The following is a 69,079-nucleotide window of genomic DNA, read 5'->3' on the forward strand; positions in this document are numbered from 1 at the left end:
GACTGCATTTCGGGTACTTTGGCAAAAACCTTACGGCACGTGGGTTTTTCCAGGACAACTAAGGGGATGAATTAATGGTCATCATCCAAGTTTTGTTGTAGGAGGAAGTGTGTGACTGCCATAATTGTGTGACTCTTTCTGGTGAGCACAGCAGACTGCACTACAGTCTGTTTTCAGTTTATTTCAATGGCATGCTATTACATGTCATTTGGACTAGTAAACGTCTAAAAATAGTTGTGACTAATGTAAGCCAAGCCAATTTGAAGAAATAAAGAATACTCAGCAAATCCTGATATTCATTCCAAATTGATTTTCCTATAAGACAACATATGTGAAGAAATGAATGTGTGTGTGTGTGTACACACACATACATATTTCCCAAAGTTGCATAGCATTTTGAACTTGGAATTTCATTGATGCCTATGACTAAAAGAGTCAAAATTATTCCCACACGCTGGCAGTGGTCAATTTGTTTTGTCAGTTAAGGAAGAAAAGAACCAATTTTAGAAGTAATGGATATTAAAATAAAAAATTTAAAAACATTATATTAATCTCTAGACTCTAGCACAGTGCTTGGCACAGTGGTTGTCTTAAAAATATATTTAGTGAATAAAAAGACCCCACAAGGCACTAGCCAGGTGTCCCAGTTGGTTAGAACGTTTGACCTGATGTGCCAAAGGTGCGGGTTCCATCTTCGGTCAGGGCACATACAAAAAGCAACCAATGACGGCATGAATGGGTGGAGCAACAAATCTCTCTCTCTCTCTCTCAAGAACAAAATAAATAAAATTTAAAAAAAACCCAGATCCTACGAAATGACCTACTGGATTTTTCACTTTTTAACTTAAACTGAGAGCCAGTACCTAATTTTTCAGTGAACCCATGCTGAAAGCTCTCATTCTGCTTGGGGTAAATCCTGGGTAGTAGGATGATGTGCTGTTCAGGTTAGGGTGGGCATTCTGCTCTCCCTAGGAGGCAACATGGAATAAATGATCACAAGTCCATATTTGCTACGCCAGAATGAAGTTTATTAATGAATAGTCACAGTGGTCATTTCTCAGTGAGCAGTAGTAAAATAGCCTAAAAGACAGACAAAAGGTCTCCCACTCTCCCCAAAGGAGGAAAGAAGTAAGTAAGAAGTTGGGCCAATTCATGAAAACATGGCCCAGGGAATAGGGGTAGTGTTAGCTTGCTGCAGGTGGCAGCGCGTGTTGAAGGCTGGGCAGTGTGGAGGACAGCAAGCACGCGTCGCTGAACCTGTGCAGATGTGGCGGCTTAGCAGGGCTCGCAGGGGCTCTCACAGCAAGGCTGCACGTAGGTCGTCAGGTTGATCCCACACAGTCCGGGAGTTGGGTGGCAAGAGTTGAGCAGCCAGCAGCTGGGCACGTAGGTGTCAGGCACACAGCAGGGCGGGGGGCAGGTGTCACAGCAAGTGGGCTGCAGGAGGCTGATGTCGTGTGGGCAGGTGCTGGGCAGGCAGACTCCGCAGCGGCAGCATTTGTCGGAGGAGCAGATGGTGGTGGCGGGGCCGGTGGGGACGCTGCAGCAGCAGGGAGTACAGCAAGCCATGGCGTTAGGACTTGGGGTTTTGTTGGGTTGAGAAGAGAAGTGTCTTGGTGTCTCGATGCTGGTCTCTTCTGCTCTGGCTCTTATATACCCACCTCCCTGGGCGTCAGCCTGTGAGCAAGATTTTTTTCCCCATGTTTCAGTTTATAGCTATCTCCATAAAAACCATCTAATTACTTAAGTGTTTAATATCTAAGACACACGCCTCACCTCATAAAAGGGGTTAGTTTGTTTTGCTGTCAGATTGGGGCTCTCCTGTCAGCTCCGTCACTGCGTGAGCATTTCATCTCCGTCTTCAAAGGCTCCAGGTGATTATCTTCTAATCACTGCACGTCACTAATGATGGCCCGGCATGCTGGGTAGCTCTTCACATCACCGCCAGGTTCTTGTCTCCTTTTCAGATGAAGAAATGAGTAGGGTTCTTGATTGCTCTTCTACCAGCAAAGATTCTACGTGATCATTTTGGCTTTCTGGCTGAAAAAGGGATGAGATCTGTAGATTTATTCTTTATGGCTCCAAAAAGCTGAATTTAGGTGAATAGATGGAACCTATTGCAAACGAGATTCTGTGTGAAGAGGCACTTTCTTACCATAACAGATCATTTGTTCTCCTTCCCCTTGGCACGTGCTTTGATCGGGAACTTGGCGGGGGCATGCGGATGGGAGTAGAGACTTCCATGGATAACAATGATGGAAGTCTTGTAAAATTCTACCCAATTGTGTAATAAATGAAGCTTATGACCCAAAGGCTATTTGTATTGGGCCATTCAGAAATTAGACAGTGTAGGATTTCCCAAAGTGAGTTCCATGAATACCTTTTCCAAGGAACATTAAAGGATACTCTGGTAAATAAGTTTGGGAAACACTGACTTCTTCGTGGGTGGACCTCTGAGGACCTTTGAGATGCTCAGGTGCTCTGTGGCCTTCCGCCACAGAGATGACAGTGAGTGTTTTTCTCCCGACTTACTCTACCATGGAACCATCTTTGCATTTTAGTTTTCCTAGAGTAGCTTCATAGTTAGTGTTCTATGGAAAACACTTGGGGAGACTCCCAAATTACTTCTAAACCACTGAAACCTTAATAATAAAATTATTTAAATAAATAAAGACATAAAGCTTAGTATAATGTTTTAGAATGACTTGAAAGTAGGAAAACTATCACTGGGTAAATTTTTACATATATGTTATTTTGAAAGCCTTCAAATTGGATCTGAGCCCATGTTCTGTTTAAAGGGTGCAGGCCCTAAAAATAATTAGAAAATGGCTCAATGGGGAGGAGTCAGAAGTCAAAGGACACGCAAATCAACAGGGCGATGATGGGCCCAAAAGAGGCTTAACATGAGAACTGCCCTCATTTTAGTCATTTTCTCACTAGAACGGTTGTGTGGCTTTAGACCCCTCCACCGGAAGTTAGCTTGCTGTCCATACTGCTTCAACAGAGGTCTCTCTGTTCAGTCCCATACTCATTGGTGGGGCACCTGCCAGGCAGACAGCGTGCAAAAAAATTTAAAAAAGGGAAGCAAGTAAGTTCTTGTCCTTGAGGAGATCATGGAGAAGAAGAGACACAGAGATGTAAGTGGCAAATGACCATACAGGGTTGTACGTTCAGGTTTTCTGGGTAAGAAGTGGAAGTTTCGAGTTAGGGGTCCTGACTGGAAGATTTGGGGAGAACTTGATGAAAAGGGAACGTTTGTGTGGGGGCCGGAGATTGAACAGGAGCTTTGCAGGTAGAAGGAAATAGGAGGGGATTTCGGCAAGCGAAACAGAGAAACAGTGCCGAGGTATTTCCTGGGAGGGCAACAGGGTTGACTGGTCCGAGCACAGTCCTGGGGCCCCTGTAGGGGCTGCGGCAGGAGAGTGGTGAGAGAGGACGGGGAAAGGCGGTGAGGGTCCCAGCAGGGGCACTGCTGCTGTGGTTAGTATCCCGAGTTCGGTTTTGAAATGCATCCTATTGGCCATGGGCATTAATGAAAGGTTTTTGAACACACCTGCAAGGTGATTGGATCTGTATTTTAGAAAGATGATGGCAGTTTTTCCGTGGAGGCCCATCACCGTCATCATTACCATCGTTGCTTACTCAGTGTGAGGTCTCGTGCCAAGTGCTTTATTCGTCCGATGCATCTCTCACCACAAGCTAACGGTGTACGTACGCAGTGTCGCCATCCTTGCCCTTCTGCAGGTGAGGAACCCGAGGCACAGCGAGGCCACGTGACCAGTGAGCAAGTGACAGAGCTGGAATCTGAAGTGGGATTCGATTCCGCTCTTAGTCCATCCCTCGCCCTCCGGGAGGGGGGCTGGGCCTCGAGTGAAGGTGACCCTCGAGGTTAGTTGCACGTAAGATTGGTGGGAAGGGTGGGACCAGCTTACTGAAGCCTTAAGACCATAAGGGGAGTTGGTTTTAGAGCCTATTTTCTTGAGCAAAATACTGTGCCACAGAACAGAGGTCACTGAAGGTAGGGACAGTGGCTGGGAAGCTGTGGGGTGTCCTGTGGGAGTGACGAAGAGGGCATGGTTTCGGTCACAGAGGGCATCACGGTTGAGGGGAATAGAGTAGAGGGACATATCGGATTTCTCATCACATCATCTGGGTTTCTGGGGACCACTTTCTGGGGGGCACATCAGTTTCCACAACAAAACTAATATTCTTGTTTTTTAAGATAATTGGAATATCCTAATCTTATCCTCCACTAAGAGCTAGCATTTCTTGAACGTATACCGTGTGCCAGGCATGGTGCTGAGTATTTTAGGCAGGTAGTCATTCTTATTTCTTACAGTCTTATAAGGCAGGGAACATCCTTATACCCACTTCCTAGGTCGTGAAACAGAGTAGAGGTATTAAATCATGATTTAAAGTTGCACAGTTAGTGACTAATGGCCATACCTCACACTTATCAATAAAACTCAGCATTTTTGTGGAACTAAATATTGTAGAACTTGTCAGTTATGCTCATTCATTGTTTCATTTGCCAACTCAGCACGCACAATGCCCAGCACCAGGCTTGGCAAGCAGAAAGAACCAGATCAGATAAGGTCCTACAGTCACTGTGTTCGTTCCAAAGTGGAGGGACAGAAAAACACACTAAACAATGAATGGATAAGAACTTCAGGCAGTGGCAAGTGTCAGAAGAAAATAAAACGGAGTCAAGTGACAGTGACAGGTCGGTAGTGCAGGGAGCTCGTCTGCTCTGGTTGGGGTGGGCGGACGGTCTCCCCGGGGCTGGAGTAGAGAGAGAGAGAGAGGGAGAGCCGTAGGGGACAGGGTCGAGGAGGCAGGCGGGTGCCAGGCCACGTAGGAACATGCAGGTGGTTCCACAGAGTTTAGCTTTTATGCTAAGGGCGGTGAGAAGCCACTGGCTGATTTACGGCAGGAAGCGATAAGATGTGAGGTCTGTGCCGTGGAAAATGAACTGCAGTGGGGCCAGCGATCAAACAGGCCCAGCGACAAGTGAGTGGTGCAGGTGAGAGGGGGTGGTCGAGTTTGGGAGGCGTTTTTGTAAGCAGAGATGGTAGGAGGTGCTGATCAAGAGCATGGCCAAGGACCACGTTTAGGTCTCGGATTTCCTCGTAGGTGAGAGGGCACTCCGAGCCCCAAAGCTGCCATCTAGGGGGTGGGGAAGGGGGCAAAGATGAGCTCAGCGTGGGGCCTGCAAAGGGTGAGCAGCCTGCAGCCCGAGAGAGGGGGCAGGGCTGAAGATGTGGGGTGCTCCCATACGCACGTGAAAGACGGACCTCCTGCTGGGTTCCCGGACTGAGATAAAAAGTCACTTTTATGTGTGTTAGTCACTGTTTGTTGTGAGCCTCTGTGTGACTTACCAACATCCACCTCCAAGCACCTGGGTCACCTGGGCGGATCTCTGGGCTGCCACCGGGAAAATCCTCCCATGACGCCATCTCCCCCATCAGCAGTGATGCCAGTGTTGGGAGGTTTCACAATGGAACGCAACTCCATTTTCTTAAGCTCGATGAAGCGCTTCATCCCTTCACAAAAGCCTCCTAATAAAAATGCCTGCAGGTAAAAACAGCTGGTCTTTATTTCTCGATTGGCATGATCTTTTAAATTTCTGGTGACTCCTTTTTCATACAGATCGGCAGAAGGAAAGACTGATGTCAGGACTACCACCACTGCAACTGCTTTCCTTGCAGAATGTCCACTTTGCTGAGCGTGCGGGGAGGGGGTTCTGGGTTTGGGCTGGGTGGCAGACTCTGGGGGGCTTTACAGTTGCACCAGGACATTCTTTCCGGTGCGAGGTTACCATGGAGACTGGTACAGCTCTTGCCAGTGTGTTAGCCTGCACTGAAAATTAGTCTCAGTTTGGATTTCTTTCAAAAAATGGGTGATGTTTTGCCCCTTGACGACAACTGATATTGGCTAGAGTTGTGTCGCTGTATACGACCCAAGGGGGGTGACCCTTCTACCCTCCATCACCTGGACCTGGATGTTCCCATTACAACACACCGGAGCAGACCTCACAGCACTGAGTCACACAGCACATGCAAGCTTAGCCTGGCTTCCGCTGCCTGGACGTGTTGCCTGCTTTTCTTGGGGATTTTAGTCCTTCAGTTGAATTCTCATGTATTCTTATAAAGCTGTAGAATATGCAGTCAGTAGCAGAGAATTACACGAAGTTAAGTAAGATATAATGTGTGCTCACTAAAATGAGCCCAGTAGAGAAGGTAGATGTTCAATGAACTTTGAATAATGAGGACAGAAGCATGTTTTTTTAAGTCAGAGTTCTGGTTTGGAGGATAAGTCAGTAATTTACAACAAAGCGTCTGCTGTCTGGTCTCCCTGGCACAGCCCCGCTTCGCACAGAAGGTTTTTAATAGAAATGGTGGAACTTTCTTAACTTCAAAGCTAAATGGGCCAACCCTGCAGGGGTGGGCGGTACACACCCCCTCCCTCTAGGGAGGCTGCAGCCCAACCCCCACCCCCAGGCTGGGGAGGAAAAAAAGAGAAGAAAAATAAGGAAGAAAACATGCCTCGTTTCTATAATCCTTTTTTCTAATCGGTTACAGGGCTGTGGTTAATATTTATGACTCTCGTCTCCCTCTCCCCATTTCATTGTTTTATTTACCCTCAGCCAGGACCTCAGCTGGTTGGGCTTCTTTACTGGGTGGGGAGTGATTTAACCTTTTCTGAAAGGCCTGAGTCCACGGTGGTACTGTCTTTTTCAGGTTATCAGCAAATGGGTTAAAGTGGCGTCATCCCGCAAAGCGAAAGGTCACTAGTTCGCTTCCTGGTCAGGGCACATGCCTGGGTTGCAGGTTCAGTCCCCGGTCAGGGTGCCTGCAAGTAACTGACTGATGTTTCTCTCCCTCTCTTTCTCCCTCCCTTCCCCTCAATCTAAAAACAAATAAATAAAATCTTTGTAAAAAGTGAGCTAAGACTTTACCCATCACCTGGCCGCCATAGGGCACCACTTTCGTTAGTGGACTGGAGTAACGTGTTGGGTCTCTGGGAATCAGTGTCAGTCGAGTGTCTAATGATCCCTGCGGTAGGCAGAATTTTCACTCCCTGGCCTCTGAGCCCTGGTTTCACGCCCACGAATATGTTAGAGAACAAAGGGGACTTTGCAGATGTAATTAAGGCAGCGAATTCGTTGACTTTGAAATATGGAGAATGTCCTGGATTACCCAGGTGGGATAACGTTACAACTGGCACAGAGAGGAACTTATTCTGGAAACCACAGTGTCCACAAAAGCCGACTTTAAATACGCTGAACTTCCCCACCCTTCTCTTCACATCGAGTTTCTTAATTTCATTTTCTATGAGTTTGGGCGTCAGACCGAATTGGGTTCAGTCCTCCTTTTTCAGAGTTTGATTGACACTTATCCTCCTCCTCTGCAAGGCAGAATGACAATTTCTGTGCCGTGGGACTGATGTTAGTGTGAAGTAAAGCAGAGTTCGCGTGAAGTCTCTTTAGCATGTGCCCCAGCGAATGGGACTCAGCGAGGTCACCCACCATCTCCTCCCTCATGGGTGTCTTCCCCATCATTGTGCCTCCTTTTCAGCCTCTTGTTCCTAGTCTTTTTCATTGTGTCTTTTTTCTGTTTTTTTTTTCTCCTCTGCTTTGTATTTTTCTCTCCCTTTTTGCTCTTTTCTCCGTTCTTTATTACCGAAACCCACCCCTCCATATTTTCTCCTATCCATTTTTGTTGTCTGTCCACTCATATCATGGTCCATGAACTTCAGTAAAAAACGCTCCCCACTTTTGCTTTAGGATTTGTAATTGGGGATTGAAGTCCTTTTCCATCGCTAAAGTGCTCCTGCACCTGAAACCCTCTCAGCTGCCGAACATAGGAAGTTGCCATTTTGCACAGTGCAGTACTCAGGGACGTCTGAGATGCCCAGCTTTGGAAAAGCTGACAAATACTGACTTGGTCAAGGACTTAGCGTTTCCACAGGTAGACAGTTGCTGGCATTGGTTTACAGACTCGAGTGGGTCAGGATCGGTGTCCCTTCCACTCCAGGAGCCACATCTGTGTGTCATGCAGGAGGGAGAGTCGGGGCGAGGAGGGGGTGGGAGCACCAGCAGCACGCACGCCTTGTGTCAGTGAAGGAAACCTTCTCGGAGCCTTGCGCTGCTTCTGCTTGGAGTTCTTAGGCCAGTCCTGGGTCTTCCTCTTTCTGCAATGTAATTTTAAAATCCATAATCTTGTAGTCAGTGTTGTACTACAGGCATCTGCAGGGCGGAGTAGACAGGGCACTTTGGCGACTTTTTCCTGTCTCTGTGTGGTTGGAACCACATAGTATGTAGCTTCTTCAGATTGGCTTCTTACATTAAGCAATAGGCATTTAAGAGTCTTCCATGGCCTTTTGTGGTTTGATAAATCGTTTCTCTTTATCACAGAACACAATTCTATTGCACAGATGCACCAAAGTTGGTTGATTCATTCACCTATTGGGGGACATTTTGGTTGCTGCCAATTTTTGGCAATTACGAACAAAGCTGCCATAAACGTCCATGTGCGGATTTTTGTGTGGACACGAGTTCCCAGCTCACCCAGGTAAACACCGAGGAGTCCACCTGCCACGGTGTGTGGTAAAAGCCTGAATTTAGCTTTGAAGAGACAGCTGAACCGTCCTCCAAAGCGGCTGCGCCATTTCTCTTTCCTACCTGTGAAGACGGAGGGTTTCGGCTGCTCCGCCACATTTTGCTGCCATTTGGTGCCGTCACTGTGTTGGGTTTTAGCCATTATAATAGGTGTGTGGGTTGGGCTCTTTTTCCCTCACACGTTTCTTCCCACTAAGAATGACCTTCAAGGCCCACTTCAAAGGCTGCCTCCCTCGTGAAGGCTTCCCTAATGCTGCCCCCTGCAGAGCCCTTGCTGGTCCCAAAGGGATCTCCTCCTTTTTGGAATCCTGTTTTGGACCCGTCTGTCTTCTTTGCAGTGTACCTAAGATAGTACTTCCTGCCGCAAGCTCCATCCAATGCCTCTTCACCGCTTCTGAGAGTCCCTGGCCCATTGCTGTCTTGTCCCCCTCCTTGCTCTGCCTGGCTCCTGGCTGTCCTCCCCTGCCCCTGAGTCAACCCAGACATGAAGCTCAGCCCCTTCGCTGGTTTTCACAGGAAAGTTGAGCATCCCAGGGGCCGTGTGTGGTAGGTAGTCTGATGTGGAGGGGTCACAGAGTAACATTCGTGACCTGCTGACTAGATCTCTCCTCCTTTTTCCTCCTCGCTCCCTTTCTGCAGGAAAAAATATTTCTCTCTCTGTCTCATGTGTGATTGGTTAACATCTTTCTCTTAAGCTTTTGGAGTTGTCAGCACGCACATCTCACAGGACAGACCTACCATAGGCTGAGCCATCGAGGCGTTTTGGTCACAAAAGCGTTTGTCCCTAAGGTAGAAGGAGACTTTTTCTCCCATTGTCACATGGTGGATGTCTCTTTTCATACATGTTCTTTTTCTTGCTGGATAGTAAGGCCTTCAAAGATGAGAAAGAATTCTTGATCTTTCTTATTTCCTTAGTCCCTTCCTGAGAAGTGATGGTCAATACATTTTTATTGAACAATACACTGTATAGGGCTTCAGTCTCCTTTAAAAAGAAACAAGTGTATTTCTCACAAGTGGACATTTTTGAACCATAAGCAATTCACTCATTTCATGTTCAAGTGGAAGCACAGACCATGATTTCTTGGCTGAGTAAATAACATTTATTAAGAAATGACAGAAGACACTATAACACAGATACAGTTAAAATCGCCCACAGGAAAGGTCATTATGATGCAACCCCCCAAAACGGGTGGGATTAGATGTTGAAATATGGAAAAGACTAGTCTATTTCTTCGAAGCTGCATTTTGGGTGAAGAGCTTCCATTCTCTCTGGTGACATCTGAGGAATGTCTCTTGGCTATAACCTGGTGCCTTGAGTGTTGGAGATTCTTTGAGGTAAACAGAAGCTCAGAATAGATCACAGAGCAGGGGACAATGAGACTCGTGGACAGTTCTCAAGGATGAAAACCACAATATGGCAGTAATCTCCAGCCACGCTGGGAAATCAGGACTAGCATATGCAAAGCAACTAGACGATCATCAGGTGGGTTCACAGCACTTCTCTACCTGCTGTGGAGTGGAGGAATTCGTGGTGGAGCAGAATCAAACAGAAGTCATTGACTTGGTAACTCCCATAACAGAAACCCAAATAGAACCCTAAGGACTTGTTAGTGGTCCAGGGGGTGTTGAGGAGACAAATTGCTCAGATACTGTGTCCCAGTCCATTGAAAATCAGCAACCTGGCTTTAGCAGGTGGGCTGGCAGCAGGTGGGCTCACAGCAGTAGCAGCAGCAGGCTGGGCGGCAGCAGGACTGTCCACAGTAGGATGGGCGGCAGCAGGAGGCCTGGGCATGGTGCAGCTGGCAGCAGGTTGGGGGTGTGCAGCTCACCACACAGCAGGGGGGCAGGCAGGTGTCCTCCACGCGGCAGTCAGGGCGGCACCACCTGGTGCGGCAGCTCACAGCTCCACAGCCACTACCCTGGCCACAGCCCATGCCGTACCCGGTCCCACACCCGGTCCCACAGCAGGCTGGCTGGCAGCAGCTGGGCTGGCAACAGGTTGGCTGGCAGCAGCTGGGCTGGCAGCAGCTGGGTCCACAGGTCCCATAGGAACAGCTGGGGAATCCACAGAAGCTGGTGGTGCAGCAGGCCATGGTGTCTGGGGCTGGGTTTCTTGTAGGCGTTTTGGTGGTGACTTCTATGTCAGGCCTTTTATATACCCCGACCAGCTGCTATTTATATAATTCTTAACATACCTTCCTTGTTTTCATTTAAATTTGTTCCTCAGTGGGCCTCTGATTGGCTCACACTGAAATATTTATGACACATTATGAGTAGCAGTTCAGAAATGACTTTGTTTTATAGTTTCATTTGGACCCCTAACATCTGTCCTCCTGTCCTTAGAGTAGGTTTGTGGTTTTCCATGTTCAAAGAGTCCTCCTATTTTAGTCCATGTCAACACACTCACTTTATGGAGGTATTTATTCCACATGACACTCCGTCCAGACCCCCAAGGCTAAGGATAATTATGCTCCTTTTTCTCCACTATTATTTTTTCCTTCTAGATATATAAACTAAATTCTCTTGAATTTAGGACATAAGGACACCCACTGAATTGGAAGAGTACCTTCTGTCATGCATTACGCTGTGTCTCAGTTACTCACTCCAACAGCACATCAAATTACCATCAGAGTTCCTTTTATTTCAACCAATTTGAAATGCACAAATATTATTTGTGTTTCAGGCCAAGCATCTTTTTTGTGTGAACCAAGTGACGTAATATATAAAAAAGTATCTAAAAAAGTGTGGGGCTTCTGGTGGTGCCTTAATGTTTATTGAGTATGGTTTTGTGTGGGTGGGTCAAGAGGCATGAATCGCAGATGCCTGAACCCTCAGTGATGATTAAATAGAACTTTCAAGCTTAGCACCTCTCCTGAGGGAGTCCTTGTTTATGGCAAAAGAGACCCGGAAATGCTGAAACTGTTTTCTACAGCACATCTAGTAATTGAACCAAGGCTCAGAAAGAAACATCTGGAGTTCAGACGTTTTGAAGACTACATGGCCGTTCCCTTTATTCTTCTCTGAAATGTATTATCTTGTGTGTGATGTCTCATTGCTACTAATTAAACGACAGAGGTAAGTTCTGGAAGCTTGTGCATAACTTGGAAAACACTTGTCTTAATTTTTTTTGATATTTTGTCATGGATTTTGTCTATTGCACACACATAATTTAAGAAATGAAAATTAATTAGTAAAAGGTATTTTTGGTGTTGATTTGTGCTAACTTATTAAGAGAACATTTTTCAGATTGGAAGTGCAAAGTACATAGTCGTTCCATATTTCTAATGCGTGTGTCTGACAAAGGTGGCGCTGTAACCCACATAGTTGTTTGTCCTACTTTCATTTACACCAGTAATACACCTCACACACACTTACAGCAATGGAGGTGAGTGTTGGGAGTTGAAGCTTAGAGATCCATTTGAGGATCAGTGGGAAGAATATAATAAGCTAAGGCATAGGAATTAAAATCTAAATGCTGTTGGGAAATAGTGTTTGATAGGATCTGGTAGATATTTTAAAATCTATTTAGTCAGTCATGCATTTTTTTTAGATATTGGGCATGCATGAAGGAGAACATCTGGTGTGTTACAGGGTAGGATGTTACATCTAGGTAGAACCCCATAGCTTTGATCAACCAGAAAATTTTAGCTAAAAGTGACCTTATTGGTTCATATCTAATTGTCATAGATTAGAGCATGTAAGTATTTGAATAACTACAAACATTATTCAATACATGGAACATTTTATAAACTGATGGGTGGAAACATAATGTAATCTGTATTTAATCTTTCTGGTTTAGACTTTTATGCTTATGCCTTAGGATTATCAAAATAAAAACCAACTCTTCTTGAATTTCAGCTAAAGGTGGGCAAGCTTCAAGATAGAAGAAAGAAAATAACTCAGTTTGCTTAGCACATTCAAACATTTTATTTGAAATGAACAGGGGATATTCAAGGAGGAAGCAGATAGGGATCAGAGGTGTCCCTGATGGAACACTCAGAGATAGGGAATAGAGGTGTCCCTGATGTAACACTCTGATACATGTTTTCAGGGGGCTAATTCAGCACATTCAAGAGGGTCCTAAGACTTGTTATTTCTGAGTGACTTAGAAACATCATGATACTTAGCATCCAAGTAAAGGACATTTCTTCAGAAATCAAGAGTTTTCTTATGCTTCTCCATTCATTCTTAAGGAATCAGCAACCTTCTTTTCAACAGGTGGGCTGGCAGCAGGTGGGCTCACAGCAGTAGCAGCAGCAGGCTGGGCGGCAGCAGGACTGTCCACAGTAGGATGGGCGGCAGCAGGAGGCCTGGGCATGGTGCAGCTGGCAGCAGGTTGGGGGTGTGCAGCTCACCACACAGCAGGGGGGCAGGCAGGTGTCCTCCACACGGCAGTCAGGGCGGCACCACCTGGTGCGGCAGCTCACAGCTCCACAGCCACTACCCTGGCCACAGCCCATGCCACACCCAGTCCCACACCCTGTCCCACAGCAGGTTGGCTGGCAGCAGCTGGTCCGGCAACAGGTTGGCTGGCAGCAGCTGGGCTGGCAGCAAGTTGGCTGGCAGCAGCTGGGCTGGCAGCAGCTGGGCCCACAGGTCCCACAGGAACAGCTGGGGAATCCACAGAAGCTGGTGGTGCAACAGGCCATGGTGTCCGGGGTTGTGCTGAGAGTTGTGTTGTTAAGTTCCTGAGTTTTGGCTGCACCTTCTACAGCTGGCCTTTTATATAGTCCCAAGAGACACCAATTTTCCTTATACTTAGCATTTTTCTTTGTCATTATTTGCAAAGTCGGTCACTGATTGGCTAATACCTGAGTTGTTTAGAGAGCTATAAATAGCATTTCATGGCTTGCTTTGGTCATCCTCAATTAAGTCTCATTATATTTCTTTGCCCTGTGGGTCAAGGGAAGGCTCATTATGGAAGCCAATCATGGTAGCTCCCCCGATGCTCCTCTTGGGCCCACCACTACCCGGGCTCGCTCTGTCAAAACTGCCCTTTGATAGCCTTCAGGCAGAGTTTATCTAAACTGAACATTTTCTCCACCAGTGGCCACTCCAATAAGGGTCATGATTTCATACACAAGTTGTCTAGACTTGGAGTAACTAACATGAGTATCACCAAAACGTGAGCACTCGCCTGAAGCATCAGCGTGGACAGGAAGCGTGCCTGTCTGTGGTCAGAGTGTGTGAGTTGCAGGGTGCTCAAGCCCTCAAGGGTGTTACTGTCTTTAACCACCAATGAACAAGTTCCCAACTGAGACCCTTAAAGACTGATGTTCTCCTGTAGATTGTTTTCTGACTCTACTAAATTAAAAATATATGCTAGTAATGAATGTACATTTTAACAAGTCAAACAGTCCAAAGACATACATGGAAGAGTTAGTATTTTCCCTCCGTTCCTCAACACACATGCATGCCTTCCAAAACTAGTACTCCAGAAGGCAGTCAATATTAAGAAGGGTTTACAGGAACAACTATAAAGGACACATGAACAATAACAATTTAGGTGGAAACAGGAAGGAGGGCTGGAGTGGAGGGAAGGAATGGAGAGAAAAGGCAGAAAACTACTTGAACAACAATAATAATTAAAAACAAATATTCAGTTTGGTGCCTACTGTTCAATACCTTTCTTCCTGTTTTTGCGAACAGGAACCAGCACATATATGCATATAGCTTCTAATTCAGTAAAATTGGGGTCTCCTATACATATTTATTTTTAAACAGTTTAATGATAGTAAAATGCATATAACAAAGTGTACCATCTTAACCATTTTTAAGTGTACAATTCACTAATGTTAAGTAAATTCACATTGTCAGTTCTTTTTATCTTACAAGACGGAAATGCTACGTCCCTTCAATATCTTTCCCACTCTCCCCTTCCTGCCCCAACCCTTGGCAACCACCATTCTAATATGCATCTTGATGAATTTGACCACTCTTGGTATCTCATACAAGTAGAATCATATAGTATTTGTGGGGTTTTTTGTGTGTGTGACTGGCTTATTTCACTTAGCATAATCTTCTTCAGAGTCATCCCTGTTGTAGAATAGATCAGACTTTCTTTCCTTTTTAAGGCTTAATAATATTCCATGGTGTGCATACACTACAGTCTGTTTATCCATTCATCCATCAGTGGACAGTTGGGTTGCCTCTACCTATTGGCTGTGTGGTTAATGCTGCTCTCGCTTTGCAAACTGGCCCCCATACACGAAAGGCAAGGAGAGACCAAAGAAAGAGGCAGACCAATCCATACTGGTAGGTGGTAGGTTTAAAAAGCAAGAGAAGTTACTTATAAGGCTTGTCTTGGGTGACAGCAAGACAAGCAGATGATTTCAACTGCCAGCCAAATCTTAAAAGTCTAGATGGAGGCTTTAACTGGATTTAGTCACATATAGCATCCAAGTGGTCTTGGCAACTCATTGCTCTCACAAGGCTGTGTCCTTGAGAACAGCTCCCATTGTGGGAAGGGCAGGTGGAGAGTACATTCCAAACGCAGGGGAGGGAGTGAGGATCCTCAGAATGCCCGCGTCCAGCTCTCTGGTCAACCAGTGGTCATGTTCTCTTGATCACCTCCTCTCACGGCTATCACGAGCATGGGTGTGCAAATCTCTCTTCAACACTGTGCTTTCAATTCTTTTGGGTATATACCTAGACATGGAATTGCTACTTTACATGGTAATTCTATTTTTCATGTTTTGAGTAACTGCTTTTTCATAGGGATTGTGCTATTTCACATTCCCACCAAGAGTGCACAAGAATTCCGATTTCTCCACATTCTTGCCAGCCCTTGCTGGGTTTTCTGAGAGTAGCCATGGGTGTGTGGTGGGATGTAATTATGGTTTTGATGTGAACTTTCATGATTATCAGTGATACTGAGAATCTTTTCATGTGCTTGTTGGTCATTTGTGTATCTTCTTGGAGAAATGTCCATTCATGTCATTTGCCCAACTTTTGTTTTGTTGTTCTTGTTGAGTTTAAGAGTTCTTTTTTTTAATATAATTTTTTAATTTAATTCTTGTTCAAGTACAGGTTTCTGTCTTATATTCCCAACCCTTCCCATCCCCCACCCCATGCTCCCCGCCTCCCTCCCCTTTCTGCCCCCCACCCTTAGTTATTGTCCATGTGTCCTTTATACTTGTTCATGTGAGTCCGTCCCCTTTTCCCCTATGATTCTCTCCCCTCTCCCCTCTGGACCCTGACAGCCTGTTCCATATTTGAGTGTCATTGGTCATATTTTGCTTGCTTGTTTGTTTTGTTGTTTAGATTCCTGTTAACGGTGATATCATATGGTATTTGTCTTTCACCGCCTGGCTTATTTCGCTCAGCATAATGCTTTCCAGTTCCATCCATGATGTTGCAAAGGGTAGGAGCTCCTTCTTCCTTTCTGCAGCATAGAATTCCATTGTGTAAATGTACCATAGTTTTTTGATCCAGTCATTTACCGATGGGCATCTAGGTTGCTTCCAACTCTTGGCTATCATGAATTGTGCTGCTATGAACATTGGGGTGCATAGGTTCTTTTGGATTGGTGTTTCAGGGTTCTTAGGATATACTCCCAAGAGTGGAATTGCTGGGTCAAAAGGCACGTTCATTTTTAGTTTTCTTAAGAGTTCTTTTTAAGCCCTGGCTGGTGTAGCTCAGTGGATTGAGTGCGGGCCTGCGAACCAGAGGATCGCGGTTCGATTCCCAGTCAGGGCACATGCCTGGGTTGCTGGCGGGTTCCCTGCAGGCCAACTCCCAGCAGGGGACGCACAAAAGGCAACCATACATTGATGTTTCTCTCCCTCTCTCCTTCCTCTCTAAAGATAAATAAATAAATAAAATCTTAAAAAAAAAAAGAGTTCTTTTTATATTTTGGATATTAACCCCTTATCAGATATGTGATTTGCAAATATTTTCTCCCATTCTGTAGATTCCTTTCCATTTTGTTGATGGTGTCCTTGGATGCATGAAAATCTTAATTTTGGTGTAGTCCAATTTATTTTTTATTTTGTTGTCTATGCTTTCTGTGTCATATCCAAGAAATCAATGCCAAATCTAACATCATGAAGTTTTTCCCCTATGTTTCCCTCTATGAGTTTTAAGTCTTATATTTAGGTCTTTGATCCATTTTGATTTAATTTTATATGTGTAAAAATTTTTTTTGCATGTGCATATCCATTTTTTCCAACACCATTTGTTGAAAAGATGGTCCTTTCCCCTCGAATGGTCTTGACACCCTGTTGAAAATCATTTGACCATATATGTGAGGGTTTATTTCTTGGCTCTCTATTCTATTCTATATGTCTGCAGGTCTGCCTTTATGTCAGTACCATACTATTTTGATTATTATAGCTCTATAACATAGTTGAAATCAGGAAGTGTGATGCCTCCAGCTTTGTTCTTCCTTCTGAAGATTGCTTTAGCTATTTGGGGTCTTTTGTGGCTTCATACAAATATTAGGATTTTTTTTCTATTTCTGTGAAAAACACCATTGGAATTTAGACAGGAATTGAATTAAATCTTTAGATTGCTTTATGTAGTATGGATATTTTAACAATATTCATTCTCTTAATCTATGGGCATGGTATGCCTTTCCATTTATTTCTGTTTTCTTTAGTTTATTTAACCAATGTCTGATAGTTTTCAGTGTGTAAATTCTTCACTTTTTTGGTTAAATTTATTCCTAAGCATTTTATTCTTTTGATGCCATAGTAAGTGACATTATTTTCTTCATTTCTCTTTCTGATCAATTGTTGACAATGTGTAGAAATGCAACTGATTTTGTAAATTGATTTTGTATCCTGAAACTTTACTGAATACATTGATTAGTTCTTACACTTTTTTTGAGGGAGGTGATGTCTTTCAGGTTTTGTATTTATAATATTATCTGCAAGTAGAGACTATTTTACTTCATTCTTTCTGATTTAGATTCCTTTTATTTCTTTTTCTTGCCTAATTGCTATAGATAGAACTTCCAATACTATGAAAAATAGAATAGGTGAAAGTGGGTATCCTTCTTCTGCTCCTGATTGCAGAGAAAAAGCTTTCAGTCTCCCACCATTGAGGATGATGTGAGTGTGGGCTTTTCGTTTATGGCTTTTGTTATGCTGAGGTAGTTTCCTTCTAACCCTAGTTTACTGAATTTTTTAATCATGAAAGGCTGTTGGATGGCATCAAGTGTTTTCTCTGTATCTCTGCCCTCCACCCCCGCCTTCATTCTGCTATGTGATGTATGCGTTGAGTTCCACATGTTGAAAATCTTACTTGGTCATGGTGTATATCCTCTTAAAAGCACACAGAATGGTGCTTTAAAAAGGATACGGTGTATATCATGTGTGCACATCATGGTGTATATCATGTGTGCTTTTGAATTCATCACATCAAATTAACTAGGGATATTGGTCTGAAATTTTCTCTTCTTGTGTTGTCTACCTGATTTTGGTACCAGGGTAATTCTGGCATCATAGGATGAGTTTGGAAGTGTTCCCCCCACCCTTGTTTTCATTTTTTGAAAGAGTTTAAGGAGAATTGATCTTAGTTTTTCTTTTCGTTTTTGGTAGAATTCATCAATGAAGCCTCTGATACTGGGATTCTCTCTCTTGGAGGTTTATTATGGATTCAATCTCCTTATTAGTTGTTGATCTGTTCAGATTTCTATTTCTTTATGATTCAGTTTTGATAGGAATTATCCATTTCATCTAGGTTATTCAATTTGTTGGTTTATTCTAGACATATTATTATTCATTCTTTTAAATGGCTATGCAATATTCCAGAGTATGATCATACCACATTTTATTCAGTAATCCTCTACTGAGAAGTCTTCAACTGTTTTTAGTTTGTGCTTTTGAATTTAAAAAAATCATAGATTCTAAACTGAAGGTGATTTTATTTTTATTTAAGTTACTGGAGTGACATTGGTTAATATCGTCATATAGGCTTCAAGTGTCCATTTCTATGATAAACAGGTCCAGGGTTAAGTGACTAGAGGTGGTCACATGATATAGGGGACTGAGCTCTTAACTTAAGAATTGAGTTAATTGCATTAAATAGGCTTCTCAAACTGGTTCTACCATTAAGTGACTGAACCTCAGAAAAGTCACTTAATCCCTCTGAACACAGGTTTATTCATCTGTAAAATGAGATGATCTCTCAGACACCTCCAGGGATAAAATTGTGTAATTGCTCTACCAGATCTGCCCATGCCCTAAGGGCATGATCTGCCCATGTCCGGTTCACCAGAGTTTCATACATAGTACCTTCTGCACCATCTTGAATGTAGACACTCAGTCTGTGCTTGTTGAATTAAAGAGGCAACGAATGACCAGTGGTGTATGGTAATGATAAACAGTCGAATTTCACCAGTCTCTTGTCCATTTTTTTGTTTTTCTCAGTAGGACCTGTTAGGTAATGATACCTGAAAGTGGTCAGTAGTTAGAATCAAAGGGGCAAGGGTCAAATGTGCCTTCATTTCTGTTCTGTTGCTCAAGGGGTATTTTCTGGATTGGATAGGTGTCTTGGTGCTGTGTCAGGGAAGTTGATTCTTTGCTTACATGTTATCCATGTAAGCATGTTATTCATGCTTTCTAATTACTTGATTTTTATTAAACCTTGAATGAATAAAGCATTGTAATTTTAACCAAAGTAATATTCTTTTTTAATTTTAATTTTTTAATTTTATTTTTGTTGTTGACACTGTCACAGATGTCCCCATTTCCCCCCTGCTTCCCTCTTCGCTCACCTTCACCGAGCCCCTACCTGCCTTCCCTCTGGCCATCACCATGCTGTTGTCTGTGTCTATGGGTTATGCAGATATGATCTTTGGCTAATTCCTTCTCCTTTTTTCATCCAGTCCCCACTCCACCCTCCCCTCTGACACCTGTTAGTCTGTTCCATGCATCTATGCTTCTTTTTCTATTTTGTTTGTCAGTTTATTTTGTTCATTATTCCATATATAAGTGAGATCATATGGTATTTGCCCTTCTCTGGCTGATTTATTTCACTTAGCATAATAATCTCCAGGTCCATCCTTGCTGTTGCAAAAGGTAGAATTTTCTTCTTTTATATGGCCACTTCGTATTCCACTGTGTAAATGTACCACAGCTTTTATTGATCCACTCATCTACTGATGGGTGCTTGGGCCATTTCCAGATCTTGGCTATTGTAAGTAACACTGCAGTGAAAATAGGAGTGCATATATTCTTTCAAACTGGTGTTCCACCAAGAGTGCACAAGCGCTCCCTTTTCTCTACATCCACACCACCACCTGTTGTTTGCTGATTTGTTTATGATGGCCAATCTGGCAGGTGTGAGGTGATATCTTGTTGTGGTGTTAATTTGCACCTCTCTGATGATTAGTGATGTTGAGCATTTTTTTAATATGTCAGTGGGCCATTTGTACAACCTCTTTGGAAAAGTGTCCATTCAGGTCCTTGGCCCTGTTTTAAATTGGGTTGTTTGTCTTTCTGGTGTTAAATTGTATAAGTTATTTATGTACTTTGGAAATGAACCCCAAATCAGATGTACAATTGGCAAATATGCTCTCTCGTGTGTAGGCTCCCTTTGCATTTTGTGGATGGTTTCTTTTGCTGTGCAAAAGCTTTTTGGTTTGATGTAGTCCCATTTATTTATTTTTTACTTGATTCTCTTGCCCTATGAGGTATATCAGCAAAAATATTGCTATGAGAGATGTCTGAGATTTTACTGCCTATGTTTTATTCTAGGGTGGTCATGGTTTTGTGACTTACATTCAAGTCTTTTATATATTCTTAATTAAAAAAGAACACCTTCATTACCTGGCTGGTGTAGCTCAGTGGATTGAGCTCGGGCCTGCGAACCACACGATCGCAGTTCGATTACCAGTTAGGGCACATGCCTGGGTTGCAGGCCAGTTCCCAGCAGGGGACTCATGAGAAGCAACCATACATTGATGTTTCTCTCCTTCTCTCCTTCCCTTCCTCTCTAAAGATAAATAAATAAGAATCCAAAATTAAAAAAAAAAACACCTTCTGTTTCATCCAGTTCTAATCCCAGTGAACAAAGAATTAATCCTGATCCTTTCCTCCAAATCACCCAAATTTATGAAGTCTTCTGTAATGCTTGTATTTAAGTGTGTATAAATTTATTGCATGTATGTATTGTGTATAAATGTGTATATATGTATAATAAACATGTGTATTTCTATATACATTTCAAGCCAAAGTACATATGCTGATTCAAAAATAGAGCAAAACCTTTGTTATTCTCACTTTAAGTTCAGAAACCGGGGGGAAAGTTTGGGGATTAAAAAATCTCCGTCTAATTAGAAGCGTTTTTCCTCAGGGAGGCTGGTCCAGCTACAGCTCTCTTGCTTTGCTCTGCCAGACTGTTGTTGGTGGGAATCAGGCTCTTCCTGGGATCGTGAGGAAAGCCTCCCAGGACTCAGGCACGGAGACTGCGGTGTGGCAGAACGGTTCATTGAGGGGAAGGCTGCCCCTGGGCTTCCAACGCCCCGTTGCTCTTTGTCCTGCCATGGGAAAATCAAGGACAGAAATAGAGTCAATGTCCAGGACCCCGTGCCATATTAAAGCTTATGTTTTTGGGAGCCCACATGGTCTACAGTGGGCCCTGGTAGCTGCTAGGCCTACGCGGTTTGTGCCCCCTTGCGAGAGAGAACACACAAGTGCATGTGGCAAGGGCAGTGCCAGGTGGTGGGGGTGGGAGGGAGAGGTTCTCTGTATCCCTGGGATTATATTAGTTCACGTTTGGGAAAGACCAGATGCTTTTTCAGAATAACCAGTGAAACTTCCCAGGTTTTCATGGGATCTTGACAGGCCCACCTTCTAGTTAGGCTGACAGGCCTCCAGAGTGAAACACCTCCCCCTGTGCCCCCACAACAGTCTGGCACTGGAGGCGGGGGTGGGGGGAGTGTTAATGCCCTTGGCGGAGAAATACCGTAATTCCATGGAGTATGAAACAAGCAGATCCATGCTCCCCACGTTATTAAGCACGTTGTCCAATTTCTTCTGCTCCCCTTTTACCAAGAAGTAACTAACTACCTATGGTAATAAGACCACATGTACGTGGAAAGGTGTGATATATTAGCATGCATTACCATTGTTTGAAGATTGCCTGAAGGAGCGTTCCTCCAACAGCCGTGAAAAAACGAGCCACTCTGGGGCTGGATTCAGAGGCCCTGACTTCTGCAGCTTCCTGGTGGTGGAAGCCCTGTGCGAGGGCAGGATGTGGTCGTGGCGCTGTGCCATTTCTGAGGCCCCAGAACCACATTTGCTGGGTCTTCTTATGGGGGAATAACTCCTATTGGACCTGACCAAATTCCCTAACGTTGTATAAGAAGAGCAGTGTAGTGTATATAGCAAGACCAGATTAAAATCTTTTGTATGACTGTCTATGAAATATACATGATGAGCACACTCAATGAAGAAAAGACGATGTGTTTGCTGCACCAAACAGATACAATTTATTGGGCCTTGGTACAGTTATTCTCCTCTCATGGGAAGTACACTGTGTAGGATGGCGGAGTACAGGAGGTGAACGTGTCTGAGAGGTGCAGATGGTTCTTCTACATCCTCAGTGGCACAGAGTCCTGGAGCATGGGATCAAACAGTCGCTGAAGGTCAATCCCAGTACAAACTGGCTTTCCCATTTCTTGAGTCAAACTTGTATTTTGCAGCCTCAGTGGGGAGACCAAGCTTTGTGAGGAAGAGAGGTCTGTGAGTCTCATACCTGGTAACCTCCGTGAAAAAGCCAAATAAAGGTTCGAGAACTTGTCAGTGGCCCAGGGGTAGTTGAACACGTAATTAGTTCATGGATGGACTTGGAAGTTGAAACTTCAGGTTGAACATCAGCAACTTGGCTTTTTAGCAGGTGGGCTCACAACAGGTGGGCTGGCAGCCGGTGGGCTCACAGCAGTAGCAGCAGCAGGCTGGGCGGCAGCAGGACTGTCCACAGTAGGATGGGCGGCAGCAGGAGGCCTGGGCATGGTGCAGCTGGCAGCAGGTTGGGGGGGTGCAGCTCGTCACACAGCAGGGGGGCAGGCAGGTGTCCTCCACGCGGCAGTCAGGGCGGCACCACCTGGTGCGGCAGCTCACAGCTCCACAGCCACTACCCTGGCCACAGTCAGTGGCACAGCTGGTCCCGCACCCTGTCCCACAGCAGGCTGGCTGGCAGCAGCTGGACTGGCAGCAGCTGGAGCCACAGGTCCCACCGGAACAGCTGGGGAATCCACAGAAGCTGGTGGTGCAGCAGGCCATGGTGTCCGGGGTTGGGTCGAGACTTGGGTTGCTTGGAGAAATTTTTTAGTTTTGGGCGATAACTTCCACATTTGGCCTTTTATAGGCCTTGGCCAGCTATTATTTACGTAATTCCCACCATCTCTTCCTTGTTTGTGTTTGAACAAGTTGTTTCTGAATAATAATTGCCCTGTTTCTGAGTTACTTGTTCAACCTTCTGAAAGCCTTTACAAGGTGATTTTATTTTGTGTTCAGTTAGGATCCTTTACCACAGCCAAGTGGTCATTAGCGCTCTAGGACTACATAACCCCTAATTTCCTGTATTTGTTACAATTTGCTCATTGCCCAAAGAATAACTGACTGATGCCTCACCTTTAAGGAATGTCAATATTACTCAGTGTTGACCCTAAGCTCTGGGGTCTCACATGACAGTTTCATTCGTGGCAATGTGGCCTCTGGTGTCAACAGTCCCCTTTCTCTCCTTTTCTTACCTTTACTTTGCTGGGCAAGCGCCGAGATTCTGCGGGCCAGACAGGGATGCTCTCACCGGGACCTGGGGAATGCGGATGAATCGTTACCGGAAACAGTTTGTCTGAAGCACTTACTTTGCGTCCGAATACTTTGCTTCCGTCAATTCCTTTGATTTTCACAGCAGTCCTGTGGGGTAGGTATCATTACTCCTCCGTCTTCCTCGGGTGGACACTGAGCCCCAAATGGATTTAAATCCCCCACCCAAGCTCACTTTGACAAGCAGTGGACCTGGAATTTGAGCCCTTGCCATCTGACTTCAGACTCAGCTCTTTAAACCACTGTGATCCATTCCCTCCTTCCCACATAGGCGGGTGTTCTGGAGAAAATCAGAGGGCGAGCGCAAGAAGTGGAAGTTTGCCCCTCTTCTTGCAGACTTCTGGAGAGTGAAGGGAAGAAAGACGGAGTGTAGGGCGAGTCACATTGCTGTTTATTAGAGATTTCTCTGGAGGCTTTATTTTTTTAATGTATAATACATATTCTTCAAGAAAAACGTAATTGCTAAAAGAGTTCATCTCCCTTGACGCGTGACTTCATCCAATCTTTGATTTTAAGATATTCTATAAATTTAAATGTTCTTTTCTTAAAATTGAGGTACCACCAACATGTAACATTTATTAGTTTCAGGTGTACAACATAATGATTTGATATACACGTGTGTGTGTGTGTATATATATTTGTGAAATGATCACCACAGTAAGTTCATTAAGATCCATCACCACACAGTTACATTTTTTCTTATGATGAGCATAAACGTTCTTCACTGAATAAAAGTCACACTCTTAATATATTAACACTAGAGTATGTGGCATACTGCCTTGGGTTAGATGGGCAGTGTCTTGTTCACTGTAGTTGTTAGAGACTAGTCCAATGAGCCTGAAAATGTACATATTTTGAATGAGGCAATTGGTGGGGTGAAGCGGAAGTTTTTGTTTCGGTGCGATGTAAGGTGGCCTGACCCCCGTGGAGTTGGGCCACTATTCAAGGGAGATGGAGGTTAAATGCCACTTGGGGGTTTGAACCGGAGCCCCGAGGGTTAGAGCTGCTCCTCCAGAATGAAAGCTTTGAGTTCTGATCATAACTCGCCCCAAGTTAGAATGAAGACATTTTCAAATCCTCCATTAAATGTGGTTTAAAAGGTATGGTTCCTGGCGATTTTTTTCTTCTCCTTTTGCAAATCGGGACCACCGATTATTTAGCTAATTTTCTCCCTAGGAGGTTGGAAATATGTGGGTTTGTTGTTACAACAACCTCAGGAGCTACCTGTTGCACTTCTAAATTCAACAGAATCTCTGCCACTAAGCCGATTTGTGTTTCCTTGCACAAAGTCCAGATGTTCGGGGAGTTGGAGTGCGGGTTGACGGGGACACTGGAGATGGAAGGATCGTGTATCATACTCCCATTTCTGTGCTTTTCTGCCATTATTTTCAGCATTTTCCTCAGTGCAAAATTTAACTCAGTTTTCATGGGTCTGGTCTCTAGTTGCCCCTGGAGAATCGTTACGAATAAGCTGTTTCAGTCAGGGCTCTCCAGGGAACCAGGATCGACGGGATAAATGACAACAACAGGATCTATAAATACAGGAGCGGGCAAAGGCAGGTTCACAGCTGTGAGGGAGCCGCTTCTGAGTCAACACAGCTATTGTAAGAATCATAACCTGCGTGTCTTTTTCCATACAAATAACCCTAAGCCTACTTTTGTCCACCCCTGCATGTATTTCAATGTAAGTGTAAATAAATACATTTGCTTCTTAGGAGGGATTGGCTCATGTAATGACGGGGGCTGAGAAGTCGCACTGGACACCCGTTCAATTGAGAGCAGAAGAAGGTGGATGTCTCAGCTCGAGCAGGAGCGCAAATTCTCCCTTCTTTTGCCTTTTTTGGTTTTATTTAGGCCCCCACTGGACTAACTGATGTCTGGCTGCATCCGCAAGGGTGATCCATCTTTTCTACTCAGTCTACGGATCAAATGCTAATTTCTCCTGCAATAAAGACAGCCTCACCAGCACAGCCAGAAATAATGTTTTGGCTGCTCTCTGCTTGTCCCTCAACCCAATCAACTTGGTGGAAAACAATAAACCATTATATAATGTATGATACTTATAATTTGACAATTCTGCCCCACTACCACAGAATGGAGACTAATCTGAACATTCCTCGACCTCCCCTTAAATAAATAAAAAAATAAAAAATTTCTTATTGTCCTACCACTTAAATCCATTTCTTCCTGATTGGTTCACATACAAATAGAATGAGAAGTTTCATCACTTGTGGTCTTCCCCTGTGTACATTCTTTATCCTTTTTAAATGCTGGATATTCCTATTGGTAGTTTTCTTTAGGGGAAAAAAATATCAGGACCTTTACATGTAAAGCTTTTCAAAATTTCTGTGCTCTTTCTTTCTGGTTTTAATTATTTCATTTAAGTTGTGGTGCCCAGGCCATTTCAGTACCACAAGAAGAGAGGATGTGTTTCTCTATTATTCTTGAATTTTGACATCTGTTTATAGATGCTAACGTATGCAATTATTTTTCTTTAACATGCCGGGGTTCCATTTTTCTAGTTATAAGTTTGGGGTGAATTTCTAATTCCTTAAACTCCCTTTAATCAGTTCTCTAAATCAGCTGCATCTACCTTACTTAAATTCCTGAGAGATAAGACATGGTCGGTACGCCAACCAAATGAATACCCTTTTGATGCTAAACCAAGTAACAAGATCATTCTCTTCTCTCCCAAATGCCAACCTAGCTCTTCCCAGGGCTTCTAAGCTAAAGCCCTGTGAAGTAAAGGGTGCATCCAGTCGAAGCCATCCCAGGCTGTTGGGAGACGGGAGAGCGGTAGGGGATGGAACAGAGTGTTGACCACGTTTCAGAGGCGTCATATAGGAGTGTGTGTGTAGGGTGTGCTTTGACAGGGGCTCTGTCCACTCAGAGGAAGGAGAGCCTTATTCTTCACACAAAGAGCTGTGGGTTCAACAAGTGCTGTGTGCCTTGGGCTGTGTTTCACCAAAGGTGGTGCCTTTTAAAAAATTCTTATGATGTGGTGTTGGTGGAGGCCTCATCCCTTTGACTTTTTAAAAAATCGAGGTGAAATTCACAGAGCACAAATGACCATTTAAAGTATGCAGTGGAGGGGCATCTGTTGCTTTCACAATGCATTACCAGCACACTTCTCTCTGATTTCAGCACTGTTCATCACCCAGAGGCACACCGAATAGCCTTCAAGTGATCACTTCTCCCTCTCCCCTCAGCCGGTGGCTCACCACTTCAATTTTAAGATCTCAAAGATTTTATTCGTTATAATGGAAGCTTCATTATATGTCTCTTATTTGATCCTTGCTTCATTCTAGAACTCTCTCTGGAGACTGGATAAAAATGGGGATGGTGTATGCCAACATCATATTCGCTGAAATCCATCCCTGTAATGGACATTTATTGTCTCCTTCACAACACAATCCATGAGAACTGTATAGGTCTCGTAAAAGCAGCACCCGAAACTCCCTTCAGTCACTTCGTGAAGTGTGTTATGAGGAACACTAGGTGTTAGCTGGAGATAAGCGAGCAGAGGATACGCCAGTCAAATTAGTTTGGCAGTGACGGTTGTAGAGGTTCTGTTTTGCAGGACCTCTCACTTCCTTTGATGTTCTTTTTTTAAAGATTGCATTTATTTATTTTTAGAAATAGGGAAAGGGAGGACGAAAGAGAAGGAGAGAAGCATTAATGGGTGAGAGACAGAACAATCGGTTGCCTCTCGCATGTGTCCCACTCAGGGACTGGACCACAAAGCAGGTGTGTGCCCTGACCAGGAATCGAACTAGCAACCTTTTGCTTTGCAGGACAATGCTCGACCAGCTGAGCCACACCAGTCAGGCCTCTTTAATATTCTAATGTGTTTTATATAAAAAAATGGTGGTAACATATTCAACAATATTTGACCATTGACTACTTTTTCTTCTTTGGGCATCTAGAACTCAGGATGCCTTTCCATCTTATGTATTATTGTAAAATCTGGTGTACATTGTTCTTCCAATCATGTGTTACCCTTTTTCTACCCCTGCTGATTGAAAGAACTGCACACAGAATTATACATGAATGAATAAATGGATTTGGCAATGATTTCAAGAAGCTAAATGGCATAGAATTTCTTTTTATAGATCTGACCTTCTGCAACACCTGACCCATCAACTGCACAGTTGAGGACCCCAAGAAATAGTTTATAAATACTTATATATTACTTTAATCGTATATTTTGGCTGCAGAATATTGGACCATTGAATGAATCAACAATAAAGGCCACCTTTTAAAGATCATTATTAAAGCCACAATGATGAAAAACCACAGTGCTCCACCACATTTATTGAGATTTGAAAAACCCCAGTGCCCCAGAATCAGTGACAAGCTCCAAAGAGTTCTCCAACGATGACTTCATCATCGAAGAATGAAAACTTTTAGTAATGCCCAAACCCACTGAGCTGTTGAAATATTTCAGGTGATATTTAGAGCAATATGTCATACACTCTTTTCACATGGTTGGGCTTCTGTTGATATTCAGGTCTGTGAAGTATTTTGGATCTTCTATTATAAATTAATTTACATCTTAGCAAAATTGTGTAGCCATGTGGCAAGAGGTCGCAAGCTGGATTATGGGTATGGGAGCTCAGAAGTTTGTTGGGACTCTCCACTGGTTAGTTTGGTTGTGTCATTTTCTCAGGATTCCCACCAGAAGGTTTCAACAGGTGGGCTGGCAGCCGGTGGGCTCACAGCAGTAGCAGCAGCAGGCTGGGCGGCAGCAGGAGGCCTGGGCATGGTGCACCTGGCAGCAAGTTGGGGGGGTGCAGCTCGTCACACAGCAGGGGGGCAGGCAGGTGTCCTCCACGCGGCAGTCAGGGCGGCACCACCTGGTGTGGCAGCTCACAGCTCCACAGCCACTACCCTGGCCACAGCCCATGCCACACCCGGTCCCACACCTGATCCCACACCCTGTCCCACAGCAGGTTGGCTGGCAGCAGCTGGGCTGGCAGCAGCTGGAGCCACAGGTCCCACAGGTCCCACAGGAACAGCTGGGGAATCCACAGAAGCTGGTGGTGCAGCAGGCCATGGTGCTGGGGGTTGGGCTGAGAGTGGGTTTGCTCAGGGGAGTTTCTGCGTTAGGGATGCTTGTCCCACTGGGGCCTGTTATAGGCTTTGGCCAGTTTCTGTGTTTGTGACCGTCAGAATTTTTATCTTGTTACTCTTTGAAGAAGCTTTCCAGGGCCCTCTGATTGTTACTGAGTTCTTTTAAATGTATGTCTAAATTGGTTTTTCCTGCTTGCTCAGCCAGTATTCACCAAATGTGTTTGGTAGTCCTGGGTAGAGTTGTTGATGTTTTGTTTCCAAACAGTGCTGTAATTTTTCACCTGACAAAGTGCCTCTCACTCATGAGATGATGCTATTTTGGCATCATATTTGACCAAAATTTTTGAGTCTTCAGAAAAAATTATTACCCATTTCCTGTTATTATGAACCATGTCCTTCATGTAAGGCTATCTTTATGTTTTTTAGATTAATAAGATTATGGTCTCTATAGTTGCCCAGATAAAAATTCTGACAACCTCCACATTCATAAAAATTTATAGATATTTCCAGAAACTGGATCTCTCCAATTTCTATGTTCTCTCTTGAAGTTCACACATTCAGCCTTGAGGAAACATTTATCGCTTGGGAGAATATATGAGACAAAACTCTTCCATTCCAACTAACTGTGGATATTTTATTATTACAAATTTAAAATATGGGCTACAATTCGTATTCAGTAATTAGGAAAAAATGCAAAAAATTTAATGTAATTTATATTTCTATGAAACATGAAAATCACTACTATACAGGTTATCTGGGCAGTTATTTGAGTATTATTTCTCAAAGGTGGGATTCACTTCAATTTACATCATTTGCATAACTATATCTTGTGTTTTATGCAAGGATATCAGACCAAAGAGCACAACAGTTTAATTTGTACAGGGGAGCCAAAAAAAGAAAAAGCAGGAATTTGAAAACACTTTTTTCTGGATCACAGGGTTTATAAGGCAGATGGGTAACCAAATATTGTTCAATAAGTAAAGTGCAAAAAGATTAAAATAAATTTATCAAAATAAAAATTGAAACAATAACTGGTGTTTGCTAAAAGAAAGACTGTGGTTTTCCATTTGAAGTTTGTGGTTACATGGGAGGAAATGAAAAAAAGAGTTGCGGCCAAAGGAACATATTATTGCTACTTGTGGTAGGCTTATTCCTTCCTTCTGACCCTGAAGAGAAGCATATCGCTTTTATGAGGTAGAGGTGTTGGTTAGAACAGGGATGGAATTAAAATGTGATTCATGCCAGTGTCAGTAATGACATCTGTGTCATGAGGTAACCAAGACTGTAGATGTGAAGCTGGAACGTGTTTACATGGAAGCATTACATATTGGGAATGAAAACCTTAATAAATCATCTTGTCCAACCACTTAGTTTCATAGCTACAGAAACTGACATCATTTTTAAAATAAATAGCACATTTATTAAATCCTACTATGCATGAGGCACTAAAGGGTTATGCAGAAAGCAAGGTCTAATCTGTCTACCTCATATCTTGCTCTAGTGCACAAATCAGTGTAGTATTGGTGGGGAGGGTTAAGCAAGGAAAATAGTCAAATACAGATTCATTCAAACTCAGAGGTTATGCTATGAACTACTTTCATTTCCTCTAAGCATCAGTTGATATTAGAATACTATTGAGTCTAGGAATTCCTGCATTTTGGAGAGGTTAGTGACTTGCTCCATTCACATAGCCAGTACATAGACAGAAGAGCTGGGTATAAAACTCTTATGCTTCATTCCTAGATCGGTTCATTTGATTTCATACCATGCTACTTTCCAGAATCAGTTTGTGTTAGCAAAATTCTTCGCCTTCACTTTCAAAAACATGATAGCTCAAAAAAGGGCTCCTGTCATGAGAGGCACCTGTAGGGCAGTTTGATGGCTCTACGTGCAGAATTGACGTCAAGAAATTTTGGCAGCATAATCTTTTGGTACCTGGGCAGCTAGTGATCACTGGTTCTGGCGCTCACCAAAAATAAAAGAAAAACATGAACATGAATATTAGTGGAATATGAATATTAGTGGAAGGTAGAATACACTGTGGAGTAGTGATTTTAAACACACAGTAAATAAGCATAAATATGTTAAAATTCTTTCCAGTGTCTACTGACCAGAGGAGTTTCCTCCCAAACTGCATGAAGTCATGTTTGCTTCCTAATTGTTTTTCATTTCTCACATTTGTATTAATTGATATTCCTTTGGGGTGTTTAAGTCTCCCGTACTCCTTGTGTCTTCTTTATTCTGTGGCCATCATTTAGTACAGCTTTGGGTTAGTTTCGGTAGAGTCCTTAGACATCTAGCCTTGGCCTTCTGTTTTTATAAGCAGCAACCACAGGAAAGCCCCCGGTGTCTATCTCCCATCAAACTATTCCCCTGCCTCAAGGCTTTCAACAGCTCCTTCGTGCTCATTGCTTTTCAAGGGGTACTCCTTTGGTTAGTATTCAAAGCACACAGATTTTCCAAATTTACCTTCCACCATTATTCTACACATATCCAGTGCTGCCAGCCAACCACCCTCTGAAGAGCTAGTCTATACCTTTGTGCAGACCATTTCCATCGTTGAGAATGCCATCTTCCCTGAGGTCTTCACCCTGCTTAACCCCCTCTGTGTGCTGCTTTCCCCCTTCCATCTTTCCTGTGTTCCCCGATCAATAGTGCCTTCTCTGTTGATACCACACAGTGCATTGTACTTTTATTTTTCCATATTCTAATGTTTAGTTGGGTTATTGTCCATTTGATTCACCTTCCTGGAAGTTTCTTGAAGAGGGGAACATTTTTTAAATCAATTTTAACTTCTTTTATATACAATATTGTGTGTAATTTGCAGATGGTAGTTAATCAGCACATTTTTGTTATGTTAAAGTTTAATGAGAAAAAAATAGAATGAACAAGTAAAACCAAAGCTGTGTTTGCTAGGCCAAAGATGAGTTTATTAGAAAACAAACATGCCACAAAGACCTAAGATATGAGATGGAAAGAAAGAAGTTGCTACTCTTACACAGACTTCAGAACAGCCCAAGTCTTAATAGATGAGTGCGGATTTCCATGCAACCCCCGTCTGACTTGAGAGGTCTTCCTGGCTCAGGGAAGGTTTCTTGGGCAAAGAAATCAGAGTATCACTTTTTCAGAAGGTTGATTGCTTGTTCTAGGCAGTTGAGTCACTGCTCAGCAGCAGGAGCAGGGGTAGGTCCTGCAGGTGCTGCGGCAGGGGGCAGGCTGGCAGCAGGGGGGCCTGCAGCAGGGCGCCTGCACACAGATGGGCTGGCAGCAGGTAGAGGCCCAGCAGCAGGGGCGGCAGACCACAGCCGTGCAGGACGTGGGGCAGCAGGCGATGGGGCGGCAGCAGCCCTCCTGCAGGCCACAGGGGTCACAGCAGATGGGGCGGCGGCAGGGCTCACAGATGGGGCGTGTACAGCGGGGCACACAGGTCACAGGGCGGCACACTGTGGTCTGGCAGCTGCAGGGGCGGCAGCAGCAGGGGTCTCGGCAGCAGCAGGGCTGGCAGCAGGGCTGGCAGCAGCCTCCCCCACAGACTGAGGAGCAGCAGGTGGAGCCGCAGCAGGATCCGGTCATGGTGGCGCCTGGGTCTGGGCTGGGTGGGACTGGTGAGAGGAGCTGGGTGTTCTCAGGTGTGAATGTCTTCCTTGTGTTGGGGTCCTTTATATACCCTGGCCGGGTGCTGATGACCCCTCTTGTTTATCTTTTGGCCAATTAAGTAGAATTTTGACTAATGGTCGCATTGCTCATGCCATACTCATGATGTCACTAATGAACCCTTGTTGCATCCTAAATATGGATATATTCATGCTGCTTGTCCTCAAACTCCAAGCACTCACAGCCATTTCGGGTGATAGCAGCTCTCGATGGTCGTTCTGAGTAGAGAGCCCCTGAGGAATCCTGGATAAAATGGATCTGCAATTTTTTAAAGAAATTAAAACATGGTAGAGGGGCTTCTAGAACAATGACTACGTTCTTTCTGTGACCCCCAAAAGCTCCCCTGAAAAGCCTACATGTTAATCACATATGATTTAAATATGTCCTTCAGTATGTATTTCTTGGAAGTGTGTATCACATGAGATAACAGAAGGCATATTTGCCTGAATAGGACTGCAGCTCATATACTTGTATGGGAAGCACAAAGCTTTGTTTTTGTAAACCAGGTAAGTATTGAAATATAGCATCTGGGACAGTCGCCCATTTTTTATTCCCTTTCTCCTGTTCATGCCGTGCATATCTCTGGTCCTTGTCATCACAAAATGCTCATCTTCTCTCTGAGACATGACTTTTTTTTGCCTAAGATACCTTTTATTTTATTTTTTTATTGTTATTCTATTATGATCACTGCAGTTTTTCCCCTTTTGCCTTCCCCTGCCCAGCCCACTCCCCCTCTCCCACCATTGGTCCCCACACTGTTGTCCATGTCCATGGGTCACTCATACATGTTCTTTGACTAGTCTCTTCCCCTTCTTTCCACCATTATTCCCCTCCCCCCTCCCCTCTGGTTGCTGTCAGTCTGTTCCATGTTTCCATGCCTTTGGTTCTATTTTGCTCATTAGTTTATTTTGTTTATTAGATTTCTCTTATAGGTGAGATCATGTGGTATTTGTCTTTCACTGCCTGGCTTACTTCACTTAGCATAATGTTCTCCAGTTCCATCCATGCTGTCACAAAAGGTAGGAGTTCTTTCTTTCTGCTGCTTAGTATTCCACTGTGTAAATGTACCAGTTTTTTGATTCACTCATTTCCTGATGGGCACTTGGGCTGTTTCCAGCACTTGGCTGTTGTGAATAGCGCTGCTATGAACATAGGGGGGTGTAAGTTATTTTGAATTGGTGAGTTGGGATTCTTAGGGTATAATCCCAGCAGTGGAATTGCCAGGTCAAAAGGCAGTTCTATTTTTGGTTTTCTGAGGAAGCTCCATACTGGTTCCCACAGTGGCTGCACCAGTCCGCATGCCCACCAACAGGGCACTAGGGCTCCCTTTTCTCCACATCCTCTCTAGCACTTGTTGTTTGTGGATTTATCGATGGTAGCCATCTGACAGGTATGAAGTGGTACCTTATTGTGGTTTTAATTTTTATCTCTCTGATGGCCAGTGATGCCAAGCATCGTTTCATGTCTGTGGGTCATCTGTAGAAACATGTCATTTTTTTATACTTGTTTTTCTTGTGTATGTGATAAAGAACAATGTCATGAAAAGTGTTTTCTTAATTTACCTTGACCTGGTGCTGTGACTATGAAGTGACAAGATAGAGGTTTTCAAGCCACATTGCAAACATACACGGAACATTGTGCGGAGGAAGTGGGCTGGGAGGCCACGCCGTCGCTCTGTGACGGCTGCCAGGAGCGTGCTGGACTTGCTTCCTCTGGAAGCATCGGCAGAGGCAGCTAAGGAATGGCATGGGAACAGGCTTCTTGCTTTTCCGTTCTACCCTCCTATTATTCACCAGACAGGGTTCTGGATTCTTTAGGATCATTCTCATTATTCCAAAGAATGTGCCTTGGGCCCCAGGAGCTACAGTTCCCTAAATGGAATTTCAAACACAATTTGAAGACTTTGCAAAGAATGTAAATTGACTAAACATACAGTCACAGCTGGGGAGACAGAGGAGGGAGAATTCAAGCACCATTCTCATCTCTGACGACCTTGACTCACTCACATTTTCCATTCTTTCCCTTGTCTGTGGGCACCTGCGATCTTTTCAAAGCAGTGACCAGAGCCTACATTAAAACAAGCAAACAAACTAACAAAAACCCTTGTATATTCTGCTTTCTTCCCCCACCTAGATTTATCAAGATGTAGTTGACACGTAACATTGAATAAGTAAGATGTATATTGTGATGATCCAACACATGTATATTGCAGAATAGTTACTAAAATGGGGTTAATTAACATATCCTTCACTTCATATAATTATTTTATTGTTATGGTGAGAACATTGAAGCTCTACTTTCCTAGCAACTTTCAGGTACACAATACAGTCTTGTTAATTACAGTCACCGTGCTGTGCAATTAGGTCCCCAGGACCTTTTCATCTCACAGCTGGAAGTTTGTGCCCTTTGGCCAGCATCTCACCGTCCCTCCTCAGTCCCAGGCGACCACCTTTTACTCTCTGTTTCTCTGAGTTCTATGTTTTTGATTCCACATGTAGGTGAGATCATACAGCGTCTGGCTCTGTCTGACTTATCTCACTTAACCGTAATGCCCAAAAAGCCCATCCACGGTTTCAACCATGGCAGACTTCCTTTTCATGGCTGATAATATTCCATAGTGTGTGTGTGTGTGTGTGTGTGTATGTGTGTGTGTGTGTACATCTATAGATGGAGCTATGCCTCCGACATTTTTAAATCTGTTCATCTGTCATTAGATGTGTAGGTTGAGTCCATGCCTTGGCTATTGTGAGTAATGCTCTACTTAACACGCGTGTGAAGGTGTGTCTACTGGATCATGTGGTAGCTCCATTCTGAATTTTTTTGGAGGAATCTCCACACTCTTTTCCACAGTGGCTGTTTCCATTTACAACCCCACCAACAGTGCGTAGAGTCCCCTTTTCTCCACATCCTCTCCTCGCCAGCACTTGCTCTCTCTCTCTCTCTCTCATACGAGACTTTCTAACAGGTGTGAGATTATATCACCTGGTGGTGCTGATGTGCATTCCCCTGACGTCCAGTAATGCAGAGCACCTTTCTGTGTACTTGTTGGCCATCTATAAGTTTCATGGAAAAATGTCTATTCAAGTCCTCTGCTCATTTTTTCCTTGGATTGGTTCCCTTTTTGCTATTGAGCTGTAGGAGATTCTTATTTATTTTGGATATTAACCCCTTATCGGATATGCGGTTTGCACAATTCTCTCCCTTTCCGTGGTTTGCCTTTTCATTCGGCCGACTGCGTCTTTTGCTGTGCAGAAGCTTAGTTGGATGTAGCCCCGCTTACTGGTTTTTGCCTTTGTTGCTTGTGCTTTGCTTTTCAGGGCACATTTTATGATAATTGGTATTTCACGTTGCTGGGAGTTCTTCGTCATGCTCTCATTCTGTGTAAAAGGAACCTCTTCCGAAGGTACGTACCACTTCAGGGTAACAAGCCTAATTTCTCTACTCCAAACATTTCTGACCCAAATCTCCCAAAGAGAATTTCCCTTCTCCTTTATACAAGATACACAAGGATAGAGTCCACCAGTCCCTCAGCAAGAGATTCTAGCGTTTACTCAATCTAAGACACTCGTCCCTGTCCCCCACGGGCAAAACTTATTTCCAGCCAGAGAAAATATGGGTCATGTCTTAATAATTTATGCCACAGAAATCTGTGATTTGACACTAGAGACTAAGCATATGCTATTCTTTGATGCCATTTACCCTAAAATGGGACAACACCCGCCGAAAACCTTGCCACTTACTGGCTGGGTGTCCTTGGGCTTAACAGTATGTACCAGGGCTGTAGTGAGCATTCAGTGAGATGATGTTTGTCCAGCACTGAGAACAGAACAGTGCCTGGCAGTTGGCGTCTTGTATTGGTTAAGTAATTAAATACACAGGGTCCAGCGTAAATAGCACCCCTTTTTGCTACAATATCTTTTATTACAAAATCGTAAGCATGTCATTCTGTAACATAATATCGCACTCAAGCACACCATGTGACATTTTAGGTGAAATGTTCAAATTAAAACTATAAATTGTTACATCCATATTATTATACTACCAACCACACTCACATGGGCATTACTTCCGCTGGACGCTGTATATGTTCATTTTAAAAATTATTATTAATAAAATATAAAGAAGAAAATGAATATTTTTCCCAGTTACTCTTAGATTTTCTTATATAATGTTCCAGATTTTTTTAAGGCAAACACATACCATATAGACGCATGCATATAGACACGCAGAACACATTTTCCCACAAAATAGTTGAATATTTTATAGCTTACACATATGGTAGGGCAATTATATGATGTTACAGGTTTACAGTCTTCAATTGTTTTTAACTATTTTTGGCATTTCTTCTATATTTGTATTGTTTATAGTATGTGCAAGTTGACCTTTTTTCTGTGCATACCTCCTCTCCCCGGGTGGATTACATCCTTTTTGAGACAGGAACCCTCTTTTATGTCTTTCTATTCCCTCCGGGTGGTCAGCTCAGTGCTTTTATCATAGTAGATATTTAACAAGTGCATGTAGATTGACAGCAATCAATTAATTTGCTTGGAAAATGCCGTTACTGTCCAATTCCTGAGTATAAAGGTAAACAGCCCCCGAGAGTCGATGTGGATTTAATGTCTGCAGGAGTCAACACTGTGAATAACATTCTAAATAACAGTCAGACCTGGACCACCCAGGCGGAGTGCATGTTCGAGGAGCAGTTCTACTTGGCCATGAAGGACAAGACGGTTCCTCTGGGCAGAAAAACTGCGCTAAGAGGGAGCGTTTGACCTAAAGGCTTGACACTGGGGGCCTTGGCTTCCCCTGGGTCTATCCTGAGCATTGGCAATTATAATTACATCATAGTTATATTAGTAAGAACTAATTTTTTATTACTCCTTGCTCCTCAGCTTCAAAATCAGGTGACTGGCAGGTGTCACCATAGGTTCCTTCTACCTCTAACATACCAGGCTTTCTTTCTGTGCTAACAGGGGTTGAGTCAGTGAATGGACCCTCTGACCGGGAATGTGGGTATCCAAAGGTTGGCCCAGATGCGGCCTCCTTACCAGTCATTTCGAAGGTGTTCTGTGAGTCTGAAGTAGTGAGCACAAGTGACTTCGCATTTGTGATGGAAACACAGCCACCCCCACCTGCCTCACTCAGCTACTGTGCCCCGTGAATGCCTTTTAAAGGATAATAAGGAAACTAACCAGATTTAGATGACTGTATAAAACAATATAAGAGGATTATTTGGGATTTTCTTATTTGAAGATCTCAAGGCAAAATAGAGAGACGAATCTTCTGAAAGGAAGTATCACAGAGACCAGGATTTTGTGCTGAGAGTGCAAAGTTTATTAGAAAACAGACATGAGTGACCAGGGCCTTAAGAAGACAGGGGATTCTTGAACAGCAGTTGGCCAGGAAAGGTGTCTTCAGTGCCTATTATGAGCTAGTTTGAAGAGACAAGAAATAGTTTCTCCAGGAAAGGCTTGTTGTTCTGCAGTGAAGGTAAGGGATAGCAGATGGACCCGGCCATCTACTGGGGACACTTAGTGATGAGTCACTGCTCAGCAGCTGCAGCAGCAGGGGTAGGTCCTGCAGGTGCTGCGGCAGGGGGCAGGCTGGCAGCAGGGGGGCCTGCAGCAGGGCGCCTGCACACAGATGGGCTGGCAGCAGGTGGAGGCCCAGCAGCAGGGGCGGCAGACCACGGCCGTGCAGGACGTGGGGCAGCAGGCGATGGGGCGGCAGCAGCCCTCCTGCAGGCCACAGGGGTCACAGCAGATGGGGCGGCGGCAGGGCTCACAGATGGGGCGTGTACAGCGGGGCACACAGGTCACAGGGCGGCACACTGTGGTCTGGCAGCTGCAGGGGCGGCAGCAGCAGGGGTCTCGGCAGCAGCAGGGCTGGCAGCAGGGCTGGCAGCAGCCTCCCCCACAGACTGAGGAGCAGCAGGTGGAGCCGCAGCAGGATCCGGTCATGGTGGCGTCTGGGTCTGGGCTGGGTGGGACTGGTGAGAGGAGCTGGGTGTTCTCAGGTGTGAATGTCTTCCTTGTGTTGGGGCCCTTTATATACCCTGACCAGGACACGGGGCCACTTCCTCGTTTTTGTTTATTTATTTATTTATTTATTGCAATGGCACTGGTTGGTTAGTAAGTTCTCTAGATACTTTTTCAGGTGCTCAGGTACATACGAAAGACTCTTTGTTTTCCTTATTCAATGAACACTCATTACATTTTGCTATTTATGGCTCAAATATGAACTTAATGACCCTAACTTCAAAGTCTCCAATTATCTTTGTAATTTTGTGATGTGTTTACCAACTGGTGTCGTGATGGCTCTCACACTCTTCGGACTACTTACTAACAGCAGAAGCGAATTCCCCAAGTTTGGGTATCCTTCCGCCCTGCTGCTCCTTCTGCAAAATGAGTTCAGAAAAATACCGTCCTACGGTCTTGTTTTAAAAGTCATGGTTTGTCAGTAAAAGAAGAATTTTTCACTCTACATTTTGGAGCTGTGGGAATGCGTGTTAGTAGGCATCTACCATGGTGTTCCTTTTCGTTGTTGTTCTCATTTAAAAATGTTGGAAAAGTACACAAAACATAAAATTTACTATCTTAACCATTTTTGTGTATGCAGTTCATTGGCATTAAATATATTCCTGGTATTGTGCGATCATTAGCACCCTCCATGTCCAGCATCCTTTTCTCTTGCAAACCTAAACCTCTGTAACTATTACACACCAACTCTCCCTGACTGCCTCTCTCTAGCTCCCGGCAACCACCATTGGGCTTTATTTTTAAACAATTATTTGCTTTTTCCCCCCCAAACCCAGTCTATGGTAACTACCATTCCGTTACAAATTTGGCTCTTTTTTTTTTTGGCCTTAGATTACCTGCTCATTAATTGTCATAATTACATTTTTTCATAGCAAGGTGAATTTCGTTATTTATAATCTTCATGATAGCCAGTATCACTGAGTTCTAACTCTGTTCCAAGCATTATGCAAAATAAATAAGTGTATTCTTTGTAACAGTCTTGTGAGGTAGGTGTTATTATAGTCCTCATCTTATACAGAAGGAACCAGATAAGAGACTGGCCTGAAGTCACACACTTTGCAGCACTGGAACCAACAATTATTCCAAAAATGTCTGTGCAAACGTTTATTTGTCAGCCCAAGAAGCTGAAGATCAAAGTTGTGGGTGTCACATTCCTTGTCGCTAAGTAAGGTCTGTTTTATTCAGGAATTTTAACAGTGAATTTATTTTTTAATAGTTGTTATTTGTGAAATGGCTAATTCTTAGAGTCACCTGACAGGACTCTATGTCTCACCCATACCCTCGGGAACTGGAAGAATTATCTCCCACACGGTCTTCTCAAAACTCCAAAATGTACCATAAGGAGGTAGTATAGATGATAACATTGGCCGTAATTAGTTGGCCCTGGGGCACTATGAACAAAGCCACGACCTACGTGAAGGTGGCAGTCTGCCAGCGTGACAAAGCCCCAGGCGGTGACCCCAGCCGGAGGCGGTCTTCAGACTCCTCCGTTCCCACCCTGGCGCCTCTCACCCCACTGTCTCCCCCTGTGCTGTGCTCATGTTTCTTCCTGCCCCTGGAACCAGTTCTGATATCCAGTCGTTTCAGTTTCAGGGTCTGAGGAGAACCCCATCACTCAGCGATTTGGTAGCTTCTGCCTCTCCGGATTCGCTTGAGTCCTGACCCTTGGCTCTCCAGCGAAGTCTGTTCTAGGTCTGTGGTTGAAGGCTCCGGTTCAGGCCTTCCCCTTGGCCCGCCTGCTCGCACAATCCTTGCAGCTTACCGGATCCGCACGGCCGCTGCGGCTAACCAGGGCGTGCAGTTACTGCAGAGGCACATGCGACCCAGTAACAGTGGTGAGCCTGGGAGAAAACAAAACAGTCTATGTCTGAGAAAATACTGAAAGATGAGGAAGTCTCTAGAAGGCTCATAAGAAAAATTCTGGGATGAAGAAAAACAGATGAAATGAGAGATTTTTAAAAATGCGGGTTGAGAATATGCAGAAAGAAATTGGACAGGTGAGCCTATCCGTTGGTAAACTGCTAAACTCTCAATAAAGAGAAAACGCCACTGTACATGTACTGACAAGACTAAGCTTTTAATACAATGGAATACTTGTTGAGAAACTTTTACCACATTGCAAGAAAAAGACTTTTCCTCCTGAGATGGCTCGTTGTTATAAGAATGCACGTGTCCAACATGGTTGTAGGTGGGATGAAGTCTCTCTCCTCCAACCCTTAGAGCTTATTCGATGCTTCAACAAGTAGTTTCTGATTATACACTATGTGTTGAATAGTGTGCAGCTCAGTGGGAATCTAGTAGTGAGCAAAGTCAATTCAGATCCAGACCTTCACAAAGCTTGTTTTTCCTGCCTGCCCGCCCGTGTTGGGCAGGTAGATGTGCCCAAGAATACAGGAGGCATGTCCCACAAAACCCTTATAGATCAGACATTGGGAACTCTCTACATGTTTCTCAGGAAAACAATAATAATTCGTTTCCTGGCCAGCCTAAAAGTGTTTAACAACAACACAGCCGGTGTGCATTTATGTTATCACTATCTCAGGTGCATTAACATTGTTTAATGGGAAAATTATTTAGAGTTTGAAATTGGAGTGGTTCCAGCCAGAGTACATTTCTCCCCATCAGCTCATCAGCAGTGACCGCAGTGGAATTCAACTTGGCCGTGGTGGCGCTGGTGGGAGCCATGGAAAAAGCTGGAACGCGGTTCTTCCAGCACAGGCGTTCAGTAGTTAGGGACTCCCAGGGACCAACCGACATGAGTCACGGAGCAGTTTTCTAATTCAGGAAAGACATGGGCTCCTCCCCCTTGTCACGTGGCCTGATGATTCACGAGTCGCTCACCCTCACAGAGAGACCCACTGAAGGCTCTGCATCCCTCAGCATCACCATAAAACCTGCGGCTTGAAATATGAAGATACTTAGCCGGAGGTGTTCTGAATTATTTCAATTGCTATTAAAATGATAGACTTTGCACTGGAATTGTCCCTAAGGCTGAAAAATGGCCGGGGAGCATCCTTTTTCCTTTGGTTCCTTTGATTCTGCATACCATACCTCAAGCTAAATACAAGCTTTTGAAGATTATGGTTAATAAGCAATAAAGAGAAACAGAGTTGCTTCCCAGAAATAAAATTTTATTATTTCACCATGCAAAATGCCAGCATGAGTGGAACCTGTTTTGGTAAAACACCCCTTCGTGAAGCAGCAGAGGAGGGATGGGAGTCAGTGGCCTGGAGTGCCACTCAGGAGGGGCCTCGGTCTTTGTCCACTCATTTCACTCAAGCCAACGACTCACGTGATGAAAACTGGAATTTTTCTAAAGATTCTTAAAGAGGGCCAGAAACAGCTGCATAATTATGTGGAAAATGAATAGACAGTTACTGCTCAGTTAGTTTGAAGAGCAAGGAGGTGTTATCTTTCATCTTGTTTATCAGGGGTGGGAAGAGTTTTTCCACTTATGAACACTCCGAATGTGTCCCGTTGGGCTGCTCAGCAGCTGCAGCAGCAGGGGGAGGTCCTGCAGGTGCTGCGGCAGGGGGCGGGCTGGCAGCAGGGGGGCCGGCAGCAGGGTGCCTGCACACAGATGGGCTGGCAGCAGGTGGAGGCCCAGCAGCAGGGGCGGCAGACCACAGCCGTGCAGGACGTGGGGCAGCAGGTAATAGGGCAGCAGCAGCCCTCTTGCACGCCACAAGGGTCACAGCAGATCCGGTGGCGACAGAACACGGCCGTGCAGGACGTGGGGCAGCAGGCGATGGGGCGGCAGCAGCCCTCCTGCAGGCCACAGGGGTCACAGCAGATGGGGCGGCGGCAGGGCTCACAGATGGGGCGTGTACAGCGGGGCACACAGGTCACAGGGCGGCACACTGTGGTCTGGCAGCTGCAGGGGCGGCAGCAGCAGGGGTCTCGGCAGCAGCAGGGCTGGCAGCAGGGCTGGCAGCAGCCTCCCCCACAGACTGAGGAGCAGCAGGTGGAGCCGCAGCAGGATCCGGTCATGGTGGCGTCTGGGTCTGGGCTGGGTGGGACTGGTGAGAGGAGCTGGGTGTTCTCAGGTGTGAATGTCTTCCTTGTGTTGGGGTCCTTTATATACCCTGGCCAGGTCCTGATGACCCCCAGGACACAAGGTCATTTCCTAAAGTTGTGGTTGCCCACTGACATGAGAACTCAAGATTGGTGGATTCAGTTGCTGAGGCAGCAATTCCAGCATCCCTGAAGGATGCTGTCCTTTCTTCCGGCTTTTCCCATGAAATGAATACCTGACGATTTATATCTTCTGAGAAATTACTCATTGAGTAGCTGGTTTTTCCAGACCACGTGACAAGTTGAAAGTTTGAAAGATCCAGTTGTGTCCACTGTTGCCTCTCTCACACTTTCCCCTTTTTCACTGTCCATCATTAAGCGTGAGACCATAATGTTTAAAAGCTGATTTCTTGTGATGAAGCAGGAATGTCTAAAACAAGACAAGCCAAAACAAAACTAAAATGGCTCATAAGAGATGTGCATCCACTGGGCTATGAGAAGAATGGGGCGGTGTTTCTGGGAAACTGCATGTTGCTTCCCCTGTTTATACGGAAATAACCACCCAAACCACCCGGGTAATGTTATAGGCCATTAGCGTTGGCCTATTACTCATGGGTAAGGAGACATTTGCTATGTAAACAGTGCTGTGCTATTGGGGATGGAGAGGGAAAAGAAAGAAAAATAAATTTTAAGTGGTTTCTGACCACACAGTAATTACAAATTTAGGAAGGCAGGACAAAGGCAGATAAAGCAATGGAAGGAGAAGAAATTTTCATGGGACAATAAGGCCACACTAAATGTGGATTTTACTAATATTGTTGTGCCTTTTTGAATGATCCTCCCTGAGTATTGTCTTAGAAATAAAATTTGAATTGAGGCATTTCTTGCTTTGTAGGTGTGATATAAGCCCTTGTATTGAGTTCTTCAAAGTATATTGAAAATATTTGTAAAGAAATCAATTACATTTCTGGAGCAGATGCTTGTGGCGGACCCTGTCCAGCAGAGTCCACCTGTTGTGGCTGATGAGAATAAATGCACAGGCGACAACAATCTTGTGGAGAAAAAGGGAACAGGCACGACTACTCTCTCAAGGGGAGAGTGCCTATGGGTGCCTCAGCCACTCCCTCAAGAGGGGAGCGCCTCGACCCTTGCCTAGACAGGCTTTTATTGTTTTCTTGGGGTCTTACATCAGAGAAAGATTTATTGTTTATTATATAGAATATTATTGTCTACATTTTAAGTACAATGAAGAAAATGAAAATAACATGCAGAGGGGAATGGTGATGAGCTGATTAGCTCTGTCTTTGGGAGAACTCATACAGGCTTTGGAAATTACCTTGAAGATAGACAGTACACATTTGTTGTTTTAGACCAGGGTGAGGGAGTTTTAGCAAGAACAAGCCATAACAGTCTGTAGGCATTTTCTAGGCCTGATTCCCATGGGAAAACTTGGTTTGAGGGTCTGGTTCCTGCTCACCACTTCGCTTCTGTAGGTTTTCCATACAGAGCTGAGTCACATTTGCCAGGCCAAACCAAACCGGTCCCCTAGAGATGCTTAGATTTGTTGTGTTGATTGCTCATGAAGGGTGAAGTTGGGCTTCTGAAAAAGGCAAGGGGAATTAAGTGAACTGATGACTGATAAAATGGCTTCGTCTTTTTCAGCCTCAGCTGGAAAAATTGGGCAGATGGAAAGCAAATTTACAGTTGAAAGGTTGGTTAAAGAGAACGTCTTCCACACATCACTGATGATGGTCAGACCAAATGTGTCTCCAGAGTATGTTTTTTTGGTGTGATCGCTTTTTAATACACTCTTCAGTCCCCCAGAGTCCTAGTCCTCGAGGTCCTTGGCCCGTGGGCCGTTTTGCCCATCTCAATTTTTGGAAGGCCAAATTTGTGAAATGATGCCTGAGTCCTACAGATGAAAGAGTGTCAGAGGGTCCACGTGCCACAGGCCTTCCGCTGAGAATAAACGCCGAGCGATGGTGGACTCCTGGCCTCTTCTCACCTCCTCGGGAGTCACTTCGAACCAGTGAATGTGTAGCAGCAGTTTCACAAATTCTGTCCCATCCAGTGAGATGAATGAAGAACTTGCTTGATTTATGGTTTTGCATATTGTTATTTGGCTTAGAATATGTACAGAGATCCAAATACTAGGAATAGGAATGTATCTGTTATTTTCATTCACTTTTAACAAAAAGACATAGTACTAAGAAAGCCTGTGTTTTCAACTTACAGACTGTCAGAAACTGCTGTCTGGAGTCACCTCAGTAAGAAGAAGCATTCCATCCGCTGTGGCCTGGCCAGGATCATTGTCACCCTAACCCAGATAAGCAGCCGCAATATCCAACCCAGAGCCAGAGTTTCAGGTAAGAGATTTTCCAGTCGTGAAATGTGCCTTCATCTCAGCTCTTTGGTTTCCCAAGAAAGGGCGCCCTCAGTGCTTTTCACAGGCCAGTCCTTACGTTAATTCTTTTGCACAAAGCCCTGGTTGGCTTTGAGTCTATCAAAACACCATTTTATGTGATTTCACCTAAGTCCACTATTTCTCAAATTCCAGCGGAAACCCCTCTCTTCCCTCGCGTGGTGGCTCTGTGCTGTGTGGTTTCCGTTGCTGCAGCACATTGATGGACCTCAGCCTGTGGGGCAACAGATGTGTCCCTGGTCTTCATCATGGGGGCTTTTTGGGTCACATCACTCAAATGACAGGTTCTGCAAGAGCACAGTGACCAGAATGGGAGCAAGCAAATGCTGACCATGCTGGTGATAAACCGTAGGATTTTTGTGGTTGGACTGGAAAAGACTGTAGTGTGAATGACTGTGTGCCGCACACCATGCCCTCATCTTAACAGCTGTGCAAGTTTTGTTGTTGTTGTTGTTGTTAGGAACCAGTCTGGGGGCCACTGCATGTTAGGAAATTTTCAAAATCCTGCAAACACAATATGCATCCCCTAGTCTCCAAAATGATCTTTAAAATATTCTCCGATCCTAAGAGTTAGAAATGGGGATGGGGAAGATTAACGGGATTGGATGGGGGGAGGAAGGGAAAGACCAAGAAGGACCCGGATCCTTTCTCCACTACTCAGCAACTGTGTGACTTAGAGCAAGGGTGGCCCTCGGCCAGCCCCGAGCCCTCGGTTGTGAAATGGTGAGAATCTTCATGGGCCATGTGTATGAGAACATCCATACCAATGTGGAAGACAGAAGAGATGGCTGTCATTAATTGAGAAGAGAGAATATTTCAGTTGGAAAAGACAGGAAACTCTAGATAATCAGGGAACCAGTGGGATTTACTTCTGGGATTTAAAAAGGAAACATCTCTTCTAAGTGGCTTCGATGTTCATCTGCCTGAAGCCAGGTGAGGCTAAACCAGGTCATCTTCTGAAGCCTCCCAGAGCTTTGAGCTGTTCAGTTCCTTTGGGTGGTTCAGGATGAGAGGAAACGTCCGTCAGGCGCACACGTGCTCCAGCTCTTCTTGGCTCCTGGTGCTAAACCCCTATTCGTGAGTCCTGTAATCTAGGACTCTTTCCTGTGGACTTGTAGATCAGCCTTAAAGAGCCCTTTCATTACAAGACAGCCTCGGTCTGATGGTGAAGTTTTTGACCTTCTTTAGTATATTTATTAGAAAATTTGTTTCTGCTGCTGGATGTGAACTATCCTGAAAAACAAAAAAGGGGCCTTCGCCGAACACTTTCCCACTCTCGGTGACATGGCATGGAATAAATAGCACATCTTTCCAGCCTGTTTGATACAGGGATGCTCAGATGTGCAGCAAGGGATATAAATGAATGGTGCTGGGTGCTTCCTAGGTGCCAGGCATTCGACGTGCATAAAGTCATTTCACTTTCCCAGGAGTCTACATGGATGAGTATTAGTTTTCCCATTTTGCAGACGAGAAAACCTAAGGGTGAGAGAAGTTAAGTTGTGCTAGATGCTGAAGTTTTTGCTCTAAGTAAATATCTACCTTTTAGAATTCTTGTCCTAGAGACAATTCCCTTCTAATGTAGTTTGAGTCAACAAATAGAAATTAATTACCAACTCTGTTCTGAGCATTGAGCTCAGTACTGAGAGCTAGAATGAGTGAACTGGTCCATCATTGGAGGAAGAGAAATAGATCATCTCAGGATGATGCCTTATGGGCAGGGGGATAAACACAGGATCACAGGATGCTGTTGACATATGTTAGCGCACCTAACCAGGCCAGTGTGTGTGTGTGTGTGTGTGTGTGTGTGTGTGTGTGTGGTGAAGGGTTAGGGCAGCTCTACTGGAGAAGACTAAGTTGAACTTGGAAATGACTCAGAGGTAGGTGAAGAGGTGGAGGGAAAGGGAAGGTGAAAGTATATTCCAGAAAAATGAAAGAACATGACAAAAGCAAAGGGAAATGGAACTGCACAGCATGTGTCAGCTCCTGGGAGAAGTTTGGTGATGCTGGAAGTGAAACTTAGTGCAGAGAGTTAAGACATGAACCTGGAGGTACGAGCGAGACACCAACCCAGGTCTACGCGCACCGTGGAGGACCTGGTGTGCATAGGTCTGCCCATGTGAGCGGCCCGAGGACTCGCCTGGCCGTTCCGCACCATCGTTCAAGACTCAGTCCAGGAACCCTAGCACGTTTTTCTCCTTCCCTCTTCTGTCTTCTTCATCCTCTCTGTTTTTTTCCCTCTTCCTCTTCATTCTCCTTTCTGTTCTTTGTCTGCCCATCGGTGCACACTCATATACCTGCACTGAAAAATGAACCCGGTAGCAGGAAGGTTTACGGGAAAAATTCATTTATTGGAAACAAGTGAGCAGCACATTATAAACAATGATGGGGAGGATTAAGCGGCCTCCAGAGTTCAGGATGGGTTTGCCAAGTTCACCCCAGGGACTTTTGGAGGTGGGCTTGCCCTTCATGGTGAGTTCTGCTAATGGGAACACCTGCGAATCTGGCCTAAGATGGAGATGGAGATCTGCTTGTATAACCAAAGAGTAGAATAAAAAAATGACTATTGTCACTTTATGGGAAAGAAGTGTGTTTTTCTTTCAACTTGATTAAAATGCAGAACAGGTGCTTGGGCTCCAGTGTATTAATCTGTGGGGAACTTGGGTCTCAGCAGCTGCAGCAGCAGGGGGAGGTCCTGCAGGTGCTGCGGCAGGGGGCAGGCTGGCAGCAGGGGGGCCTGCAGCAGGGCGCCTGCACACAGATGGGCTGGCAGCAGGTGGAGGCCCAGCAGCAGGGGCGGCAGACCACGGCCGTGCAGGACGTGGGGCAGCAGGCGATGGGGCGGCAGCAGCCCTCCTGCAGGCCACAGGGGTCACAGCAGATGGGGCGGCGGCAGGGCTCACAGATGGGGCGTGTACAGCGGGGCACACAGGTCACAGGGCGGCACACTGTGGTCTGGCAGCTGCAGGGGCGGCAGCAGCAGGGGTCTCGGCAGCAGCAGGGCTGGCAGCAGGGCTGGCAGCAGCCTCCCCCACAGACTGAGGAGCAGCAGGTGGAGCCGCAGCAGGATCCGGTCATGGTGGCGTCTGGGTCTGGGCTGGGTGGGACTGGTGAGAGGAGCTGGGTGTTCTCAGGTGTGAATGTCTTCCTTGTGTTGGGGTCCTTTATATACCCTGGCTGGGTGCTGATGTCCCCCAAGCACTGGGTCACCACCTTGTTAATTTCCTCGCCAATTAAGTAAGGATTTAGCATTGACTAATGGTGTTTTTGGTAACCCCTCACCTCATACATATACATGCACACAAACCACAAATATTTTTCCTTTTTTTTGCATTGTATATTCTCACTGAATCTAGATGTTGGATTAGATTCTGATGACTTTCCCTTTAAATATTCCTAACTCATAAAAGAGAAAAGAATGTGTTTTCTAAACTAGTGTGGGATCGAGTCACTCTGCCCCGTGGCCCTGAAGTTAGTGTTTTACTCATGGACTTCAAAGGCTGTAGCTATTAACACCAGACAGCGCCTGGCCTCCTCCACACCTGGGCACGTGACAGGAAGAGGTGGGTCGCAGCGCTCAGTGCATACCAACAGTCTTCTGCTTCCCAGACGTTTCCCTCCGCTCTCCAAAAGGCAGGTTCATGGGTTTGCACGTGAGGAGGGACCCCATGGTGCCCTGGATCCCTGCCACCCTGGTGGGGTCCCCCCCCCAATAGGGCCTGTCCTGTCCTGCCTTGATTATAATGTCTCCACATTCACCCGAATGCCCTCCTTTCCCTTCCCAGCCACACTCAACATCTACCTCGGTTGCAAAAATCAGTTGCAATTTCTGTCTCTGTAATTCATTCGGGGTCAGTCATCCCATGTGTGGAATTCAGGGACTGTAGAGCAGGGGTCCCCAGTATCCGGGTTGCACAGCAAGAGGTGAGCTCTAATGTGACGTGCTTGAATCATCCTGAAACCATCCCCCGACCCCACCTAGTTCACAGAATAATTGTCTTCCACGAAACTGGCTCCTGGTGCCAAAAATGTTGGGGACCGCTGCTGTAGAGGATATGTAGGCCTGTCCTTCACTTTATAGGAGGGTCATGTGTGTCTACTGTCCGGGGTTCAGGTCTCCTCATTCCTCAGTGAGCAGCCTCTGTGTATCACCCCATGACAGATCATTTGAGAGGGTTGTGGGACTTCTGTGCGGGGTCAGACCTGAGCTCGGGTGGGCACAGAAGTTCCTCTCTGAGGGTCAACAGAGCTGAGCAAGGGGCAGTGGGGAGGTCAAGGGCTCCTCCTTTCCTGGGTGTTGGTCTCACAGGGTGGTCTGGCTCCCCTTGGGGCCTCATCAGGGCACTGAGAGAGAGGCATGCACTTGCCTAATTCCACCTGTTGTTATTTATTTGTACCTTTCTCCTGTGTCTTGCCTTTATGGTGAGTTCCATAAATTACTTCTTACTGGTAAGCCTAGAACACTTTCCTTCAGATTTGAATAAAATAAAGAAATCCATCCAGTCAATGCCACTTACTTCCTATGAACCCAGTGAAAAAAGGAAGGCCAAGAGCTTGCAAAGCACCAATCAAATGCTTTCAAATAATCATTTGTCCTAAAATTAGCCCCTGTTCTTCGTGGGGGAGGCTTTTGGTTGCTCTCATGGAGGAATTCGTTCTGTTTTGCTTCGATGATACCGTGGAAGATATCACAGATGTGAGTCATACCAAATTCACTCTCTGCATTCCTCATGTCAAGATTTTCTCTTTGCTTACAATATTAGTTGATTTTTATTGTATAGACTAAATAATTCTTTACTAATAGCCTTTTTTATTTATGACCAATATTCTATGGACATGTCTGGCCTCAACAGCCCTTTGAACGAATATCTGATGTCATAGTTTTATGAGGAACTTTCTTGTCTTTTCTCACTAGGCCCCTGCTGGAAGCTGATACCCATTTTTCTCTAAGAACAGGTTATAACGCTGCACTGTTTAGTTTGCGGATGTTGTATATCACCTCCCACTTTTCTTCCCACCTGTGGAAGAACTTTAAGTCTTTCTTGAGGGAGTATTTTGGTGTGTTCCAGGGGCTGTGATAGGCATGTTTACCTGTCTTATCAATCATCATAACAACCAATTGAGTTATAGGTATTTTTTATCCTCACTCTGTGGAGCAAAGAAGCCGAAGCTTCTCAAGGTTAACCAACTTGCCCAAACTTGCAACTCACCAGGCCTGGATTCCACCTAAGCAAGTCTGACCTGTAAGCCTGTGTTTTAACAAACACGCCTACAAAAACAAATGGGGTTCTCCTTCAATTTAACAGGATAGGACTTAACTTTGTATTATTTATAAAAGCTTAATTTTACCTATAAGCTCAGAGGTTTATTAACCTATGTCCTTCAGAAAGTTAATTAAAATAAAACCAACCCTGCCACAAACATGTGGCCGCTCCTTTGCTTTTATTTTCTATAGAGAAAACAGACTGTTTAATCTTTTCATACTGATTGATGTATTAAGCTAGTTTCTCATTATCGCCACAGTTGAATTAGTCAGCTATTGCTGCATAACAAGCAACCACAAACTCTCGTAATGTACAGCAACAAGTGTTTATTTCTTGGTCATGTGCCTGCGGGTCATTGGGTTTTGGCTGTTTAAGGCTGGGCTTGCCTTCCGGCTATGGGTTGGTTTGGGGCTTTCTGCTGAGTTAGAGTTGCCAGATTTAGCAAATAAAAATACAGGCAACTCAGTTAAATGTTGATTTGAAATCAACAACAAAAATTTTTTCAGTACATTTGAGTATGCATTTGGGCATACTTACATAAAAGTTTATTCATTGTTTATCTGAAATTCCAGTTCAGTGAGCTGCGCCTGTGTTTTAGCTGACAACCCTGCTGCTGACAGCATGAGCTCGAGGGAACAGTCCCAATCGTGGTAACGTGTTTCAGGCCTTTGCTTGGGTCACGCCCTCTAACGTCCCATTGGCCGAGGCAAGTCATATGGTGAAGTTCAAACCACAGGGTGGAAGAGTGAGAGGGGATGCTTCTTCCAGGGCGTCAGAGGGGCAAAGGGTAAATATTAGCAAAGAATAATCTAGTCTTCCAGAGGAGTGCATCAGTTATTTTAATAATCTCATTGTTGTGGAGTTTGGGTAAAGACTTCTAGACAGTCAAATTAGATTATGTTCACTAGGTCTCCATTTATGGGGTTACTTTTACTCCTCATCCTTCTTCTCTTTGTGGTCAACCAAGAAATGTCATTGGTTAAATAAGAACTGCCTGGTTTCTCTATAAGAAACTCATGCTGTCGATCTCTGTTAGTTTATATTTTATTAGATGTTCAAAAGAAAAATGCCAATTTTATGAAAGGGGCTATTGATTTAATCAAAGATTTCATTAGAGATGCTATTTCATGGCCTACTCTAAGTACCACTTGCTTGAATAACTAATAAACAGGTGAAATCTTCTCTTGGGAAAAATTAGTGGTGGACTTCATCAACACAGATACTAAACTAATATGGAATCCTGCTCTGATGGCTTCTATATAGAGGCTGATGTTGGCTTAGCAGAACTTCCCCACTCTGCTGTAGCCCCTCACTGTCTAGCAGCGTCTTGTAGCTCTGTCCATCAAGACCTAGATTCTATTTCTCTACCCTTTGGGTCTGGTTTGGGCTTACAACTTATTTTGACTAGAAGAACATGGTGGATGAGAGAATGAGAGGCGGTGTAGAGAAGAACCAAGGTGCCCCAGGAGACAGGCAGCATCGATTACCAGACATATGTGAAGCCATCTTGGATCCTTCAGCCCCCGCTGAACTTTGAGATGAATGCAGGAGTATGAGTGGGACCAGGCAAATGTCAAAAGGATGCCCGGTCAATGCACAGAATTGTGAGAAATCAGGAATCATTATTGTCTTGCGCTATTAAGTTTGGGGGTGGTTGTTATACAGCAACAGACAACTGAGACAGTCTTTGTAGATTCAGTTTCTTTCAACACGTGACCAGTCGCCCTTGTGGAGATTGTGATGGGGTGTCCCCTTCACATGAACTCCCTCCAGTGACGCTCATCTCGTGGCAGTGGCTAGCAGAGAAAATATTTAAATGGCTGAGAATGTGTGATGCTGTGATATTGGTTGCCCTTGAAAATATTTTGTTTGAATATTTTTACAGACAGGCACAGAAAATTATTTTTGAAAACAGTCTCTGATACTACATATAGCTGTTGGAATTTCAAATTCCGAGTGAGGGGTTAGCAAGTCTTGTCGTTGTTGCTTCCTTACTGTGTAGGTTTCATCTCCTATGTAGAATTCTCACTTCAGTACCATCGTATTCACAAAGTCATTGGGAACCTCAGCTAAGAACTACTTAAAGCTACAAATTCACTTCCGTTAAAAAAATCCTTGAAAAGAAATTCCACTCTCTCAGGGTCAACATGTGTGGGAGTGTTAACTGAAGAGATGCTTGACTTACATGGAAAGTCCTGAGAGACGACACTCAGGAACGTAACATCACCCATATGAAACATGTGTCCTTAAAGATAGAATGAAATATAACTCAATGAGTTGTATTCGTTACATGCATATAGCTTTTCTCATGCCAATCAAAGCCCAGTAAAGGGGATTTTTGAAAAATACAATGACATATGCATTTCTTCTTGGTAGAACTCAATGAGAAATAGTGTTTAACCCACTTTGTGGCTGTAAATTCTGAAAAAAAAATTTTAATGAAAGAAACTAAGTATGTGTAAATTCTTTACAGGAGATTTTCCTTCTTCCATTGGCATGCACTGAGAAAATTGGGTTTACCCTTTTCTGCAAAGTAGGGCCAATGCTATTAAGGGGATATGGTGTGTTTTAAATAAGAGCTAAAGACGTGAATTAAATCTGTCCTAATTTAGGATACTGTGCCACATACATATGCACATACATGCCACTTTTGATCTAATATCTTAAATTATCTATGTTTGATGTAGTGCTTATTTTCAAAATGATTTCAGCATCAGCTATTCTTTCCATACCTGCCTAGTTACTGAGTAAAATGACGATAAAGACAATAGGGAGTGATGCCCATGAATTCTTATGTTCAGAGAAGTTTATTAGAGGGCAGAGAAACAACAAAACATAACAAGTTCACTCTGGGAGAAAACACAGGGTGTAACTGGACTGCAGGGTGGAGAGTGTCACATCGGTGTCACTCGGGGGCTGCAGACAATGTCCACCTTGTCGGAAGGGTAATCTAGAGCCAAAGTGGTGAGGGAGAATGAGTTTAGAGGACCCAGGCAGTTTCTTTGTGGGTGGATTGCAAATTAATACATAGTTGGTTGGTATCAAAAAGAAAAGGTAGCAAAGGGGAGAGCTTCGAATGAACCAGCATGTGCTCACAGAGTTAGTGCGACAGTGAGCTTATCATGAAGCCCAGTCCACTGAATGACGTCGCCTAGATTCCATGTGTCCTAAGAGTCATCACAGGCAGCGTCTACATTTTGGGGACAAGTGTAAATAGGTTACAGAGGAGACTCAGCAGCAAGAGGAGGCACAGCACATCGGGCGGGAGCAGGTGGAGATGACACAGGTGGAGTGATGACAGTTGGTAGGGTGGGATTTCTGGCCACAGACTGGGCAGAGACAGCAGGAGGGGCAGCAGCTGGAGCCATAGCAGCTGGGGCGGCAGCAGGTGGTCCTGCAGCAGGTGGTCCTGCAGCAGGTGGTCTGGCAGCAGCCTTGGCCACAGCCCTCATCAGAGCAGACAGAGCCATAAGAACTGACCATGGTGTCAGAGGGTGGAGGTTCTGGGTGAGTTTCCAGGAAAGTGAGGTTCTTGGGTTTGAGAGTCTCCTTGGCCCACACCTCCCTTTACACCCTGCTGAAGAGCTATCACTATGTCACTATTTCCTTGTTATTATTTACCCTACTAGAAAACATAATTATTTAATTACATAATTGTGTGTTTCTAGTTAAGTACTCCAAAATGGGTAAAATAGCACATTTCCTTTTTCCGGTGAGCTCCTGTGTCTCCAATGGAAAGACGTATCACATTTCTTCCTCAGTGGGTGTCACCCGTGCTTCTGGCAGATGCAGTGTCTTTTACGAGGCACTTGTCACAGGACTCTGACATTCTGTCTTTGAACGTGACATTTCCTCCTGCCGGTACATGAGCTTGTGAAAATCACGAGGAGTGGTCCTCACGATGCTCATGTATCTTTTGTCGTCGAAGCTGAGAGGAATATGTGCTGGTCGGGGGGATGCTAGAGAGAGTGCGGATGACCGTTTGGGGAGGAGCCTGTGCCGTCCATCATAGCATGGCTGACCCTGTGTGGACGTCTCGAGTGGCCAGGGAGAGAGCTGGGCCCTAAGGCTGTCTCGAACTCTGTGTCCGATCTTATTTCACGGTCTCCAGCTGGGGTCCTCAGCACTGCCGCACTCCTTTTAAACAGTAAAAACCATTTTTGCTGTGTGTCTTTCAGGGTAGGCATTCACAGTGGAAAAATTTTAATTTCTCTTTTAACTGCTAAACCTGCAAAATGGGTACGTCATCACCGAAGCATTTGTTACGTATAAACAATATTTAAGAGTATTAGGTCTTCAACACCATGTAACCGGAACAAAACGGAAGCAACTATCTTACTTCACACACATGGTGCGAAGGCAGGTTCTTTGGAACAGACAGTAATGCTGGGAAAATAGAAGGCAGCAGGAAAAGAGGAAGACCAAATGTGAGAGGGATTGACTCCAAAAAAGAAGCCCCAGACGTGAGTCACAGGGGCAGAGAAGGGCTGGTGAGGACAGGACTGTGTGGATGGTGCTCGTCCGCAGGCTTGCCGGGAGTTGGGGCTGATTCCACAGCATGTAACATGCACACGTGTCCAAGACACTCTCCTGGGTACCACGGGGGGCGTAACAAGCAACCCCTCATCAGCCTCCTGTCGGTACTTGAATAAGACATGCATGGAAAACAGAGTTTGGCAACAATGAAAAGAATGGAAGTTATTTTAGCCAAATAATTAAAATGAAAACATATAATATGTGAATAAGTTCTATATACCCTCCAAGAAAGGTGGAGAACACACTCGTATCTATTATTTGTGGAGTATTCACTATGTACCAGACATTATGCTGACTATCTTGTTTGTTTTTAACCTCTAATGCAACCCTGTGAGGTACTGTGTATTCCTCTCCTCTTTTAGTGGGATAGGCAAAAGAAACATGGAGAAGTTAAAAGCAAAAACTTATACAAGATTAAGCAGAAAGTTAGCTTGTCTAGAGCAGCTGAGGAATGTGGGAAGAATAAAACTTGCAAGCCTTTGCGGAAGCTGTTTGATCTTCCCAGGGTGCTTCTTCTTTCTTGTCAGCTCTGCAAACTCCTATTCATCTGTCAAAACCCTACCTAATGCTTCCTCCCCAGTGATGTGGTTTCTGAAAAACTGCCACATGCATATATAACTCTTTTCTGCATTGTGCTCCCAATTTGCCACACTCTACCGTGTCCTATTATTTACCCCCGTCATTCCCCCGTTGCAGTGCAGATGCCCTGACAGTGAGCTGTGACATTTACTTTGTTCCACCTGCTCAGAACAGGGCTGGGGTAGAGGCCACTAGTGAAAAGTGTTTGTTAAGTAAAATGAAGGCTATTTAATGACATAGGGACATGTCATGGTTCTTTAAAATTATATAACTTTTGACTAATGGAGAAAAGAGGGAGAAATATTCTAAAGGGATGACAGTTACACATGAGAAAAGCCACATTTATTTATTTCTGTCCTTATTTATTAGCTGATTTTATTGGTGAAAAAAAAAACCCCTGAAAGTCAGAGTTTTTTCTTCTTTTTTCTTTTATTTTTTTATTGTCGTTCAAGTGCAGTTGCCTCCATCGCCCCCCACCACTGAAAGTCAGAGTCTCAAAGGATCCTAAATTATGTTGAATCTTTGTAAAACTTTCCCCTTATTCTATTCATGGATGCAACGTGACTCCTGCTAACATTTTTCCCCTAAAGACTAGAAAATGAGTCATTGATCTGGCTAAGACAGAAGAGATTTTCTAGAGAAAACTGGTGGCCAATGTTGTTTGGCCTCCATTGCAGGTTGACTGCCCTGTGCTGTCTGTTCAAAAGGTGCGGGGAAATGCAGTCACCTGGCACCCACCTTTAAAAACGAGAGCTAACAGTCGCATTCAATTTTCAGAGTTAGTACAAAGAGATTTATTTGGGTACATAGAAATAACAAGCTATAAGAAAATCTTTCCAAGGGAGTACAAGAAAAAGACTTTATTGGATTTTGATGTCAAAAGCATTAAACTCCATGGCCCCACAAGTGATGGAGACCATTGAATTCCTTAAGCATAAAGAATGGATGTCCCGAAGGGATGTTGGGGGTACGTAATTTATTAGAGGATTCTGAATGGATTCATTTTAAAGGAAGAGAGTTTGGACAGAAGTTAGAATGTGGACAGAGAATTAGTAGGACTGGGGTTTGGTATGGGAACCAAGAGATCAGTTACATATTTTTGGAAAGGAAGGTGTACATCTAGGTGGAGGGAGAAAAGGAGGAAGTGGTATGTTCAAAGCAGAGACTCAGCAGTCAGGGATGGCGCAGCACATGGGGCGGGGGCAGGTGGAGATCACACAGGTGGGGCGGTAGCAGTTGGTGTGGCAGGAAACCTGGCCACAGGCTGGGCGGAGACAGCAGGAGGGGCAGCAGCAGGGGCGGCAGCAGCAGCTGGAGCCACAGCAAGAGGGGCGGCAGCAGCTAGAAATGCAGCAGGAGGGGCGGCAGCAGCTGGAGCCACAGCAGCTGGAGCCACAGCAAGAGGGGCGGCAGCAGCTAGAAATGCAGCAGCTGGGGCGGCAGCAGCAGGGGCGGCAACAGCAGCTGGAGCCACAGCAAGAGGGGCGGCAGCAGCTAGAAATGCAGCAGGTGGGGCGGCAGCAGCTGGACACACAGCAGCTGGGGCGGCAGCAGGTGGTCCTGCAGCAGGTGGTCTGGCAGCAGCTGGGGCGGCAGCAGGTCTCCTGGCCACAGCCCTGGCCAGAGCAGACGGATCCACAACAGGAGTTGACCATGGTGTCTGAGAGTGGAGGTTCTGAGTGAGTTTTCAGGAGAGTGGGGTTCTTGAGTGTATGATCTCTCCTTGCCCTCGGCTGCTTTTATACCCTGCTCAGGGCTGCTGTGACCATGTGCAGGACTTCTGTTGTTGTTTATCCTAATTGCAAGTCAGTTAGTTTTAGTAAATTAGGTAATTGTGTTTGTCTGACAAATATCCCTATTTATAGGAACGGCATTATTTCCTTTTCTTCTTGTATGAGCCATCCAGTTAGCTTAAAGCCCGGTGAGTCGGCTCTCACATTTCTTTGTCTGATACGTCTTTCAAACAGGCCCATCACCTAACACTGTTTCATTGGATTTCACAAGTGTTAATTTTTCATTTTTCTCTTTAACTCTAGAATGCTACGTTGAGAATGGATTTTATGGTGATAAACTCTCCTCTGCTGTCAAAGAGCAAGTCATAGCAAATGCTGGTAGTAAAATAACGGGGAGGGCCCATCTCGGAAGGGGGCGGGCCGCTGCTGGTGTGCAGTGAGAAGCACTGGGGTTCCCTTCGTTCTCCTGGGTTCTCGGGGCAGTGCGGCAGGTCCTGACAGAGGGCCCATCTCTTATTTCTTATTGAATCTATTTAACTTGAAACAGTTATAGTGCAGTGATTCACTACTTTTATTCTTTATTAAATGCACTGGGCTTACCTAGGTTAATAGTATCATATTAGGTTTCAAGTGTACATTGCTGTGATACATGATCTGTATATTGCACTGTGTGTCCGCCACCAAAGTCAGATCATCTCCCATCACCAGGTATTTGGCCTTCCCGACCACCACCCGCCCCCCGCTGATTCCCTTGCCTCCCTCCCTCTGGTAACTATACTTTTAAGTATAACCATACTTTTGTCTGTGTTTCAGTGATATATGCCACATATGAGTTAAATCATATGGTTTTTTAGCCTTGTCTGACTTATTTCGCTTGGCAGAATGTTCTCCAGGTCCATCCATGTTGTCACAAGTAGCAGCATTTCATCTTTCATCTTTTTTACGGCTGAGTAGTATTCCATTGTATATGTCCCACACGTTCTTTACCAGATCCTCTAAAATAACAAGGTTGGAGAGGCTATGGGGAGAGGGAAACCCTCACTCACTGCTGGTGGGAATGTGGACTGATACAGCCACTGCGAATGGCTACTTTTAAGTACCAAAAACACATGGACAGGATGGGTCCTTTTAAAAAATTGTTAAGTTCCCATTGACACGATCTTCAGAGGTGAGGGTACTAGAACAGAGTCTTTTTATCTTATTTTGGTAGGTGGACATAACAAACGGAATGTGTATAATTGAAGTGTTATTGAAATACGTTTTCGTACATTCTGAGCTTTTGTCTCTCTGCAAGGTCTGTCCGAGGCAGAAGGGATCAGGCTTAATCTCTCGCCCCCAGGCACTCAAGATAAACGCGACCCACGCGCAGCGGCAGCTACTCAGAGCAGCCATTTCCAACCTTTCATCTCCCGCCACACATAAACTAACTACTAAAATTTTGCAGCACGCCAAAAAATATGTATTTTGCTGATCCAACAAAATAAGATAGGTATAATTTTGACTTATTCACATTGGATGGCTATTATGTTGGCTGTTGTCATTTTTTTAACTTGACAGTCTAAGGGAAAAGAGGTCAGTGCCTCTGACTAAATAGTCAGGTATTGGGGCACAATGGTGGAAAGTCACTGATTTACAGCCTTGTGTAATTAATAAATGAAATAACAATTATGTATTTAAGTCTAGACACTTCTCTCTGCAATGAGATAATACTAGTAGTTACTATTTTTGAGCGCCTACTGCATGTCAGGAATTTTTTTTTCTATAATTGTTATTTTGTTTACACTTCAGAAGGACTCCATGAGGTAGAAATGGTTTTCCTTAATTCCTTAGACATGAGGTAATTAGAGCTCAGGGGGACTTGAATTACACAGCCTTTAGGAAATGCCATTATCTCCTTCTTTCCCGAAGGTCTGAAGAATGACAGTCCCGTGTCATTTCCCATGCTGTTTCATTGTGTGAATATGCTTCCCCGTGTCAGCTCGGCAGACTCCAGACATCTAAGTCGGCAGGCACCGGCTCATCTGCGACCAGTATCTGTCCTGACATCCACCACATTCAAAATGAACCCTCACCTTCTTTTGGCTCCAGCAGATGCCTATGGGCTAGGATATTAGCCTTTATCATTAATTGGTTTATATCTCTTTTTAAAATCCTTCTGTGTACCCCATGAAGCCAGAGAGTGCCTTATTCATATTTGTAAATATGGTGCCTAGCAGTTGCCCTAAGTGGACACTCATTGAGTAAGTGGAAAATTTACTGAAAACACGAGGCATGTACTCACTCCTGACCTGCAGGTCACCTGGACAGACGGAGCAGAGAAGAAGGAGCACTCAGACAGTGGGGACACGGTTAACAGGGTGTCGTGTGGCTTCGGATGGCATGGATGGCTTGTCATCCACACGCCATGGATGGCAGATGGCGTGTGTAGGAAAGTAAAGAAAATAACACACCACTGATTGAATGAGGAGACTTCAAGGGTATCCTTGAAATTTCACAGAGAGAGTGGCTATCATATCATCAGAAAGTTGGCAGAAAGGTGTGAGCAAGTATCTAGGGTTTATCAACATTATTTGGCTGGAGATGGGGTGACGGGAAGGGGGGAGAAAGTCAGTGGTGGCTGAAGAAGAGGGTGAGAGGTGAATGCCCGTCTAGGTGGGGGCAGCGAGCGCGGCAATGAACCTACCAATGCCATGTACGCTTTAAGGAGAGTCAGCCAGGGCCACTTACAGAGCGGACAGCAGAGGCATAAGAGACCTACCTCATCGTTAAAGAGGACGCACAATTTAACAGTTTTCAGTTCCGTTTTTCAATTGCAGCATGATTCACTATCAGATTCTGAAGGTGAAAAAACAATCATTTATACTAAAAAAAAATACATAGTATAAAACCTGCTAAAACAAAGTAAAAAATACAAACACCAAAATTTTTAGAAAACTTGCAATGTATTCCAAGACAAAAAGTTAATGACCTTAATATATAAAGCACTTCTACAATTAGATTAGAAAAAAGGGCCAAAATTCTGATGAAAAAATAAAATGCAAATCTTTCTTTAGCATGAAGTGAAAATAGGAGATGCCACTGGTCACCTGTCAGACCGCCGAAAATTCAAAATTCAACCGCGTTCTCTGATAGTGAGACTGAGTCGGAACAGGTGCCCGCCCACTGTGCTCAGGGGAATTTGACGAGAGCTGGCAGTGTCATTCACAGCACTGCTGCTTGTAAAAACAAAACACAATACCAGCTAAACAAACAAACAAAAGCCACTAGACACCATCAGAATGTCCTTCGGTAAGATACTGGTGAATAAACTCTAGTTCCTTCAATAATGGAGTCATATTCAGCTCTGAAAAGGAATAAGGAGTATTTCTGTATACTATCGTGGAGTAATCTTTATGATTTATTATCGAGGTGATAAAGCAGATAGAGAAAAGTATGTACAGTGTGCTGCAATGTGTCTAAGAGACCAAGGAGACAAATATAGAGAATATATTGGCTTACGTTGCATTATTTTGAAAAAATAATGGAAGAATAGAGAAGGGGGAGATGAGAAACCAAGGAAGGGGGTCTTGTGCGCCAAGCCCAGATGGAATAACAGGGACTGGACTGGCCATCCTGCCTGGAACAATCAAACAACCTGGAGATAAATGAACGGTGATTTTAGACATAGGCTGCCCGGCAGGGCAGGATACAGGGGCCTTTGAGCAGGGAAACAAATGAGGTGACCCCTCGGATTGTCTCAGTTTATAGCATGAAGAGAGCTTCCGGGGTGCAGCTCCAGGTGGGAGAACCAGCAGGGAGAACCAGGGGGAGTCTGGTAATGGCTGTGACTGGAGGAGATGGAGCTGGGACAAAGGTCGCCATGGTGGCTAGAATCCGCAGGACAGAGGCTCAGGGAGGAGGAAGGTGCACAGAGAGCCCCAGAGATCTGCAGAAGCCCCGCCTGGGAACCAATTCCAGAACATGAAGAAACCACCCAAAGGACGGAGAAAGACGCCCCCGGCCCTCCCCACAACCCTGTAAAAGGGAGAAGAAACAATCCTTGGTGCTGACACAGGGCCGGAGACGGTGCGTGTTCTCGTGAGCTGGAAGGAAAAACCTTGTAAGTCATGAGTTACTGGCATCCGAGGTGGGGCACACAACACATTGTGCCAATAAGTGTTGCACACTCATGCACCTGAAACGTGGATAATTCTGTCAACCAGGGTCGCCCCAGTAAATTCGATAATGAGGAAAGAAAAGAAGGGGGACACATCTCCCCCCAGAGTGGATGTTCCAGGCCCACCTCACACAGCTTCCTCGCAAGTCCGGAGAGGATCGAACTGCTAAGGAACTTAATTGCATCCCAGGAAAGATTTTCTCTGAGTTTTATCCATGAGTTCTTGAGAACATCTGTTTTTTTTCTTCTAATTGCTAAAGAGACTGCCAATGAGACCTCAGCTGTGACCAAGGACACGCTACCTCTCTGGGGAAACTGACGAAGGCACACGGTCTGTCCTATAAGCTCAGGTAAAATACGACTGTGTAGACCGCACAGAACATCTTAGAGAAGAGTGACATTGCCCGGAATTTCCCAGATTTATTTCGGCATAGAGCTATAACAGGAGAATTGGGGCAATAAGAATTCTGAGGGAGAAGTTTTCTTGTACAATTCAGAGAGGGAGAGAGTGTAAAAATCTGTCATGCAGAAACACTGAACTCAGAATTCACTTCCTTGAGCTGGATGATCTCCTGCCCAAAAGTGAAGAAGGAGAATTTGGGGAGAACTGGTCAGGGCAACAGTCGGCATGCTATCGGCGAGCTCAGGCTTGGAAGAGAGGGAGAGGTCCAGGAGGAGCAGGACTCGGACGGAGGGCTGCGCTCGCGGGGGCGGCGGGCCTGCCGTGGGCTCGCCACAGTCGTGACACCCAACGCAGCCGAGCAGCGCAAGCCTGTGCGCACTAACGGTCTGCACAGAAGGGGGGTTACCTCTATGAGGACAGAAAAAAAACAACGAGGATGGACACAGGACAGGGGACTCAGCAGCACAGGGCAGGGCGGGTGGAGGTGACACAGGTGGGGCAATAGTAAGTGGTGTGGCAAGAGACCTGGCCACAGACTGGGCGGAGGCAGCAGCTGGAGCCAGAATGGCTAGAACCATAGCAAGTGGGGCTAGGGGTGGGGACAGTTGGAACCACAGCTGCTGGAGCCACGTCAAGAGGGGTGGCAGACACGAGAGATGCAGTAGTTGGGGTGACAGCAGAGGGTCTGGCAACAGAGATCGGCAGCAGCCGGGGTAGCACAGGTAGATACGGGAGCCAATAGAAGCTGACCCTGGTGTCAGCGGGAGGAATGGGGTGGGTGTGCCTGGGGCTTCCACAAGGGGGGTGTCTTGAGTTGGAACGTCTCCTTAGCTGGTGTCACGTTAACGACGCTATTTCCTTGTTTTTCCTACTGGGAAATCAGTTATTATGACTAAGTTAATAATTGTGTTTTGGGGATCAAATGCACCAATATCCGGGGAAAGCACCATTTTCTTTTTAGCATTTACAGCGCACTGAATCTCATCAAGGCCCGTCCAACCACTTTCGTGTCCCCCCCACCCCTGTCTGATGTGTCTTCTCAGACGGAAATGTATACGATACACTACTACCCAGTTCTTACATCTGCCCCTTTTCCCCTTTTTTTGTGTCTGATTCCATGTTAATATTTCGAGGGCAGCTATTACAATGTCAAGTCTTTTTATGCCAAAGTGGAAAAACGCACGCTGTTGTCAGGTGGAGAGGTTGCTGATGAGGAAACCGGAGGGAAGACGCTTCGTTGGGGTTGCTGTGTGTAATGTGGGGAGACTGGTTTATTGACTCATGACTTGCAAGGTGTTTCCTTCCAGCTCACGAGAACATGCACCGTGTATGGTGGTGTATGTATATGTGTACATAAGTGGTGACCTCTAGACCTGATCTTTAACGTTTTGTTTTATTCTCTCTCTCTCTCTGTCCTTTGATATTTAGGAAGGTTTGTGCTGGTGTTTCTGGTTGTCTTTGTATAAATGTCTTTGTATAATACCTGATGAGCCCCAATTTTTGGCTACTGTCCGCTGACTCGCTACTTTCAGAAATAATGAAATTTTCTAATTACTTCATGCTCCTTCAGCATCAGATGTGAACCCACAGTTAAGACCCATAGGCAACCGGCCGAATTGTTCTACTTTATGTATTCTTGCTTTCCTCCATTCTTTTGATGACTGACCGGTATGTGGTCAGCATGTGGCCACCACACACCATACTGCCTCTCTCGCATTCCTCCCTCACTGTTAGTTCTATATGGTGTGTGTGTGTGTGCGTGTATATGTGTATAAATTGTCCGCTTCATCAGTGCAGAGTTCAGTGTGCGTCGGTCCCTGCTGTCACCTCCCCCAGTGTCTCCCACATAATAAACGCTCAATAAATACTTTCTGACTAAATGAACGAGGAACTGACGTTTGGAAGGGCCAAGGCAAGCGGGCGCTCTTTGCAGTGAAAGCACTGGGGCCCCATCTCCCCGTGGAGACAAGGGACAGGTGCTCCGCAGTGTGCTCTCCGATGCGGCCGTGCTGTCTGCCATTTGCCCCTTTCCCCCCGTCACACTGCCACATCAAGGACCCACGTCACTCACCTCGGTTTCCTGTCTGTCCTCGCCATGCGTGTACATTCGAAACTTTCCTATCAAAGAAAGATGGAGGCGTGGCTGAGTGGTTGTAAACAACGCAAACGGGGCGTGCTGCCAGTAGGCGCAGAATCGGGGCGCACTCGATTCAGCCCGTGGGTGGCAGTGTTCCATCGAGTGCCGGTCTGAGTGCAGACTGGCGGGCTGCGGCTGGCGGCGTGTTGCCTGGCTAAAGCTGGTGCGATGCATGGGGCCACGTACTGTGTGCTCTCTGCTTTTATATCCATGGAGTCCTCCAAACTTCCAGTTTTTACTCTTTTTGTCCTCTTCCTAGGACAGATCCACGGTGTTAAGAGTTTTGCCCATGACACAGGAAAGTGGATACTGGAAACTGACTTCAGTTGAGAAGCAGCATGACCGTGTTGTACATCTGGCAGGTGTAGGGCAGATGCACTTGGCTAGGAACTGAAGGCAGAAGCTTAAGGCAGCAACAATTACCCTGAAGTTTCAAGGCAGGGAAGTGTAGCTTTAAGGTGATACAGAAATACATCAAGGTACAAAAATGTCCAAGGATGAGAAAGCTAGAATGATTTCCCCAGCTGTAGGTGGAAGGGTAAAATCTGTTGCTGTGGGAGTGCTCTAGGCCACACACATCTCCCGCAGCATGACCTGTACCTCGCTGGAATTACGAGGCCCCGTTCGGTGGAGCGACGTCAACCCTACTCCACGCGTCCTAATGGCCCGCACTGAAGGAGGGTCTGCATGCGTGGAAACAGGTAAATGGAGATGGTGGTTACAGAGCAGGGGGCTCGGCAGCAAAAGGAGGCACTGCGAGAGGGGTGGCAGCAGCTGGACACACAGCAGGAGGGGCGGCAGCAGCCTTGGCCACAGCAGGAGCTGACCACGGTGTCCGAGGGTGGAGTTTGGACGTTAGAGCCGTGAGGCTTGGTGAGTCTGCGCTCTGTCCTCTTCGGCAGTCTGCCGATGCTACTACGTCCAGGCCCTGGACCATTTTCTAGTTTATTCTTCTAAAGAAATATTAGTCTAGAATTAGATCGTTGCATTTTTCTGGTTAAAGATTTTAAAACAAAGAGAAGTAAGATTCCTTTTTCCTGGTATGTTCAGAGTTTCCAATCTGGCCTTTCTCAGGATCATCTTTCCTACCTTCTTGTTTGTGAAGAGGGCCCATACATGATCCAGCCACTCGTGTTTGCCTGTGTGACCTCTGTGTCATTCCAGGGTGCCGTTTGGACCGATTAGTCTCATCATGCCAGGACCTCTTTGATGTTAAAAGGGAAGCAGGATTATCGTAGGGAATGGAAAGAAAAAGATCATGTCTTTGCAATGACGCGATGAGGAAGACAGAACCTATCTGTGAGACACGCATGCTCATTAGGTAGTGGACTCTCTGGCTGCTTCAAAGTGTGCGCTAAGTACGCACTTTGAAACTGCTGCCGGTGACTCGTTGTTCTGGAACGCCGAAAGTCACGTGGAGTCACCCTGAAGGCACTCTCACTGGGTCAGCATGGAGCAGTTTAAGCACCAAAATTAATAATGGCAGTAATGGATTTTAACTTACTAAATGAAATAAGAATCCACAAGTCCCTATTGAGACTAATAGAATAAAAAAATATTTTAAAAGCAAGATGAGGAAGTCATCTAAGATAGTAGGATGTCAACTAATAAACGTAGAAGAAAAAAGTCATTGAATCTTCACTTAACAGGAGCGGTTGCTCCCTTGTCCACTTACAAATGTTGGCGTTTCCACAGGTCGTATATGTCTTCTCTGTACATACTTTACTTCCTGTCACGCAGGAAACCACCCGCAGACCCGTGGCTTTAGAAACCGCTTCAGATCGTAACCATGATCTAAATATATCCAGATGTTTAATTTATTGGGAATTTATACAGTTATGAGATATGAGGTTTAAATGTTTTAAAATTTGATATGACCATAGCCCAACACCATTTTTTAAACAGTACCTCTCCCCCCAAACTGATTTGAAATGTCACATGTTTGTATACTACATTTTCTTACGTATCTGGTCTATTTCTGGTTTCACTTTTTTGCTCGTGAATGGTTTTGCATGGAGTGGTACTACAATCTTCTATGTTAACTTGCTCTTAGTGGTTATCAAGTCCAAGAGCACCCCACCGGGTTGTGGCGGTATGCTAGTGAACTGAAGTAACTGTGTGGCCAAACGTTACGTGTACCCTGGGTTTCCTGCCGTTACAAAGCAACTTGCACCTGGCTGGACTCTGGACGTGACACTGTAAAGAACACATTGACCATGTCTTCAACAGCGTACCAGTTGTGCTAGGCTTCTCCCACTTCCTGTAGCAGGGGTGTCCGACCTGCGGCCCGTGGGCCACATGCGGCTCAGAAGCACCGTGAAATGCAGCCCAACACAAAATCGTAACTTTACTTAAAACATTATGAGGTTCTTTTGTGATTGCATGTCACCATGTATTTAATGCGCAGCCCAAGGCGGCTCTTCTTGTTCCAGCGTGGCCCAGAGACACCCGAAGTTGGCCACCAAAACTTCTTATATAATAGTGACAGCTGAAGCCATTGGAACAGTGATTTTGTTCAATCCCCGAGTTCACTGTTAGCCTCTGGGAATAGTCCTGGCCAGACAGGACTGTTCACGTGGAGCCCAGGGGAGTTAAAACTCGTGCTTCAGCTATTTCCCCAGTGGGAACGGCCATCTCTCCTTGGGCTTCGGAGTTCTATGTGGCTTAGGGTCTCGAAGGGCTTGAGCAGTTCCAGAGGCACTGTTTAACGTGGCCAGGCTTTAACTTCCTTCAAACCCATCTCAGCTGTGCATTCGGGGCCAGTTGGTGGGTCCAGCCACACTTCCCCACTCGCAACTATTTCTGCGTTGGCTCCCTCTGCCGCAGTATCTCCAGCTTCACCTCTGGACCCGTTAGAAGGCTGTACCGCTCCCTGGTGGGGATCACTGTACTTTGGGTGCCTGCATGTAGTAATCCTAAGAAGTTTAGCATGCTGCTCTTCGGCTAATTCACCCAAACCCTTGCATAGGTCTTTGGGCCTAAGGGAAACTGCTCTTTGCCGTATGAGCCCTGGGTGTTGGGCTATTCCTTGTTGCCTTCTGTGTACTCTCGCTACCCTTTTGTAAAGAGTCCCTTTATTGCCCCAGATTTAGCATGCTAGCCCTTCCCTTCATGAGCCAATTCTTGTAAAAACAGGAAAGTATGAGCCTTATGTGCTTTCACTGAAAAGGCAGTATAAAAACCTACATTCTTTGATTTAGCTCTAGCTAATAAAGCACAATGGTGACACCAGAGCCTGCGTGCTATAGCTGGCAGTATCAAAGAAGAACATATGGGGGGATAAAAGGTTTGTTCATCCTAGAATGTGGAGAGACAGGGCTGTGCTCTGTAGAACGTGGAAGAGCAAGGGGAAAGCATGAAGCTGAAAATGTCTGCGAGACACTCCCGTGGCAGGCTGACACTCTAACACTCAACTTCTGTTGGGGCAAAGCCCATTTTCTATCAGCATCTATTCGGTGTGGTAAGGTAATGGCCATTCTTACCCGGGTTTTGGTGGTAAGAAAACTGAGTCTCAAAGAAATATCCTGTGCATGTGCTTTTAAGTAGGACCACGCATGGTGATAAAAGCCTAAAACGGCAGAGTAAAACCATCAAGAAGCTAGGAAACCTCAGTAACGTGGGAGGCTAAACCCATGAAGGAGTTCAGTCTTGAAATACTGAAATTTTGAACATCTGTTAATAAAAAGTGAAAATTCTCATGGAAAAGTTGCCGTGGACGTTATCCACTTCCAGAAATCTGGAGTTAGAGGGTACACTTAATATTCTGAGAGAAAGTTTATTGTTTGGAGAGGAAAGGAGGAGAAAAGGGAGAGAGGGAGGGAGAAAAACAATACTTGAGCTAAGTAGAATGACCAAAATTTACACAACCAATAACGGAGCATACTGGAAGTCGAAATATAGTCAAAGGGAATGTAGGTGACTTTATGATGTTCTGCCCACTGGAGTTATTAAGGGACATTTGAGGCATATACCAAAACTTAGTTTTGAGGTATAGAGGGTGGTGAAACAGTCGTACAAACTTGCTTTGCTGTTCTGTCAATGATAACATGATGCTAAGGTAGTATTCTAGACCAAGGTAGTGTTTCAATAACAGTAACAATAAAAATTGTATTTATTGAGAACTCACCTTATGCTCCCTACCCCATACTAAGTGTATTACATGGATTATGCCTTTCAAAACTTTGAGGACCATAATGCATTATTCTCATTTCAAAGAAGAAAAAAACCAGAGGCTTGAAAACATTAAATAACTTAGCCCATGTCATGCAACAAATGCCCAGTGGAATCTCAGTCCCAACATGAGTAACTGCTCTTGACCTTGCTGTCCTGCATTTGGTGCAACATTTCTTGGTGAGAAGTGATAGGTAGATACACACCTGCACACACACACACACACACACACACACACACCCCAAATCTTTAACAAACCAGGAGAGTTCAATATCAGGGAGAATAGCTGTTTATTAAGAACATATGGAAACAATGTTATACAAGATCATCACATTCAGGATGAGATATTGTTGGTCTTAAAACAGGTGGATCTGAGCCTGGGTTGAAATCATTTGACAAGTGTGTTTTCATTTCCCATTTCCTAATACTGAACACCAACTCTGAATGCCGAATCAGAAGAAGAGTCGGCAGCTAGTAGTTCATTCCCCAGTCACTGGCTGGCTCCAACACACGTTATACAACTTCTGAGGACAGCCAAATTGTGACAAAGATTATAGGCTAAGACTCAGCAGTCAGGGATGGCGCAGCACATGGGGCGGGGGCAGGTGGAGATCACACAGGTGGGGCGGTAGCAGTTGGTGTGGCAGGAAACCTGGCCACAGGCTGGGCGGAGACAGCAGGAGGGGCAGCAGCAGGGGCGGCAGCAGCAGCTGGAGCCACAGCAAGAGGGGCGGCAGCAGCTAGAAATGCAGCAGGAGGGGCGGCAGCAGCTGGAGCCACAGCAGCTGGAGCCACAGCAAGAGGGGCGGCAGCAGCTAGAAATGCAGCAGGAGGGGCGGCAGCAGCAAGGGCGGCAGCAGCAGGGGCGGCAGCAGCTAGAAATGCAGCAGCTGGGGCGGCAGCAGCTGGACACACAGCAGCTGGGGCGGCAGCAGCCCAGGCCGCAGCCCTGGCCAGAGCAGACGGAGCCACAACAGGAGCTGACCATGGTGTCTGAGAGTGGAGGTTCTGGGTGAGTTTCCAGGAGAGTGAGGTTCTTGAGTTTGGGAATCTCCTCGTCCTAGGGCCTCTTAAATACTGCCCCAGTGGGGTGAGTTGTCCACACATTTCCTTGTTTTTGTTTACCTCATATTAAGTAATTATCAGGTCACACAACCATGTTTATCTATTTAGTGGTTTAAACTTGCTGGTAACAGTATTGTCTCTTCCAGATATGATCGAGTCTATCTGCTTTGCTTTCCTCTGACTCGTACCTGCTAGCATCTTCCAGACCACGCTCTCCCTATCTTCCTCATGGGGCGTTGGGGGTTACATTTTATGCTCCCCGCCTTGGTGTCCCCTATCAGATGTAATTTGGGCAGATGCCTTTCTGGTTGCTCATTTCTTCTGGTGACTAATGCGGAGGAAATCCTGTCTGCATAGCCTGGGGTAAGAGAAGAATGACCCTCGGGGGTCATTTTTAAGCGGTGAGGAAGGGGACCTCTATATGTGTGTGTGTGGTGTTGG

General features: G+C 45.1%; 10 protein-coding genes and 1 non-coding gene across 14 annotated transcripts; 1 reads left to right on the plus strand and 10 right to left on the minus strand.

The window, feature by feature from the left end:
* Window positions 1–1,275: 1,275 nt before the first annotated feature.
* On the minus strand, window positions 1,276–1,569 carry KRTAP3-1 (keratin associated protein 3-1). The gene has a single exon (XM_037033529.1). The coding sequence runs from the start codon at window positions 1,567–1,569 to the stop codon at window positions 1,276–1,278; it is 294 nt and encodes a 97-aa protein (XP_036889424.1).
* An 8,539-nt stretch (window positions 1,570–10,108) lies between these two features.
* On the minus strand, window positions 10,109–10,723 carry LOC118978078 (keratin-associated protein 9-3-like). The gene has a single exon (XM_037033328.1). The coding sequence runs from the start codon at window positions 10,711–10,713 to the stop codon at window positions 10,306–10,308; it is 408 nt and encodes a 135-aa protein (XP_036889223.1). The 5' UTR covers window positions 10,714–10,723; the 3' UTR covers window positions 10,109–10,305.
* Window positions 10,724–12,831: 2,108 nt separating this feature from the next.
* Window positions 12,832–13,269, minus strand: LOC118978076 (keratin-associated protein 9-3-like). Its single transcript, XM_037033326.1, has one exon. The coding sequence runs from the start codon at window positions 13,267–13,269 to the stop codon at window positions 12,832–12,834; it is 438 nt and encodes a 145-aa protein (XP_036889221.1).
* A 9,189-nt stretch (window positions 13,270–22,458) lies between these two features.
* LOC118978080 (keratin-associated protein 9-3-like) lies at window positions 22,459–22,851 on the minus strand. Its single transcript, XM_037033330.1, has one exon. The coding sequence runs from the start codon at window positions 22,849–22,851 to the stop codon at window positions 22,459–22,461; it is 393 nt and encodes a 130-aa protein (XP_036889225.1).
* Window positions 22,852–30,306: 7,455 nt separating this feature from the next.
* LOC118978245 (U11 spliceosomal RNA) lies at window positions 30,307–30,440 on the plus strand. The gene has a single exon (XR_005064672.1). It is a non-coding gene; the product is annotated as a U11 spliceosomal RNA (small nuclear RNA).
* Window positions 30,441–31,635: 1,195 nt separating this feature from the next.
* On the minus strand, window positions 31,636–32,043 carry LOC118978079 (keratin-associated protein 2-3-like). Its single transcript, XM_037033329.1, has one exon. The coding sequence runs from the start codon at window positions 32,041–32,043 to the stop codon at window positions 31,636–31,638; it is 408 nt and encodes a 135-aa protein (XP_036889224.1).
* A 5,630-nt stretch (window positions 32,044–37,673) lies between these two features.
* On the minus strand, window positions 37,674–38,084 carry LOC118978077 (keratin-associated protein 2-3-like). The gene has a single exon (XM_037033327.1). The coding sequence runs from the start codon at window positions 38,082–38,084 to the stop codon at window positions 37,674–37,676; it is 411 nt and encodes a 136-aa protein (XP_036889222.1).
* A 3,564-nt stretch (window positions 38,085–41,648) lies between these two features.
* On the minus strand, window positions 41,649–42,152 carry LOC118978189 (keratin-associated protein 2-3). The gene is made up of 2 exons (XM_037033541.1): window positions 41,918–42,152; window positions 41,649–41,824 (listed from the first exon to the last, which is right to left on the minus strand). Exons 1-2 carry the CDS (start codon window positions 42,150–42,152, stop codon window positions 41,649–41,651), a joined length of 411 nt encoding a protein of 136 aa, XP_036889436.1.
* A 5,110-nt stretch (window positions 42,153–47,262) lies between these two features.
* LOC118978197 (keratin-associated protein 2-3-like) lies at window positions 47,263–47,673 on the minus strand. Its single transcript, XM_037033555.1, has one exon. It carries the CDS (start codon window positions 47,671–47,673, stop codon window positions 47,263–47,265), a length of 411 nt encoding a protein of 136 aa, XP_036889450.1.
* Window positions 47,674–53,090: 5,417 nt separating this feature from the next.
* On the minus strand, window positions 53,091–56,629 carry LOC118978134 (keratin-associated protein 4-6-like). 4 transcript variants are annotated; one of them, XM_037033430.1, is made up of 2 exons: window positions 56,287–56,629; window positions 53,091–53,293 (listed from the first exon to the last, which is right to left on the minus strand). In XM_037033430.1, the coding sequence occupies exons 1-2, from the start codon at window positions 56,627–56,629 to the stop codon at window positions 53,091–53,093; spliced, it is 546 nt and encodes a 181-aa protein (XP_036889325.1). The 4 variants fall into 4 exon arrangements, with proteins under 4 accessions (XP_036889325.1, XP_036889324.1, XP_036889323.1 ...); XM_037033429.1 differs by having other exon boundaries at window positions 56,254–56,629; XM_037033428.1 differs by having other exon boundaries at window positions 53,091–53,306; window positions 56,228–56,629.
* An 11,509-nt stretch (window positions 56,630–68,138) lies between these two features.
* Window positions 68,139–68,561, minus strand: LOC118978174 (keratin-associated protein 4-6-like). Its single transcript, XM_037033508.1, has one exon. It carries the CDS (start codon window positions 68,559–68,561, stop codon window positions 68,139–68,141), a length of 423 nt encoding a protein of 140 aa, XP_036889403.1.
* Window positions 68,562–69,079: the final 518 nt, after the last annotated feature.

The sequence above is a fragment of the Sturnira hondurensis genome, unplaced genomic scaffold (assembly GCF_014824575.4).
Source record: "Sturnira hondurensis isolate 20B ecotype Veracruz unplaced genomic scaffold, ASM1482457v3 Scaffold0021632, whole genome shotgun sequence".
Lineage (NCBI taxonomy): Eukaryota > Metazoa > Chordata > Mammalia > Chiroptera > Phyllostomidae > Sturnira > Sturnira hondurensis.

Coding starts and splice junctions, on each gene's coding strand:
- KRTAP3-1 (XM_037033529.1), bottom strand. CDS start 1,569: ATGGCTTGCTGTACTCCCTGCTGCTGCAGCGTCCCCACCGGCCCCGCC.
- LOC118978078 (XM_037033328.1), bottom strand. CDS start 10,713: ATGGCCTGCTGCACCACCAGCTTCTGTGGATTCCCCAGCTGTTCCTAT.
- LOC118978076 (XM_037033326.1), bottom strand. CDS start 13,269: ATGGCCTGTTGCACCACCAGCTTCTGTGGATTCCCCAGCTGTTCCTGT.
- LOC118978080 (XM_037033330.1), bottom strand. CDS start 22,851: ATGGCCTGCTGCACCACCAGCTTCTGTGGATTCCCCAGCTGTTCCGGT.
- LOC118978079 (XM_037033329.1), bottom strand. CDS start 32,043: ATGACCGGATCCTGCTGCGGCTCCACCTGCTGCTCCTCAGTCTGTGGG.
- LOC118978077 (XM_037033327.1), bottom strand. CDS start 38,084: ATGACCGGATCCTGCTGCGGCTCCACCTGCTGCTCCTCAGTCTGTGGG.
- LOC118978189 (XM_037033541.1), bottom strand. CDS start 42,152: ATGACCGGATCCTGCTGCGGCTCCACCTGCTGCTCCTCAGTCTGTGGG. Junction 41,825..41,917: donor CCTGCAGGAGGGCTGCTGCC/GCCCCATCGCCT, acceptor AGGGCTGCTGCT/GCCCTATTACCTGCTGCCCC.
- LOC118978197 (XM_037033555.1), bottom strand. CDS start 47,673: ATGACCGGATCCTGCTGCGGCTCCACCTGCTGCTCCTCAGTCTGTGGG.
- LOC118978134 (XM_037033428.1), bottom strand. CDS start 56,629: ATGGTCAACTCCTGTTGTGGATCCGTCTGCTCTGGCCAGGGCTGTGGC. Junction 53,307..56,227: donor TCCGCCCAGCCTGTGGCCAG/GTTTCCTGCCAC, acceptor TGCTCTGATGAG/GGCTGTGGCCAAGGCTGCTG.
- LOC118978174 (XM_037033508.1), bottom strand. CDS start 68,561: ATGGTCAGCTCCTGTTGTGGCTCCGTCTGCTCTGGCCAGGGCTGCGGC.